The sequence below is a fragment of the Scomber scombrus genome, chromosome 1, assembly GCF_963691925.1.
Source record: "Scomber scombrus chromosome 1, fScoSco1.1, whole genome shotgun sequence".
In the NCBI taxonomy this organism is placed as follows: domain Eukaryota; kingdom Metazoa; phylum Chordata; class Actinopteri; order Scombriformes; family Scombridae; genus Scomber; species Scomber scombrus.
The window spans coordinates 8805308-8866255 of NC_084970.1; the positions used below are offsets into that span (position 1 = coordinate 8805308).

Sequence of the window (60948 nt, forward strand, 5' to 3'; positions counted from 1 at the left end):
TCTTCTGGGCTGCATAGTGGGATTCCTCAGGGTTAAGTGCTTGGCCCGATTCTGTTCACCATTTACATGCTGCCTTTGGTACATCTTATAAGATCACACAACATCATCGTGCATTTTTATGAGGATGATACCCAGGTGACCCCAATAACCTTAATGAAATGTCTTCACTTGTAAACTTTCTCTAGGACATTCATAAAAGGATGACTTAAAATTTCCTTCAACTCAACTAAAGAAAGACTGAGATACTTCTATTTGGCACTGATTCGGCCAACACTTCATATTCTCATCTTATTACTCCGCGGTGTATAAACCTAGATGTTTTAATTGATGACAGCCTTAAATCTGTTTGCAACTTTCTAAAACATTGAAATATTGCTTTTATGTCATCATTGCTAGACTATTGCAACTCCCTTTTCTCCATCTGCAATGGAAAGTCTCTCTCCTCCCTACAATTAATCCAAAATGCAGCTGCCAGGATTTTAACAGATACCAGAAAAGCACATAATTGAACACATTACACCTATCCTTTTCTTCTTTGCACTGGTTGCCTATTATTGATGTTGATTTCAAATTGTATTTATCAGAATGGTTTGTGCCCAATCTATATTTCTGACCTTTTAACTCCTCATGTGTTGTCAGGCCCGGAAGTCCTCAAATGCTGCTCTAGTACTTCCTAAATCCAGTTTGAAAAACAAAGCTGACAAAGCGTTTGCCATTCGGTCCCCCGGACTCTGAAACAACCTACCAGAGGAGATTAGGATAGCTCTTCACTTAAGTCTCCTATTACGACATTTGTTTTATTGTTATGTTTTATTGTTATTGGTTATTTGTTTCGTGTTATTAGGTGTTTTATGTTTTATTGCTTTATTTTATTTACTGTTTTATTGATGGTGCTATTGTTCTTATTGTTTTTACAATTAGCACTTTCATGATCCTGTTGTTTGCTGTTTTACCCTGTAAAGCACCTTGTAAACCTTGTTTTGAAAAGGTGCTATACAAATAAAGTTTATTATTACTATTAGCATATGTTATTTAAGGATTATATGGCTATTTGTTTAGGGAGAGGAATATATTTCTGATGCACTAGATTTTTTCAGATAGGACTTTCGAGCCATATGATACTGTTCTGGGTGATGTTTACTGTTTTACAGTTGATTGTAAACTCCAGTTTGATATTTTCTTCCCCAGAAGGGGATCTACATTACATTTAAAAATACAATTAAAAAATGAAATGATCATTGTTGGTTCATGAATGCCACATACTGAAACAGATGTACTTTTTAAATCAGTCTGAGACCATGTACTGTACTACACCCTACACACAGCCAGCAACTCTGCATCACTTCAGCTCTGTTCGCCTGCCAGGGGAAACAAATAAATAGGAGTAAACCAATAATGGAAGTCAGATGATGATGATGTGACAATAATGTTACGGGAAACACTTAAGGCTGAACATGTGACGCACAGAAGGTGAGCTCTACATTTGAAGAGTTGCCAAAGTGCTATACTGTAAAAAAGGAAAAGAAAAGAAAAACATCATATTTGATTTGATAACTCCCGTCTGTGAGAGCTGTATGCTTTATTGCTTTAATTAGAATTAAAAAAGCTCAATGTGGTTTAGTCAGCTTGATCACAAACTTGCAATATTTATTAGGAGGACACAAAGTCTCAGATAAAAACCTTGGTACCCGGACGAGAGATGATGTAATAATTTTTTCCTGGTCAAATGACATACAGTCAGCCAAAGATAAAAGGAGAATTTATTGTTCTGGTTAAATCAGGCAGTTAGTGTGTTTCTATTGTCATGCGTATGTCCCCGTGGACCTGAAAGAGCCTGTCTCAGATCCTATTAACCCCTTTGTTTCACATTAACCCCTTTTTGCCTTTGCTCTGTATCACAGTGGGAGGTGGATGTCGGGCAAGACAGGAACAGACCACACAGATGTTCCTACTCATTCAAAGTCCTGCACCACAGACAGGCACACACGCTCATCAAATGCAGGTTCAGTCACACAAATACACACACACACACACACACACACACACACACACACACACACACACACACACACACACACACACACACACACACACACACTCACACACACACACACAAACACACACACACACAGCAGTCTGTTTCTCAGAAGAGGCACTAAATTCTCGACAACACCCCATTCTGTGATGTTTATGTAATTAACTTCACACAACATCAGTCTTCATGTGTGAAAGCTATCTTAGTTTGACGAAGCTGGGAAAAACCCTTACGCTCTTCCTTTCTCTCCCCGACTTAAAGCGAGTTCTTGCAAGACAAGATGGTTTGTTTCTAATTAAAATGACAAACCAGCAACAGACTGCTGGTTAGACCTGGCAGTAAGAAGATACATGCACAGCTGGTGAATTCTTGCAAAGTAAAATATATGACATTTTCTACTTTTTACTTTTTTTTTTTTTACCAAACTCTGCTGAGGCTTTCCTTGGGAAAAGGTACTACATTTCAATTTTACCAGTGTGGTAGTGCAAGTAACAATAAAAGGCATGCCCAAGAAATTATAGCAATTGTGGCAAATAGGCATGAAATAAGCACAAAGAAAAGGATAGCCAAGAACAGAACTCATACCAAGAACTCCTACTGAGTTACTTTCAATACTATAAAATCCTTTTGACCTTTATAATACAATGTTTCACTTGTGTAAACCCAAAGACATGCAGATATTTTTAATGAGAAGTGTTTCAACCATGTCTCTAATTAAAAAAACAACAACATTTAGAGTCATTGCACTGTCCCCTGTTCTGACATTGGCACAGTCCTAGACATCATTTGATCCCATCATACACTGATGTGAGTACACATAAAAGTGCACATACAGTGCTTTAAGTTTCTACCTGGATGAAAAACTGATCATCAAAAGACATATATGTTCCATATGTAATCGATACTCTGCTGTTTGAGCTGTTGACTGCAGAAGCAGATTAGTTGCAACAAAAAGGTGAAATTAAAAATGCAAAATAATTCAGTAATTTTTTTTACGACTTGATGATGTCTGTGTAAGAGTATCCAGGGGAGTATATGTATTTTTTTTGCCTTTCTCACTTCAAAAGGTATGAGCTAGACAGACAACTATATTATGTTACAGACCCTCCACTGATGGCTTTCAACAACTGATCTTCAGCAAACTGCAGCAGACCGACTGTCGCTCTTCATCACATGGTTTTGATTAGCGAGATCAAATGCTTTTAATTCATCCCTGCTTTTACAAATCATTTTCCATTAATGACACAACTTCCTTGGTACTTGCATTCTGCATATTACTGTGATGACCACTCTTTCTCCATACTTACAAGGAACAGTAAAGATAGCTGAATAATAAAACTAAACATTTACACAGAGCAATTTGAGGGCTTTACCACAAGAGGTTTGCCTGCTGTCCCCATCTGCCTCTGTTTACTGGTACCTTTACAGTTTTAAAATCACCGCTTCCCACACATTTCCAAATGGCCTGTTCTGTAGAATAAAGCCGGCCTTGTTAAAGACTGCAGATTTTATTTGTTGCCTGAAGTCCAATTTGTTCGGTAATTGTTTATATTGCATCTCACATATCTAACTTGGGCCCTCAGTGCCTCTGTCAGGTCAAGTTTGACCTCTACGTCTGCGGGGACAAGTGCCTCGTCATCCTCATAAAGGTAATTATAGGAGGTGTTTTTTTCTTTTATTTGGGTCAGTGACCATGGGAACACTATAGGTCTGTCCTATATGTTCAGCATGTATTCTGTTAGTAAAGCAAGTTAAAGGAAACTGTAAAACAATAGGTAGTTTCAACCAAACAATGCGACTGGCCAAAGACGTCAACCAGAGTTACTGATAATTCCCCATAAAGAGAGTTAGTATTGCTTTATAAACAAGAGAGTGGTTGCCATTCTAAGTCTTAAGGGAACCAGTAAACTTCAGTTTATTTTAATGTGGGTTGTAAATCCTCATTTAGAACAGCCACCCTGTTGTGATTAGACAAGCATTTCAACTGATTTCTTTATACGTAGGAATTAAAAATGTTAACTCTGTCGTTTGCCTTTGTATCTTTGCAATATTACTTGTTGTGATACAGGATTTTAGGATTGAAGTTGTTAATTAGACTTCAGGTTTCTGCTGAAAGGGATTTCAGTTTTTGTGTCCTGTGAGGTAGATGATTAGGGGTCCAAATTCTCTGACTGTGGTTTGTTGGTTTCTTTTAACCATAACCATGATTTTTCCCAACATTGACCACGTTTTAATTGCCTAAACCATTGACACGACATTTCAGAAAATGTCCGTATGAGTAGTTTTTTTTTAAGGTCATGAGTAGAGACAAGGATGGTGTGTAAGGTTTATGGTAATGGAGGTTTAGTCTCAAAAGCCAAAACATTACTTAAAACAGAGTTTGGCAACAGGCAGTCCGCAAAGATAAATACATCCAAACAAGGCAAAGGCAGGAAACAAGAATTAGCAAGCAGAACAACAAGGACAGAGTCAGGAATGCTGTGAGTGCTGAGTCATGAGCAAAGAGTCAGAATACACAAAATATATCTACACTACAACAGGTCTCTGCTGAGCATCCAGCAGGACTGACCCCAAGAGACAACTTGGCAGATGAATTTTGTTTTTGGGCAAGGACTGAAAGGCTGTCCAGATTAAATGAAGAGCAGAAGTGTTGGCTGGTGTTTGGAGAATGGAAGTAACCGACTGACTGAATAAAAGACGTTGGAAGTGGCAGAAATGGATATAGATATGGGCAGAAAAAAGCATTTTTATGATGAGGCTTCTGCCATGACAACACTGACAAACACATTTCGATCAGTATGAGAGTATTTGGTTGCATAATTTGTTTCTTTTTTTATTTCAGGTTGTGACTAAGAGTCACTGGCATCCTCGTTCATTACAGTAATGTACAATAAAGTGCGTTTTTCTTAGTATCAAGTCAAGAATTACGACTTGAAATCTAGTAATTACATCAAAGCTACTAATCCCAGTGCTGTTGTATTACTTTAACATTTTAGGGGTTGTCTTGTTTGGTGGAGGGTTTCTTTTTTTTCTGAAATGTGATTCTTTCAATTTGAGTCCATTCTCACTGAAAGTCTGACAATACAGTCTGTTTTCTGTTTTTCATTTTTGCTTTTTTCTCACTTTGATTGTTTGCAGCTTTTGAAACTCTGACTGTGATTATGAGTGATACCAATGCCTCTGAGTTAACCATATACTTTAGAAGGCATTCTATGCTGTGACTGTGGGTACAAACAGTGATGCAACATATAGTGTGCAGCTGTATATAATTGTTGCAGTGAGAGCCTCTTATTTTTCTCTTTGTAGAATTCTAGAGCCCTTACATTAACATACTTCCATCACACACACATACTGTACAGGTCACATGCTAAAATTGTGTGGTAGCAAGACCTCACATACAGGGAATAAGATTTACTGCTCTAATTAGAATTTCCTCTCGTCGTTATTCATCTGGTCAATCTGATTTGCTTTAGGTTTTCTGAGAAGAACAACTCCATTTAATTAAAGCGTGGCGATTAACTGGAGAAGCCTGGTGCTGTGTGGACAGTAAGCAGACCTTGGCTTCAGCTCAGTGTGCCATTACTGGGAGAAAAATTGGCCTCCTGCCCCATTAGTTGGCCCGTCTGTGTTCCCTTTGGTGCAATGTCACCTAAAAAGTCAGTTAAGACATGATATATTTCCTTTGAGTGTGAATGGGATGATGAATAATCCTGTCTCTTCCATTGTGTGAGTCCTACCACCAGCTCTGTGTGACTTATTGCTTGTAGGAATGCTTGTCCTGGGCCACACAGCTGCACTCGGTATGGTGCAGCCTGATTCATGACAAGGGTTTCACATTATCTTTTGAGAGCTGTTGAAATTCGCAGCTTTTACCGAGGAGATTTACACGTTTTACCCCATTCTTTTCCTCCTTTTTATTCTGGCAGGGTGTAAATTAAAAGTTAGCTGGGGGAGTTGAGTCTCTACTATTAACACTTCGCTGTCATATATCTGACTTTTCTGCATGTGGTCCCATTTAGCTAAAGGGGTAGATCACTGCCAGGCATAGGGCTCTGATTCCCAGTGTGACTGCATGCTAGAAATTCAGTGCAATCATATATTATGTTATGGTTGGTTATAGATTTTTTTATTTCCTGTACTTCTATAGGGTCAAGTGTTTTACCTCTCCCGTGAAGGAGCATTACATTATGGAGATCCAGATGCCAAGAGCTCCACTCTAGTGTTTTCCATCCCTCCATTATCTACTGCATTTATATTGTGGGTCAGTCAGTCAAAAGTCAATCAGGAGGCTTTAAAAACTTTGAAAACATGCATGTACAGACAAACTGTTGAAGGCAGCACCTAAAAGTCACAGACTGTGTGGCCCTGTGATGTTACAGCAGGTCTGACCGCAGGGTCTGCCCAGTGTGTGAAGAAAGAGGGTCCCTTTTCTCCCACACATTAATCCCTCCCATCTGAGAAGGTCATGGCCGTGTGAAGAGGCATTCCAGACATAACCACAATTTCTACCCCATTAAACCAATCACTGAACACACACAAAGTGTGAGCTCTCTCTGCCTGGTTGTTCCACGGTGCCACTGCAGCAGGATCCCCCTCTGGTCTGACTGATCACCAGCATTCATAAAGTAAGTAGTTGATGTTCAGGGGCAGTTTACACAGAGTTTTAATCATCAAAAAAATGCCTGTACATTAAGACAGATAATAATGGTGACAATGGGGACAGGGTTTTTTTTTAGGAAGCAATTCAATTCCCTCCCAGTTTTTCAAACTAATACTGTACGTTTTGTCATCAGGGACAAATTGTGCTTGTGCAACATGTACTGCAGTTGTGCTTTTTCCATGAAATTTGAGTAAGTTATCTTTTAGTGCCCTTCAGATTTTTCATGAATTAAACAAACAAGATAAAACAAATTAATTATTGGGCTCCAGGGGATCTGATGGGCCTAATAAGCCTATTTTACCAAATGTTGACATTTTGCTTTAAGAAAATCCCTCTTTCACTTATTCCAAACAAACTGCTGTTGCTGCAGCTGGAAATGTAATCACATCCTCTACAGAAGATTTCTCCTAGAAAAAGAGAACAGATGTTAAGAGCAGCATATATTGTAGCTATAGTTTATATGTACTGATTCAGCATATTTAAACATTGCGTCAGCGTTGCTCACCACAACATTACAGCGCTGTGTCAAGCAGCATCTCAGCTGTTATAACACAATGCTCAACCTTTGAAACTAATCCTTCTTTTATAATTTGACCCCAGAATTATATTTTCTTTTATTCTTTTCCTTATCTAAGCTACTTAATCACATCATCATCCGGCGAGCTGTGCCAAATCCATCACAGTTGACAAAGCAACACACAGTGCAACGTGTGTTGAGGTCTGAGTCATGTCAAAGCTGGACTAGTTTGTGAGTGTATGTGTTTTCAGCTGCTGACTGCTGGGTGCACCTGTGAGAGCCAAAAAAACTGTCCCTTTCAAAGCCCCCTACAAACTATAAATCATAGGAGAGGTGTATTGTGGACTCACACTGGAGGAATGGTGAGGACTGTGAGCAAAACTTTTAGCCATAAACCAGCGTTTGATCATGGCAATTTATTCTGACACATGCAATCAATGTGTAGAGGTCAGCACAATAGCAGGGTGTGTTTGTTTCATGCATGTCATTACATCAGAAACATCAGTCTCATAAGTTGTTTAGGCTAAGATTTGTAGAGGAAGAGACAATGTTTCCTCAAACTCAGTATATATCTGAATTTTTTAGTTTTTAGAAATTAAACAGCTTTATTAGCTGTGATGACCTGTGTGCATCCTAAATCATCAGTGCAGCACAATAAAAGCAAAGTCGTCCTCACACGAGTATCATTAGAAAACACAACAAGAAACACTGCCAAACAGAGCCTCAGTAAATCTGACCCCCCCCCTCCTCCTCCCGCCCCCAAAGCTTTTCTATCCAAAGCTAATGTTGCCCCCTTGATCAGCTGTCAATGAATCGCACACTAAAACTTGCACTATTCATTAATGTCCAAACACACACACACATGCACGCACGTACGCACGCACACACACGCACACACACACACACACAAAAACTTTCTTCTCAGAGTGAACTCCAAAAAACATGTATAGTGATACCGGATGAAGAGAATTTGGGCTCAAAACATACTTTTTTATTAAAATCTGGGTTTCTGACCAGATCACTGGCATTCTAAACTAACACAGAGTTTTCCCTCTTGGGATATTGAACATTTTCTGTTTTTCCAAAGTACAAAAACAGCTTGGTTTCCCCATCAGCATTCAGTCCTTCTGGTTGGTTGTCTACACCTGCATGTGCATGATGGTGCTCTGTATTCATGACCCTAAATTTAATCTGGAAGAGTTATGTAAACAAAAGACAGGACACAAGATTCAAAGTTATACTATAATATACTACAGACAAATGGAAACAGTGAAGTAGAGGTTGACTTACGACCTTTTGTCAAGCACAATCAATCTACAAGTATTAAAAGTGTAATTTTCCAAAAGAAGCCTAGTTCTCAAGCTGAAAGTCAGACATTGCACAGCAGTTAAATGGTGGGAGAACAAAACCTTGTAAAGTTAATTCAAAAAATTATTTTCCATTAGCTCCACATCTCTGGAGCTTTTTATAAGCAGGAAAGAAAACTTTTTCTTCAGCTTGAATTTCATGAAACAAGAGGTGATACCACCATGTTTTTACAAGTCCTTACCTTGTCCCAGTGGGGCAAAGGCCTGAGCTTATGTGAGACCGCTGGAATAAGGCATGTACAACAAGCTTCCCTGACCGCAACCCTGCCGGCATGTAACGATAGACCCGATAAAGCGATATTGTCTGTCGTTGTTAAAGAGTAAGCTCTGCTGAATTCATTGCTGCCTGTTGTAATATAACCAACAAATTGCCAGAAATGATTTAGGAAGGAAACTAAAAAGCAAGCCAAAGCATTTGTCCAAAGGTCAGCCAAATGTCAATTCATTAACTTGTGCCGCTGATAAAAATAAACCAACACAAAAACATTTGAGTTGTGCAATGTAAATCGTATTACGAAAGAGTTTTTAATTCCATGCGGCGTATTCGGACACTGATGGATCGCTTATGTGTTTTTTGACTTGTGTTTTTTAAGAGAGCCAGAAATATGGCAGTCTCAGAAATATGTGTGCACATATTTCTCCCTCAGTTTCCAAGCAACAGAATTACAATATAAACAGAACTGCAGCAACACATCCAATTGAAGACGTGTAAAACTAACGCCTGGTTTGCTTCATGCATCTTCCTGTCAGTAATTCATTGACAAGCAGAGCTCCATGGGACCATTGCTGATGCTCATCCAGAGGTTACAGAGATCTATTTGTCTTCCAATCCCACTTGTTAAAATATTTTATCTCTGTGCAGATCCGTGACATGAGGTCATACTTGTGTTACTTCTTATCAGGCGAGAATGATTTTAATATTTTGCCAACATGAAACCTGGAAAATGTTACTTGGTCAGTGTGGATATCATGCCGGACTATAAGGACAGAAAGCATTACAGGAAATAAAAAATGTTTGGATTTTTCTTAGTTGGTGTATAAGATGACAAACTGAAATGACTGACATCACATAATTGAAATTGAAGGTTGTCAGAGAAGATGTTTGAAAGACAATTCATTCAAGAAAAAGTTTGTTAAAAGTCCGACATGCCATCTTCTTCACCTATACCAGATAATTAGAGGATTTGAATTATTTAAAGCATGTAAATGACATGTTAGCCAATTAGTACCATTGAGTAGCTTATTGGTGCACACATTTTGAGTAATGCTGAGGTCTAGGTGGTAAATGTATGATCTATATTCGTGATGACTAAAGGCGCTGAACAATATAGCCATATCCATTTTATGCTACAAGTTCTTCTAATTCCTTTGGGAAGTTAAGGATAAATACTATGTTTTTATGTGTTTCACAACTGGGCAGTTCTACCCATTGAATGACAAGAAGTTGGTAACAATGCAGAATGTGGCCCCAGCTCTCAATGAAAAACACATTTCTTCCTGCCTTCTTATATGTAGATGGACAAACACCAAATAAAAACCACAACCAAAGTAAACCGAAAAAGGAGACTCTCCTTCGTGGGAACAAGAGAAAGCATGGCCTGTGTGGTCGTAATAACGAAGCAGAGACTGCCATTTCAACAGCTGCCTTTTGCTGCGGTTCTTTAATAATGTTGCTTTATATATTTTATGCATTTATTTGATTCTGGAGGGAATGTTGCCAAAGGAGACTGTGCAGTTTAATTTGACGTGCTAGACCAGGTTATTGTGTGCATGCATGTATACAGTACATGTGTAAGTGAGTGCATGTGTATTTCTAGCATGATTCATTTGTGGTGAATAAAACCAGCTGTTTCTATTGAACGGTGGCCAAGAACCCCATGCACCAGGGGGAATAGATGTTGAAGGAGACCACTGAGTACAGTCTTACCTAACATCGCCTGACCATCCGGTGACCACTGCGCCGTACTTTCCACCGAGGTGACTATTGGTCAGACCTGCTCCCAAAACAACTGAACAGCCTTTTATTTCTTTCAAGAGCTCATCAGAAACTGCCCACAGAAACTTGTGTAATGCACACTGCAACCAGGTCACCATGAGTGGAAAATCACTCAAATATGTCAGTAATGTACAGTGACAAAAAATTCCCTAAAGTACAGCAATTTGTTGTAATATTCAGTGTGAAATTATGATACATGCTATTCAACTTTTTATGCCTTATGACATCATTATTGAGTTATACATTACTGATGAATAGACCAAAAGCTTTGTAGTGATATATGTGTAATATTCATCGAACATTTATTAAAGGATTACTAGTTTGTCCCCTCTTATTAGGTTCCAAAAGAAGAAGATGTTGAGCAATACAAATTTGGCTCTGATTTCTTTCAATTACTCATCTTCAGTACTTTGTAATTTGTATTAATGGTATTTCATATTAAGCAGGTGAAAAGAAGAGAAATAAAGCTGGCCAGTGCAGACGTTTTCATTTCACTGTCATATGAAAGCAGAAAGAAATAAGGGATATTCTTTCACTACTAATAAGGTGAAACTAAAATGTATAGTGAATGTTCATGTGCATAATGCAATTCTTCATAATAATGTGAAAATACAAACCTGTACATAGTATGCTGGGTCAATCAGATAGCAGTGTGGGCATTTCAACCCTAAAAGCCTATGGCAAATTTAAAGCTGAAGTAATCAGGCAGTGATTGCAAGTATGATTACAAAAACATACCAATAATGAGCAGATAATTATCATGCATAGAAAACTGACGTCTACATCGAGACTATTTTTTAAACCCCCTCTTTTTAATTTACTCAGTTTTATACCGGTAAGTCGTCCACCTTCTACCTTTTGCAAATTTTCCAAACCAAACAGACAGATTAGTGAGCTGAAATTAGATTTTTCTTGTTTATTTAAAAACTTCAAAAATCAAAACTGGCAAAAGATCATGACACACAGTAAATCCTCTGCTGTTTGATTGGCTGTGAAAACACCTGCACTGAGCACCTGAAATAAGCTCATCTATTAGTCCCTGCCAGTTCTGTCACTTTATTGGTGGCTTGTAGTTTCACTAATGTTTTGAAACAAGAGGAAAACACCATGTTTTGTCTCATCTGATGTACAGTACCATTAAATAGTTTGAACACACCTACTAATTCAAGGATTTTTCTACATTTTTAATATTTTCTACATTGTAGATTCATACTGAAGACATCAAAACTATGAAATACGGGAATTGTGTAGAAATAAAAAAACGTGTTAAACAACCCGGAATATATGTCACATTTTAGATTCCTCAAAGTAAGCACTGTTTGTTTTGACAGCTTTGGACACTCAGCATTATAACCTGGGATAGTTTTCAGTTGCCAGGTGTGCCTTGTCAGTTGTTATTGGTGGAATTTCTTGCCTTCTTAAAGCGTTTGAGACCATCATTTGTTTTGTGCCAAGGTAGTGTTGTTTTACAGCAAACAAATTAATACCATTATAATTACCATAGCAATCAATGTTATGGCAAGAACAACTCAACTAAGTAAAGAGAAACAACAGTCTTTAAGTAATGATGGACAATTTCAAGAACTATGAAGCTATGACAGAAAAAACATTAAACGCTATGATGAGACTGGCTCCTATGCAGGCCGTTCTCATCCTCTATTCGTATGTCCCATGAGAACCGTCCCAGAAAAGGAAGACAAAGAGTTCCCTCTGCTGCAGAGGATAACTTCATTACAGTTACCAGCCTCAGAAATCGCCAATTTACGGCTCCTCAGATTAGAGCTCACATCAGTGCTTCCCAGAGTTCAAGTAGCAGACACATCGCTGCATCAACTGTTCAGATGAGAATTCATGAATCAGGTCTTCATGTTCAAATTGCTACAAAGAAACCACTACCAAGGGAGACCAATAAGAAGACAAGAATTGCTTGAGCTAAGAAACACAAGGAATGGAGATCAGTTTAGTGGAAATGTGTACTTTGGTACAACAACATCCGTGACTTGGTGAGACGCAGAAAAGGTGAGCGTATATGGTATCTGCATGTGAGGAGGAGGATGTGTGATGGTGTGATGGTGTATGTGTGTGTGTGTGTGTGTGTGTGTGTGTGTGTGTGTGTGTGTGTGTGTGGGTGGGTGGGGGAGCTGTTGGTGATATAATCAGCACACTTGACCAATGGGGCTATCATAACATTCTGCAGCAACACATCATCCCATCTGGTTTGCACTTAGTATTGTAGGACCATTTTTGTTTTTTTTTGACAAGACAGTGATCCAAAGCAGTCTATTTGACCAAGAAGGACAGTGATGGAGTGCTCTGCAATCATCCAGCCTAAACCCAGCTGAGCTGGTTAACTGGATGACTTGGACGGCAGAGTGACAGAAAAGCAGTCAACAAGTGCTCAGCATATGTGGGAACTACCTTCAACACTGTTTGAAAAGCGTCCCAGGTGACGACCTCATGAAACTGGATAAGACATTGCCAAGAGTGTCAAAGACTGTCATCAAAGCAAACAGTTCTTACTTTAATGAATCTAAAATATGAAACATATTTTGGTTTTCTAACACTTTTTTGATGTCCTCATAATTGTTCCAGTCATCCTCAAATGGACTCAGTTAAGACTTCAGGAACATATCATTCTGTTGCTCTGCAGCCACACCAAAATACAACAAACTTTCCTGTGATGATTATGCTGATGATGCTCATTTTTACATATTTATTTCATCAAGTGAGTCTGGTCTCCTTTTTCCCGATTAAATGCCCTGATAAAAATTAAACTTTCAAATGAATTCAGATGTACATTTTGACAACCGTTAAAGGATTGATGCACTAAAGAAAGCTCTCAGACAGCTGCAGCTCATTCAGCTGCTATTTGAATCCTAACAAAGACCAAACCACTCCAATTATCAAACCCCTGCACCGAATTTCAGTCTGTCAAAGAACTAATTTTGATACTACATACTACAGCTGGTTTATGAATCACTAAATGGTTTGGGACAAAATGTCGAGTCCTCTGCCAGTCAGCAAATCAGACAGCCTTGCACAATCAACAGTACTTCATTAAAGTAAGCACTACTGATTGTTCCCAAAATTCAACCCAAACATGGTCAAAGTACTTTAGTTGCTCTGGAAGATCAGTGAATGGTCTCAAACACTCAAATTCAAATCAAACCTTGAGTGTGTTTTGGTTTAAATGCAATCATTTGGCTGTTTTGCACTTAATTAAATCTTTGAGCATTTTGGACTTTAAAATGTTTTATTTCATTGTTTTTCTCTGACATTGCTACACCGTTCACTAGCGCCCCCCAGTGTCTGAATTTCCTTTCAGCTCACTGTTGATGTTGTGAAACTCACTAATGGACTTTCAATATACAACAGTAAACCTAGAGGAAATTTTCGGACTTAGGCAGCCATATAATATTATTATTATTATTATTATTATTATTATTATTATTATTATTATTATTGTACGTCATCACCACAGATGCGCGGCGGAGTGTATCCTCAGTAGCTTTAAGCTTCTTCTTTAAAGGCAGGAATGTAAATCCAGAGGGATTAGTGAGAGCAGACTGGGCTGTGAACCCTGCAGTAGCTCTCTGAGGGGTCTCTGCTTCAGTGCGTAAAAAGGACGGGGCTGCAGACGCACCGCGCAGCAGTCATTACACCGGAGCCTCCATGTGCGTCACCTCAGCGGGATACTTGACAAGGATATCTGATATTTTGATACCACTGCGAGCGCGGGTCACTGACAGATGAAAACATTGTCGTTTTGCTGACGTTAAGGCATTTTCCTTGTGCACATCATTTGTCCCGGAGCGCAAAGGGGACATGGGTCAACTTTATGGTGCGACTCTTTTACCATTTGGTGCTATCTGTGTTGTTTTCCTTTGGGAATCCGGTGCCAGCTCTATCAGGACGACGCTTGGAGTGGACAACTCTAGGTAAGTCTCAGGGACATGATTTGTTGAACCTAAAAGTGTATTTTATTTTTTTCTGAATGGGCAGCAGTATTCTGATGAAGCCTGTCAACCCTATCCACCAGTGATTTAGTAGTTAAAACGCTTTAACACAAAGTTTAAAAACAACATTTTTTCCCCTCTTGAACCACAATATTTGAACACCATGCTGTCTTATGGTCTAGTAGTTTTAAAAGATTTATGTCAGACAAATTGCTGTAGTCCTTTTGGCAACATCCACCACACTGATACGATCCGACATTAACTTGTTTGTTTCGGCATCGAATTTTGACTGGAACAATTACCTCACTGTCAGGTTAACACACACTACCAAAAGTGATAATAAAGTTAAGACTGTGCTTTATTGGTTTTCACTCTTTACGACACACTGTGTGAGCGGGCTGTCAAAGCAGCAGACCCCTGAATGAACCAGCGCAGCGCGTCTAATCTAATGTGATTTTCGAGGAAATGCAAAAAGGCAAAGGGAAACTCCAAATGGTTGGAATCGGTCGCGGTGCAGGGAGCCAAATGTTACTTGGGCTCAGACATAACATGACAGATGCTATTAAGGTGCCCCTCAGAGAACAGGTCAGGAGGTGAGGAAAGGATGTGAGTGGAGCACATGCACACAATATTCTGAGAAAAAGACGCATGTTTAAGCCTAGATCATAAACTAACAGTATTATTTTTACCACCTAAAATTGCAAGGAACTACTTCAGATTTATGTTTTCAAGGTTTAGTGTAAACTCAGCAGATTCTGTTACAATGGATGACAACATCCACTGCTGTGATTGATGGTCCTCCTAGTTACAAAAACACATATACTAGCTGTGTTCATGTCTTAAAAATGCTGTGTAGTATAAACTGCATATGATATACTGTAATATTAATATTAATATTTCCTGTCTGTGAAATTCACATTAATACAATCAGACAAGTTGCTTCAATAGTTCTTGTTGGTTTGAATTACGTCTGTGAAATTCACATGGTGTGTTATTTAATGGCATTTCTTGCTGTATGATTTAGAGCTAGACCAATAAATCGGCCAGGTTGACATAAGCAATATAGTTTATCACAGATACTGGGGTTTACTGATAAATAACAAGAAGTTACAGTACAGAAATACTAAAGAAATGTCTGAGGTAACTCGGAAACTGTGTCTCCCTTACTTACTTTGTCCACGAGAGAGCAACATGTTCATGTCAGCTGTACATCGTCCTGCTTGGAATTCTTTAATAAGAACATTAAAGGAATCCTAAAATCCAAAAATGCTTATGTTATGTTTATACGTAGAAATTAAATCAATAAAGAATATTGTCTGACATGTTGCTATCTGATTTTTTGTCTCTCAAATATTGATACCAATATCATCTCAAAAAGATAGGCTTCATCCCTGGATACAGCTGTTAGGTATCTGCCTATGTTTTGATTGGTATTGTGTCTCTTTTCTCAGGACGGAGTGTCCAGATAATAAAATCTTGACAGTGGAGTACTCCTGTGTCAGAGCTGGAGGGAAAAATAGCACTTGTTTCAGGTAAGACTCCAAACTGTCCCATAGTTCAAGGCTGAGGTTTCCACCAAGTCCTCTTGGGTGTATTGAGCCTGAGCGAAACACTGGGGAATCACATTATACATTTATAGTATGTTATTGAGCTGACTGACTTTTCCAGAACTGTAATTCGCCCAAGGACACTTTGACAGAGCAAGTGGCTGCGGGGAGGATTGAACCTAAGACTTTCTGGGGTTATGAAACGGTCTTTGTAACCACTAAACCACCCTGACATACCATTCCCAGAGCTCCACACAGTATATCCCATCTAGAAAATACAATATATACACTTGAGGGAGAAAAAAAATAATTTCCTGAAGATCATCATTCAGAGACTGAATGATGATCCAGTCAGTGAGTGCCATCATTTGTCAACCAAAGGCAGCAATATCCTTTTAGATGTCAAGATGACCACTTATCTTGCTTGGGTTCAAGGGTCTCTTTGATAACTGAAACATAGTCTAACATGGCCAAAACCAGATTTACCTGTCCATTAATATTCTTTCTTTCTTTTTTTTTTTTTTTTAGTTTTTTTTATTGTCACTTTCTTGAAAATAGGGAATAATGTCAATAATGTTTTGAGCAAAATTGTTATTACTTTCCTCATACTGCAATTTCCTTCTGAACTAAACTGAATTCCATCAGCCTGGCTCTGTGACAGTAAACCAGTACATGAACTTTCTCAGCTTGAGTCCAGAGCTAAAACATTTAGGAAACATCCCCCCTCTGGGAATTAGGCCCTGCATTATAACCTAAAAAGTAGAAGTAGCCTGATAGAAGATGATATTATTAGTTATTTATATTACCCTGTGTCCATTCAGAGGAAGACAGGGACAGCAGACTGCTCATAAGTGAGTTGATAATCAACACCAAATTTGGTTTTACTATCAAATCAAAAATCCAGCTGATAGAGAAGTGTTTTTGTAATTCAAACAAGTTGGACATATAAAACAAAGGTGATGTGAGAGGGGAATCTAACTTTTGAAGAAATTCCCTCTTTTTTGTACACAGTCCCCAGGGGTCTAATTTATGGAAATGTTCTTTGCTGTGATATTGTATGGGCATCCTGAAACAGAGGTTAAAGGAAATAAATGAATTCAATGCAGACTTTATGAAAGGATGTGAGACCTTTAGCTCCTGATACATCACACTACAGGAGAAAATCAATGTAAATCACTCATTCTGACATTTAGATAACTTTCTTCTGAAGCCAGACTCTGGCCTGGATTTGGTTGTTGGCGTAAGAAGATCCTTTAATAAATGAGGCACCAGGTCTGGTGTGAGGCCAAACCATCTGATCTGTTTACTGTCAAGTATAGACTGTAACAGGCTCTGTGTCTTGTTTAATTTCTGGCTCTACAAGAGATGTGTGGTACTGGAGGAGGCGGATTAAATGTGGGTGTATTTTCCTTGCCATGTTTCTCAAGGCAGTTCAGCACAGACCTGAGTCAAATTGATTTTGCAAATAACTCAAGGGCAAACAGATTGATCCATTGTGTCTGAACAGAATATAAATATTATTTTCAGTTCAGTTTTTAATGAGAGCAGTGTGTTAGACAGGGCTGGTGAGAAGCCGTCATGTATTTCCATCTCACAGATTGAAGGTTTAAGTTGTGCTTTTTATGGATGTTTACCTTATTGTACATCTGCGCCCTGTTTCACAAAACAAGTTTTTTGACGGTAAATGTTCCAGAGGTTTGACTACTAGGTTTTACTGAGCAAAATTCCCCAGATAATTTAGGAACTGACATAAATGTTCCCTTAAGCACCACCAGTAAGCCTTTCAAACGTTCTCTTCTCACACCGCATACATGCTCTTTACAATGATCAGATCTTAGTCTCAACCCCTGATCGACTGGTGATTTTTAAAACAAACCATTTTCCCCTTGATTTCAGGAAGAGGTAGACCAAACAGGCTTCTCATTTCTAGCTGACGACCATCAATTTTGACAGCTGATGTGACAACATTGCTGACAAATTTGATTATCTGTAGCAAGCTAGATATTTAAGAGAACGCTAACTGTCTCTGGATGACTTTTTCATGTTTTCAGCTGTACTACAAGAATCTTATGAAAGGGGTCTTAATGCAATTGATAGCTGGCTACACAACATTGTGCTAAGAGACTGAGGCTAAAGCTGGATGAGCTTCATCACTAGTTGATGATCCATGTAGCAAACAGCTACATAAACGAGCTAAATAAAGAAACAACACTGTTCTTGTATTGCAGTGTATAAATAGTGTCTCAATACTGAGAAATAACCAATGTGTTTGACAAATGTTGCCTAATATTATCTCGTATAATGAGTCAGGGCTGCAGGTGTGCAAAGTTCCCAAAATCCAATATAGAGGACACAGTTCAGCCGACATTTGTCTACACTGTGATGTTATAGCATTCAGGACTAGCTTCCACACGGTGGGGAAATACTACACGGTCAATGTTTTACTTACAGTATTAATGATACCTGTAACCTGTGACCCCTGACTTATGTAATTAGTCAATGACATGCTCCTTGACTGTAAGTTACACTTAGTTAATACTGTGGTTAATAAGTTAGTTAGCCAGACATGCTAACAATTGCATCCTATGGGTTTGTACAGCAGAATAATGCACTTTTTAGTGCTTTTCTTACACTTCTTCTCTTCTGTTCTTGGTTTCGGAAAGACAGTTAAAAAGATAACCCATGCAAACTGCTACACCTGTGGAAAAATGCAAACGTTTGGCCTGTTGAGGTAGTCACAGTTGTGTGATTTGACGAATCATGTCAGTTACTTCATGGTCCACATTGAGAAAAACAGAAATCACTCCATTAAAATGTTCATACCCAAGAATAAATAATCTGTGGCTGAGAACATCTGTGACTGCAGTTATTAAACTATATTTGAACCGGACCTGGTCAGTCTAACAGTCTGACCATTACCCAGAGCTCTGCTGTGTCCAGACAAGCTGCACATTTTCCAATCATTTCTGCTTCTCTTCTCTTATTACTTCACCTGGCACGTCTCTCTACTATTCAAATAATCTGGGAAAAAGTAATATTTATAGTTTTGATTGAAGATGACATGTTAACCATTTGGAAAAACTCACACCTTCCTAAAAAAAAGTGGGCTTAGTTGCTATCAAAACAGTGAAGCAAATTATGGTACTTATGGTGCTTAAATGATGGTTGCAGTTAGCATAAGTGCTTTCTTGACTCAGTGAGAACACTCATGAAATGGATCATCTAGGATTTTAGAGAACCTATATATACCTAATATATTTCAGAATGTTTTAATTTAGTTCAAATCCCACGTTACATTATTCCATAATACTTAAATGAGTTTAAAGTGTTATCAGGCCGCTGCGATTCGGATTCCTCCATTCATTGCTCTAGGATGCTTATAATGCTGCTTATGTTCTCGTTCTCCCCGTCCCCTTCGAGTGTGTTTTGCAGTGGATTGACAGTGTTTGCTAAATGCCTAAAAAATAAAAATGTGATGTCTCCGTCTCAAAGGGATTTTGTGGTGTTGTGCAGAAGTAAATCCCCACCGCTCTCATCATCCGAACAAAGACCGGCCAGCCGCAGGTCTCCTCCCCCTCATCTGTGGTTTTCACAGCGATGAGGGTGAATCAGCTTGATTTCTACATTTCTATTGTTCTGTCCATTCCGTGTTCTTATTCTGTCTTTGCTGGAGGTCAAATTTCAGCCGTGCCAAGCCAAATATACATGGTTCGTATAGACTCAGGCTGGTATGAGGGTGTGTGAGTTTGCATGTTTATGTATGAGTCTGTATAAATTGTCTCTATATTGTCTGCCCTGGCAGTTACAGCAGGTTTTTTAGATGATGAGAGTTAATTTTCTGCTCCTCTCTAAAGCTCACTCTCTAAACACTCTCAGCTGTGGGGTCCTACTTTGTCAGGACTGATGGGCTTCACTAAACTAGAAACCATCCTTTCTCTTGATTGGCATGTTGTTTCACTTTAAGTACCCTGCATGGCTCATTACTGCAGCAGATAACACCCATACAGTATGTGAGCTCAGGCTCTTATAGTGAGTGATGATGAAAAATGTCACAGAGGTGACTAATGTTTATTGTTTCCATACTTTCTGCTACTTTTGTTGCTACAATGATCCATCTTTTGCAGCGGAATCTTTAGAGGTTCGAATTTCATTGTTCATGCGCAGTGATCATCTTCAGTATCATCTCACACAAGGACAGTGAAGGGTATCTGTACTAGGTGTACATAATACATTTGTTTGTTTAATTCCGTGTGAGAAACTGAAATGAGAAATGTCCGGAGCTAAAAAGTAGTGTAGTATGCTGGTTTCCTGTATCTGCCACCAAACAGAACTTCTTGATGAGACTATTGAGTAGACTAAATTTGAGTATGTGGGATATCCAGAGAGGGGAAATGACTAAACAGTCTCTGATCTCACAAGAAGAGCTTTCCACACTATGCAAAAAAAATGTTTTAAGTAAGTCCACAATTTATCAAGTCTTTCTCAAAACAACAGTCAGGTGCCTGAATGAACACTGAAAGAGGTTTTCTGTGCTGTAATCATTCCCCCTGTTAATACTGGCCAACTATCTAAGAGATGGGAGCCAAAATCCACAGTGTGTCCACACAGTCGTTTTGTGCAAAAGTGCATTTAAAAGTTGATGTGAAGCTTATTTGAAGTTCTAGCAGCCTGAATTAGTCATATCAAGTGAGTAGATGTCACATTTACAGTCTTTTTAGCATCAAATTCCCTATTCCTCTGATAATGTTTCCATGTTGAGCTGTGGTAAAAGTATAGTAACAAAAAGAGGGACTTTGGCACTACTGTAACAGTAAAAGATATCTACTTGATTTGACTCATTTGAACGCTTTATATTAGCTTCAGATAAACTTTTAAACTTCTTTTTTTTTGCACAGAAGGAGATCACTTACATTATATGTGCATTATTGAGGGATTGTCTAATAGTCAATATGAACAGGAGGGATGAAAAAACCTATTTCAATGTTCATTTGAGGACCTGACTATTGTTTTACCACAGACTTAAAAAATTGTGAAACCATCCATCATTTCAATGGAAAGTTCTCTCCTTAGATATTTAGATTCCCAATCTTTATTTCTTTGCTGGAAATCATATTTATAAACGACTAAATGACTAAAGAAATATGTGTGTTGTGGTGTTTTAAGACAAATTAAGTAGCAAAGTGGGAACTACCGTATATTATTTGGCAGTGTGATGTTTTTTCATGTAATTTCTGCCAAAGTCTGCTGGAGTGTTAAGACACTGTTGAACTCCCAACACATGTGTGGTGGAACAAAAAACAAGATACTAAACTCAATATCCTTGGGTTTTGGATCGATGCTCAGGCAAAACAAGTAATTTATAAGGTCACTGTGGACTATAGGGGATGGTGATGGGCATTTTTCATTTTATTGTTATATATTATGGAACAAATGATTAATCAGCTAAGCAAGAAAATAATAAATCAATAATGAAAACAGTCCAGCTGCAATTCTTCCATTTTACTTTCTCCTTCTCATTCTCCTCCACAAACACATGCCTGGAGCAGACTGAATTGCAGTGCATGTGGTCAGATGAAAACAGTGCAACTCCATCAGAGTTGCTGGACTGTGAATGCAAGAATATCTCAAGGCTGAGTCACACAAGCTTTTGGTCTTTTTGGCTGAATGTTCTTCTCTGAAGCGTCTTTGTGGGGGTCTCTGATATCATTACACTGTTGGCCCTTTCTTGCATTTTTGCTTTCAAATTTACTATCCATCTGTTTTGTTTGTTTGAAAGACTTCATTTCAGTCCACAGACATACTCACTCTCTAGGGGACACAGATGCCACTGTACTTGACCTAACTACATCTTTAGCTTTATCATCAGACATTGTTGAAATGACCAAACATCAAGACAGAACTCTTCTCCACTGTGTCCAAAAATCTACTGCTAACTGCATTTACAGTGCAAATGCATTTGTTATTTTTTAATGATCTTTTGAGTCCACATACTGTACAAAATGCTCCACTGGTCAAAGAAATAATGCAAACTTTAATAATGTGAGATTTAGTCAAAGTCAACCGTAAATTATAACCACAACCACTTCCTGTCTTGAATCATTATAGTACTAATGCAGGGTTTGCCTCTGAACATGTGATTGCGTGCTAACTGTTAGTCGGAAGGCAGGAAGGCCCCTTTACACCTGGTATTCACATGTGTCTCATGTGTGGACTGTGTCCACATCAGATAAACTTTAGCTGCATACACTTTTCTCTTTCTGTTGCCAAAATGCAGTTTGGATGAGTGTCCTCATGAGATTTTCATCGTTTAAAACAATACACATGTATCCTGAGAATACATTTTTATTATAGATATGATCCATCCAAGATAGTTTCCCCTAGAACAATGTCACTCTAGGGAAGGCAATGTTAGTTTATCAGTAACTTTGGCCCAAGCAGAAATATCTCAACAAGTGGATGGTCATAACATTTGGTATTCACATTTATGGTCACCAGAGGAAGATTTCTAATGACTCTGATGATCCATTTACTTCTCATCCATCAATATTTCAGGTGGACTCCTAACCACCCAGTTTTATACTGTAGTGTCATCATGAGGTTGGCATTTTTGGTTTTGTGAACTGTCTGGACATGTATTGGATAGAGCCACAACATTTGGTACAGACATACATGATCTCCACAGGATGATTTGTAGTAACTTTGATTGATCCCTAAACTCTTTTTTCCATGGCTGAGTACCTGTAAAAATAATGACATTAGCTTTTTGGCTCGTATTTTGAATTCAGCTAATTAGCAAATGTAATGTAGAGCTGTCGATGCTTCCATTATTTCATGTACAACTATAGTTTATGTGATATAAGTAGCTAATTTTAAGCATACAACATGGACATCAGAATCTTGAAATCTCTTAGTTGCAAACCTGTTGTTTTGTTTTTTGTGTAAATATGTAGCCATGACAACATAAGCTTCCATTTTGTACTTGGGCTGCTTTTAGTCAGTGAATATTTTTGTTGGCTTGACTCAGAGAGTTAAAAATCTTTGCCGGTTTGAGTCGGAATTTTCTTATTTCACAAAGTGGTGGGGGTCTTTGTTGGGATGATTTCATGGGCCACAGCTCTGGACTTTGCTTTGTGTTTTATGCAATCTGGCTTCCTTCTTAAAATGTTTATTTAAGGTTAGCTGTTTGATTGCTGAGGACCATATTTGAGTTGTCTCCTATCTTCTCTTAAGATCTAAAACCCCTTAATTGTTGTGCAAGACATGCCAAAAGGTTTGTAGAATGGCATATGTTTATAGTATAATTTGAACACCCGGACAAGCAAAACTTCCATATCTTTCATTTTTGTTCATTGGTCACCTCTTTTGTTCAAGAGGGGATATAGTATGAAATGAGTATTACAGAACTTCTTCACACGGATGGAAGCTCTCAAACCCATCTGTAAGAAACATTGATTCATTCACAAGTACCAAGTAGAAGTCAAACTCCCCTCCACCCACAGTTGCCCTGTGTGTCACCCAGCAACATTGAAAGCGTTCATTACTGAAACCTGACTAAGACTGACTTGGCTCCAGGCCTGGACTCCATCTCCATCTTTCTAGTTCTATCTGTTTTCCTCTGGAGGGACAGAAGCCAGGCCTCCATCTAGTAGCCTGAGTATTAACACAGGGGTTGAGGTCAGGTTAAGTGGAATAAACAATCAGTTTCATACATGCTGTGTGTTAGTTTAAGTGCACATCATTTCAGAACTAGTCAGAGCTTTGTGGAACCAGATAAAGTCATTGAGGTTGGTGGTGGGAAATCTTTAAAAATAATAATTATTTGACAAACACCCATTCTTAAAAATGAAATGTAATTTTTATAGAGGACCTATTATACTAATTTCCAGCTCTATATTTTAAAAGAAACGCATAAAAGCTCCCTGTTAATCATTGTCAGAAATGATCATTTTAGTTTGACCTGAACACCAGTATCATCTACTTCTGCTGTTAATTCCATCTCTTTGGACTGTGGTGCTTTGGGATGTGATGAGACCACACAAGGGAGCATCTCTGGTGTCATAGTCCCTCTGAGAGATGAGGATGTGTAGAATTTCAGCTGTTAAACCTCTGAAATAACACTGAGCTGGGAGACACAGAGTCTGCTGTAGGGTGAATGACATCCTGACTTCTAAACTCCTTCAGACTGGATGACTAAATGGCTAACAGACTAACTTATGTGTTGACTGACTGATTGACATGATGATTGATTAGCTTACTGACATAAGTAAGAGAGGATGGAGGACTCGATGGCTGAGATCAATGCATGCATGGTGTACGTGACGTGGGAACATGTGAACATTGCTCTAGAAGTCTTCATGGGTCCAAAATGTTGGACCCAACCCAAGGGTGACCAAAGCACAACTAGACCTGACCCCAAAGACCCAAATGTAACAGACCTGCTCCAAAATGTGGTCTACCTGAACAGAAAGTTAATTTGATCAACTAACAAGCATCCATGGTGAGAAAGAGCAGCAATACTATGACAATAATGCCTAAGAACGAATGTTACCCCTAATTGTTCTCATTTTCCTTTTACTTATTCCTTACGTTGATTCACTTCACAGTTTACAATCTCCTCTCACTTAAAACAAATCATTTTTTCCCACGGTCACTGTGACATTCCACATGATCAGAGCTGATGTACATTTGGGTTCATTCAGATCCACTCTGGTATTGAACATTGACATTCAGGCAGGCCTGAGACCTCGAGCAGTAAAAGGAGACCTGACCCTACTCAATCCGATTAGACTGAGTAGAATTTGGACTCACTCAGGTCTTGGGTCAGTTCTCAGTTCCTCTCACTTCCTCTACATTGCTCTTTGACACCCTCATTGCTGGGCTACAGATAAAGCAGGGTTATCTCCAGGTCTTAAGCTCCCTCTCATCTCCTCTGGTTCCTCCTAGATTTATAGCATTAGATTTGGCTTTCACCTCAACTCTGCCTGGTCTCTGAAAATACTTTAAAAGCTGCTAAGCTCCCCCCATAAACAGACTCACACACCACATACACGTCCTTGTGAAACCTCAGTGTTAGTGATGCATTACTAAGTTGAGTAATAGTGATGCATCACTAAGTTGAAAACTTATGTGAAACCACAGGCCAACTGTTAGCTGTTCCCATTCAGAATAAAGTGCACAAAACCATCAGCAGCTCAGAAAAGAGCAATAGCACAACAGATTAGATATAGAATAAATGTAGATAATGATCCATCCAGCTAAGTAAACACTAACCAGACAGTCATTGAGGCTTACAAGACACTTACAGAGTAAACAGGAAAGATAAAGACAGAGCCAGAGACATACATAGCATCCCAGTTAGTGAATAAAAACATAATGCAGCAAGCTGCTGCTGGGTTCTTATTCAACAGTGTATGCCTGTCATTCCCAAAAGGAAAAGCTGAATCTACTTAAATGCATGTTTCTTTGATAGTAATCTAAGACTTTGAACACAGAGAACTACAGAAACTGGAATAACAGCAGGAGAGATGAATAAAAAGAGAACTTGCTACAGCGCTATATCCAATTTTGGCAACCAGAACGTTGAACAAAGTGGTCAAAAACAAAACCATCTACTGCATCTGCAGTTTCTCAGCATTGGGGTGCCGCTCATGTGGGTTCACTTAAGTTTCAGACTGGTGCAGGGGAGATGCAGAGATATTTGTTTGATATTTTTTTTGCAAAAATATAAATGAAATAAGTCTTGTAATAGGACTATGGAAAACTTAATAGAACTCCATCTGATGCACTTTTGTGCTCAATGATCCATGTTCTACATTTGGACTGATCATTGCACAGATCAGGATCATTTAACAATATTAAACCAGTGACTTCAAAGTTTTTTTCTATGAAACACGGCAGCTCCTGACCCTCTAAAAAACTGTATTTTAGGATAATAATGAAACAAGCTGGTGAAAATAGACATATTTATAGTAAATAAAAAAATATGCACAGCAGTGAGAGGTACAGGAAGGTGGCAGATGGAGAAAAGGAAAGAAAGTAAAGTAAACGGGGGGGCTTTGGAAGCAAATGTGTTTTTTGATCCAAATGAAATAAAGCTGCACCCTGGCAGGCTGAACGCTCTCCTCGGTGGGGGATTTGCCTGGAAAACCACATAAGGACTATAAAAAGAGCAAGAAGGGGAAATCAGAGCAGGGAGGGAAGTTTGAGTGTTTTTCTCTCTCTCTCTCTCCTGTAATTGGCTCCCCATCTACATGAGTGCATGTGGTGGGATGCTGACGAAGGGTTGGTGGTGTCGATGGATCAGACGCTCAGCAGCTCCACTCAGTAGACATTGACATGACATTCGCTCAAACTATTTCATCTCATTCTTTCTGCATTGGTTAGTCACTTTTTCCTTTACTGTCACTTTCTCTTTTATATCTACTGCCTCTCATCACCACGCATCTCCATCCTTTCTGCACCCTCTCACTTTTGCTTTTTCCCTTTGCCTCTACCCTCCTCCTCCCTAGAGTTTTACATTGCTGTCTCCCGTTTCCCCCTTTTTTCCCCATCTCTTTCCAGTCTGTACATGCTGTTTTTGTCTCTCTCATTTGTTCTATAACTCTCCCTCACTCTTCTTTCTGTGTCTGTCACCGTCTCTCTGTCCTCTTTCCACTCTGCGTTTTTGTTTTCCTCATTAAATGAGAAACATCAGCTGTTTTATAAATATGTAAGTATATTCACATTCACTACAAATGTTTCCTGGTCAATTGGTTCCAGATAGCATGAAAAACAGATTATGTGCTCCACACACACACAAACACACGGTAACTTTTCTTTTGTGTAATAGTGCTGTTTAGTCTGAATGGTTCCCTTGTGTATAGTCTCATATAACTGTGTATGTAAACAGAAACAGGGATTTCTCCTCTCCCACAGTACCTGAACTCATCATGGGCGGTCGGGGAGGCATGTTCAGACAGACAAGGGAGAGAAAAGGCAAAAATATATGAACAGAGAAAGGTTAATTATTGCTTTACAACATGACAACAAACATTTCACTAACTCATGGCTTACTAGAAGAGAGCCACTCAATCATTACAAATATTAGTTACACCTGTGCTTTTCCGTTTGTCATTGATCAGTCCAGGGAGGGTTAGCGTCACTAGAAGGGAATGGCATGTTTACTGTCATCACTGGTTAAAGTATGGATTTATTTAGAGAGGTGAATACAGTGCCACTAAATCAACCTTTATCGGCCTCGTTTTGCTGAAAGTTAGACCACCATAGAAGACATGTCTATAACACTGTTGACAGGACTCCTCCAACTGCAAATAAGGTCAATAATAACTGTTTGTATAATGAATTTTAATCATTGGAGGTTAACTGTCCTTGAGCTTAAAAAACAGTTTTAAAATCTGCGATGTCATCACAATGTAAAGTCTATGAGCCAAGTGAGAAACACTACTGTGCATATTCAGTCAGCAGTAAAAGACTGACTGAAGCAAACCTAAAAGATTGAACATTTTCTGGCTTGTGAAACAGGAAACATCTTTGAGTCTGGTATCCAGTTCCTATAAGACATCCATGGATCAAGACAGGTCTGTGTCCAAGGGTACATAGCACTGATGCATTCTTTTCGTTTTGGCATGCCATTTGCACCTTTTGTACAGACACTCCCTACAAGTTGAGCATGAAGGCCCCACAAGCTGTTGTGGCGCTTGGTAGTGCACCTCTGAATTTTTGTAAGAAAACACACGCAACTGAGAGAGACTTCCCTAAGTAAAAAAACAGAGAAAGCCTTTTTATTGTTTTTAAATGAAAGTTTTTGTATTGACAATGTTTGTTTGACTTATAAAAAAAACCCATGACCGTATCCAGCAATATGAAGACTTATCACACAGCATTATTTTATCAGCACATTTGTACAGTAGCAAGTTAAAATAGCCTATGAACAAGAATTCCCTGGTGTCATTCCCAAAGGGTTACTACCATATGAGCTTTAAATGACCATTTACATGTGGAATTATGCTAGTGAGTTGATATATTTAAAAGCACAATATTTCTTTGTATATGTAAGTCACACGCCACATTTTGAAGCTTAGGATATAAAAACTGTACTCAGATGGGACCTTGAAAGTCCTGAGGATGATGATCCCAGTAACATTTGTTTACTTGTTGCTTATTCACATAATATTTAGTTTGTATGCACCACTGGCGTTTCAGAGAATACTGCAATGAACGCATTGAGCATAAACACTTCTTTGCATGCTCGTATAGTTCGCACACCATCTGCGGAAATCCATGCTATGATGTCTCACGCGAGTATAAACAAGGCTTAACGGTCTGCGTCTCTTTCTTACTGTGCTGGGAGACAGACGCAGAGAAAGGGAGTGGAACCGGCAGAATGTATCACATCATTGAAGCGCTGTTCATCTGTGTCTGGTTGTGAAGACAGTGGCTGCTTTCTATAGCAGGTGATGAGAAGCAGGCATGTGGTGTGTGTGTATTTCCATGTTCTCTCACTTCCATGTGCTGTACGTTGGTGTGTGGTTCCAACAGTGCAGGGTGTAACGCTCAGGGCCTGCTGGGATCTGCAGTCAGAGGTCCCCCTCTTACAAGCCATAAAACAAGCCATTATTTCGCTGCTGTCGCTGAAAAAAAACATCCAACTGCAAGTATGATGTCTTAGTTTTCTTGACTTGAGCCGAAAAAGCACTGTCCTGTGTTGAGTACATTTCATCATCCCTCACAGTCCTTCTGGATTGTTAAAACTCTAGTGTATTCCTTTCTTCCTCTCTGAAAAATGTGCTGTTAATGCATGACGTTATCATCGCTCAATACTACCTTGCATTTCATCAGCAGGTCCTGTAGGCTTGTCCTCCAGTGATAGGATTAGTACAAAAATGAACAACAATAAACATGTGATTAGGTGCTAAAACCAGTCATGTCAAACAGAAGGAAACCTCTGACTGAAGAATGGAAGGTGATTTGATTTTGTTCTGAAACAGGTAACAAGGACCAGATGCCTCCATCAGTGTCTGTTGTGTGTTTGGACATATGTTTATGAGTAGTATGTTATGTGCAAGGGTCCATGTGTATGCTGTTATACTTGATAGATGTCTGGACTGAATAGCTCTACGTTTTTTACGTGTGTTTGTCTGCATGTGTGCACAGGTGCACATAAATGAGATCATCGCTCATGCTTGTAAATGTGTGCGTACAAAACAGTGCAAGTCTTACATAAGTGCGGCCTTACTTTGTAGATGCGTGGTGGTATTGAGTGTGACGACATTTGATAAATGTAAGTGTATCAGTGTGCATAGGCAGTGTGCATGTATTGTATGCATATTGCATGTGTGTGTGTGTGTGTTCTGGTGATTGAATTCCCTCTTCCAGCAGTCCATTGTTTATTATCCATAGAGGACTTAACTGAGGTACTGACAGCTCTGTCTTCAGCTCAGCACTCGTCATTAACACAGTGGACAAACTAATTCCTTGCCTTCTCAAGTAGCTCAAAACTTTAAAATACGTGGTGAAACCTCTGCTCTCGCCAAGTGGAAACAAATAACCGACTCACTCATAAGAGCGGCACATTCGGTCCGAACGCGATCGGCTTACGGATTGTTTGCATTGCATCCAGAAGTCCACAGGGGCATCCTATTCAAACTATCACTCTCTTTTTTTTCCTTTGGCGTTTTCTCTCTGTATACTTTGGACGGTGATCAACAAACCTAAAGCTGTGGGAATGGTAACCTGTTCATTTTTCTCACACTTGGAGTTGACACAAGATTCTTTCAACAGCTATGCCACTCTTGAGTACTGTTTCATTATACAGAGAAGCACTTAATGCTGTCCTCTGTCTTCGTTTTCTCTGAGAAATCTTTTACGAGGCCTTTTGAGTTACGCTTCCTGTGTTTAATAGAGGTATAATTGTCTTTGTCGAGCTGTAGACCAGTCGGACCTCCCCCAAAACTCCATCTTTTTCTGATTAGTGCGCACCTGAACGGCCCTCTGGACAAGCGCAATAGCTGTTTTTCTTTCTTTTCTGCTTTGCATAAAATCTGCTCCAGATTAGCTTATTTTAGCTCTTCTATGGATGCACTGTCACTGTCAATACCTCAACAAAACAAATCACCGGCCAATTGATAACAGACCGGAACAACATTGTTGTTGCACTATTGTTTGAAGTCGACAAGCCCAATGGGGTACATGTGCCTGCATGCATGAGGGTTTGTCTCATGTAACAAGATTGAAAATTGAGAATAATGGAGGTGTGGAGTGTAACAGCTTGGGGAGTTACATCTGAAAACAGTTATAAATCTCACAATACCCCCAGGATTTTCCAAAATCAAGGCACTCACAAGGCCATTTAAAAGGCTTGGAAGACCTTCTTGGTCTTATCAGTCCATTACTGTGAGCTTTAGTTATGGTTTCTGGTTAGATTTTAAGTGAACGGCCCTCCTTAAAACAGCTTTCCTGTCTGGCATGAAAACTCAACCAGACACATCGTTATGACTGATCTTTCCTTAGTTTGACCTCACTGCTTAGCTGCTCTCACTCACCCATATCTGGCTGTTATCACACTTTGGTCCCTGTTTTCCCTTCCTTCTCTTCCTTTATCTCTATGATGGACTGGCAGTCACTGTTTCTCTCTCTCTGCTGCTATTCATTTTATAAATTGATTCAGCTCAACTGTGTCTTATTGGTATCGATAGCTTCTTTCTGTCTCACACACAAATATTGATGTGATACAGTACATTCTGCCAGGCTACAGCTGGATTTTCATCGACTTATTTTGATGCCAGTGTTTGATTCCAAAAAATGATACAATAAATAATGATGGAAACACATTGATTTGATACATAGTAATGTTGTGATATTTCCTGTGGCTTCCCAAATACTTTCACAATGTTGGCAGGAGGCATCGACATCTGGTAACAAAGACATTCTTGCTTTAAAACATAATGAACCTTAAAATGCCATCTGGAGAATATCCCTCTGCCACACAGGAAGAAATAGGTGTAGCTTGACATGGCAGATCAATACTGTTCAATACCAGGCTTATCAGGTGCATTTTTTTAATGGAGTTCTCTTTAGTGGACAGGAAGCCCTTGATTCACTTCAACCAAGCTGCTGAAAAACTAGATTTTGTTTATGGAAACATTTTAAACATTTACTCTCAGTTTCTTGCATGAAATATCGCTGGAAACATAGCCTGTCTGTCCCTCGCTTTTTTACTCCCCCACATGTTCTGTGATCACTCTCGTCTGTCAGGTAGGATACCAAACCTCCAGATCCCTGTAGACTTGGACAGAGTAGATCACATGTGCGTCTGCCATAGAAAGCAGCTCAGAGGGTCAGAGATGCCACATTCCTGCAGTGACACTGAGCCTGGACGAGGTCACAAAGGGTGGGGACCACTGGGAGAGCCCTGTCAGCCCTGAGACAAACACACACACACACACACGCACACAAATCAAGACATTGTCATCACAATCATGACATCCTGCTTTTAACCTTCTTGAAAACAAGTGAAAACCAAGCAACAGTACACACATTCTGCAATAACAGTTCCTGACCCATAATGGCAGCAAACTTACAAACACACCTTGTTTTGACTGAAAAACAACACTAGATGGCATGAAGTCAGAAAATGAATCATTTGCTTATGTTTAATTAAAAACTAGTCAGTGGTTACTGGGATATCATGCATGATGAAACAATGTAGCTAACAAAGTGTTGCAATGAAGTGGTGAGATGCTGCATCGTCATCAGGTTCAGCTGCAAATCTGGGCTGTGGTGTCTGAGGTTTTGTGTGTGATGGAACAATGAGTAACTACAGAGGAAAGAGGTCTACTTTCTCCTAAACACTTTTAATAACCTTTCCAGTCAGCTGCCTCCACTTATTTTCTTTTACATCCATCTTATTTCAAATGATTTTCTGGCTCAAACAAGATGATAGCTGAGAATGAAGTCATACTCTTAAGAAAATGTCAAGTAAATATTGGATAATGAGATGTCGTACATATGATTTATTTTAGTTTTTTGTTTTTTGTTCTTGTTGCCAACCAACTACTGGCTTAAATTGGTTAAAGGAGGAGTTTAACATTTCATCTGATTTGTCTTGCTGAGAGTTAGATAAGAAGATTGGCCAATATGAAGGATCCACTAGCAGATGGTTAAACTTGAGTTAAAAAAACAGCAGTTTTACAGGGGTTTATGAGCTGAACTATTACTTGGTAAGGCACAGTACCTTCCTGCAACCACATGGTGCTGACAAAATGTCAGAAAGTTACTCACCCAACCAAGAAATAGCCTGGAACATTAATTGTCATAATACCAATGACATGTTAGTTTTTGTATGGGTTATAAGGAGATATAAATAAAGATATAACGAGTTCATTTGTGAGATGGAGGTCATATAGTTACGATAACTGCCTGTAGCTTCATTTTTAGTATACAGACATAAGTTGTATTGATATTCTCATCAAACTGTCAGTGAATCTGCATATTTTCCAAAATGTCAAAGAAATATTTCACAGTTTAACATTGTAATGGAGTGAGAGAAAGACAGAGAGAGAGGAAAATGTTGCCTTCCCTGCCATTATTTAGCCAGCCTCTGTAAGTAATGTTGAATTTCCAAAATTCATCACAGGCACTGAAACCTCAGCAATCAGTATGAGAGAACAAAAACAGCAGAGGAAGCAATATTATGATAGCAGACACTTAGAAAAAAACTCCCATCTGATAAAATCTCTAATAAACAACCTCAAACATGAAAAATGAACATTGACAGACAATAGCGGTATCAAAATATGCACATAATCCTCAAATAATGACAAAAAAGGAAACATGAGTAAGGGAAGAAAGGTTAAAGGGTGTTTTTAAAGATTGGGTCAGGGTGGGAAAATAACAGGAGAAACGAAGGAAAGATGAGGCAAGTGGGGAGAGGTGAGGCATAACAGAGGGGTGGAAGGTAGGGAAGAAGGAGTGCAGGTCAACCTGTACTCTGGTGGAAGTGATTCAGACCTCCTGTGCTCCCAGTCAAAGCTTCCTCTGTTAGGCCAGAGCTCTGATGTTTCCCCTGAGGCCTGGGTCCTGGAAGTGGGCTGGCAGAGGAAATAAACAGAGAGGAGGTGCTCATGCTCGCCACACTAACACCTTTACATATGTATACTCACACAAGCTAAAAAAGAATACACACACACATGCAATAATACGCCAACACTACAAGAGTTGTAAATGCCGCTCTGCCCAACACCTTCACACCTCTAGGAGGAAGCTGACACAGGCTGGTTTTGTTTAATTTTTTGGTGGGAAAATTCTTACAGCAAATTTAGAACAAATTTCAGCACATACAATATCTAAATTGTCATCTTTTTAAAGACAACAAGTGGTCACAAGTTGAAATTTGTGGTGTTTCATTAGACAAATGGGTGAAAAAGTGTGAATTCCTTTAAACTGCTTATAAAGTACTATAACTGTGCTTCCACTAAGGATTTGAAAAACACAAAGGGTTTTTGGACAGGACACCTTATAAAAGAATCTCTGTAACTCCCACCAGAACAGCAGAAAATTAGCAACACATTGAAAAGACAAAAACAAAAAAGCTCAACATCAGAAATGAACTATTCTGACACAAAAATATGTGAAAATTGGACGTGGCAGCCCTCCAAAAAATGTGTTTTATTGTTGGTTTCATCATGCTAATGTGTTTCAGTGTTATCCGTCATCACACCGTCATACACAATAGGACTGGCCAAGTTTTTGTACCCGCTCGCGACTGTGAGGGTTACTGAGCAAATAAATCAATTACAGCTCGCTTGATGAATACAACATGCTGTAATTGCAACACGTATAAGCCACATCAGTAAGAAGCATCCATCAAAATGACAAGACATACGCACACTTATACACACACATGACAGCTCTCCTGTCCTTGTGTGTCAAGAGGCCGTTGACCTCAACTGAGTTCCACTTCCTGTATTCCTCCCGCCAGAGTCCCAGGAGGGAAACTTTCAACTGACAACAACCTTCATCCCTGTCTTTTAACCATCCTCCTCCTCTTGTTAATGTCCTCCTCCCTCATTTCTTACCCGTGGCATTTCCTCCCCCACCAGTTTAACATCCAGCTGTGATCATCCCACATTTCTGCAGTCAGAGGTGATGAACAGAATGTGTGATTCACTTCCAAGGACATCTGAAAAGGCTGATACAGTTTTTTCTCCCTCACATGTCGAAACTACAAACTGGGAAAACAATATTCAGTAACGTGAATGGGGCTGATAATGAGTAGTGACTGCAACATCGTCTAAGGAAAGTATCATCCACACTGTGCCCTGCTCTCAGGACCCCTGCACTGTCTGGGCTAGGGACTTGGGGAGGTAGTGGGGTTTTCTCAGGGTGCTATGATGAATATCCTGTCTTTGTAGTGCATTCCTGCCCGAAAATGCACAAATAAATCACGGTAATACTGGATGGGAAACCATAACAGTGAGTGTTCCCCCCCTGGAAGGAGAGCTCTCGCTAAAGTACATAATCTTCAGTGTAAAGTGATCCAGGCCCAAGCCTGCCTCTGGATCCTGTCTCACTGTTTCTTCCAGTGCCGCCATGCTGATTTTGGCAGCAGCTGCAGCAGCAGACTGGGGTCGTACGTGGGCCTGCCTGCACCCCTTGCTGGGCAGGTAGCTGCTGGGTCAGCCACCAACAACACAAGTGATTGGTGATGCCCAGGGGCCAAAGAGGAGGATGGGGCAGTGCTGATGTTTAGGATGCTTTAAATGGGATCAGGTCAGAGTGGTGTGCAGACTCAATGTGGAGAAACTTTGATATACTGGAGGGATGATTACTCAGCTTTTAGACACCATCCTCAGCCATCCTCTAAACACACCACTGGGTCATTGGTTCAGGGTAACTCCTTTTCTTACCAAAAACCAAGAATAATTTTGCTGCTTATTACAATTTATATCAACCCAGCCATCATTTCAGCAGAATGGCAGATCTGCAGGATCAGTATCAGAGCTAACCAATGCATTTTTAATGGATTGGTATGAGCCAGTTCTTTGTTTTTGTGATCAATTGCACTCTGGGTACACAAGCTGTCAAAAACAGCAGCCAGCAGTTAAAGTTAATGATATCAGCAGTGACAGTGTGTCAGTGAACGATGTGAGCAAAGCCAAAAGAGGCTGTCCAAATCCTGTCCAAATCTTCCTGTCAGCCAGGCTACAATGGATTTTCTTAATGTAGATCTAATCAGCTGTAAAACACATGTAAATTAGAATTAATTATGATTGATATGAATGTCAATGCTGGCCTGTAAAGCCAGAAAAATCAATACTGTAATTCAACCTATACAAGATAGTAGACTTTGACATGACGTGCTACAGGCTGAGCCATAACATGACATACGCTGACCACAAGCAGAATGCAGAACAGATACACTGCCAACAAGACATTCTTTGTAATAATATCCTGTATCATGTATCACCATATAGTGCAATCATTGTGATGAGCTGAACAATTCAGTGCATGTTTATTTTATTTCTTGTCTATGTCTCTACATCTGGATATTTTTGTTCTATTACACTGTTGATAAAACACTTAAAATGTGTCAGTATGGAGCCAATATTGGATGGAGTCAGTATGTTCAACTCTATCTTAATTTGTACATGTGCACTCAGTTTTGTGAATGTCTACAAGAATCTCTAGATGTGCATACGATGTGTACCTGTGTATAGGAATCTGAAAACTGTTTTGAAGCTAAATATTTAAACTTCCCAGACATTGATAAAAGTCAATTTTATTGAGTACATAAATCAAATTTTTTTTTACACGTGTACAAATCTTATGCACAATTAGATATTCATTCACAAATCTGAGCACACATTCACACACACATACAGATTGAGAGGCAGTTTCGCAATAAATTATATTGCTATAATATTGACCCCATAGAACTCTTTTATTTTGCCACATAGGAAGAAATAATTCCCATGAATTCCCAGTATTCAGTCCACAAGGCCATATTGCTGGACTTATGTGTGCTGGCCTATACAAGTCTTGAGAGGACAGAAAAATATTCCTCTCAATGAAATAAAGATGGAAAAGGCAGACACCTCATCAGGTTTCACAGACAGAGGGTAATATGAGGCCAACAATATGTCAGTCTCAAGAGAAGGGAGAGACAGAGATTATGTCAACAATGAGTAAAGCTATGGAGTGTTCTGTGAAACAAGAGGCCGGTAGAATGGCCTGAATATAAATCGACATGTTTCGAATCACAGACTCGATGTAGGGCGAATGAAGTAAAGTGCACAGAAAGGACATGAAAAAGGAGAGAAGAGGAGATAGAGCTTGCTAGCGTCATTGAGCGCTCTCACTAATAAACCCTGACTGACATTAAAAGGCTGTACCCAATTACTGGATGGTATTCCAGCCCTCACACAGACTCACACACACACGCTAAATGTACACATGTAGTTTCATGGACAAAACCACAGTTGAACTGGATTTTGGCATAGTGGTTATGGATATTTTTTTAATAAATGCTGCTGGTAATGCATATATGGTGCCTATATTCAAAGTGTGTCAATTTTCATGCTGAAATAATACCACAACTCCTATTATATTGATTAAAGAAACACACATACTCGGTTCCTGCTGTGTGTAATGGTCTGTGTTTTACAGTCCGTGTCATGTTGAACAGTCTGACATGTTGCCTGTCTGACCAACATACTTTCACATTCAAAAACAAAAACACACGGGTCACCTCTCCCTTCACCATCATCTGCTTGTCCAGACAACCCGGCCTCCCCTGTGCTGCCCATCAGATACACCCATGGGAGAGATGCTGAGGCTGCTGCATTACTGACTGAAGGGCTGCCTGTTGATGATATTTCTGGATATGTAGTGTGTTGTAGGGACATCAGGCTTTCACTGCTCAGTGGATATTTTAAATGACTTGTTCCTCTGCTATTTGCCACTATGTTTGATCTCTTCTTTTAGAAACATACTATAAAAATAATATATAATAATTAGGTGGTGGAAGGAACACTTTGAGGATCTTCTAAATCGAACCAACATGGCTGCTATGGAGGAGGCAGATTTGGACGACTCTGAGGAAGCCTCATTCATATCCCTGGCAAAGGTCTCTGAGGTAGTCAATAAGCTCCTCAGTGGCAAGGCGCCAGGTGTGAATGAGACTCACTCTGACATGCTGTAGGCTGTGGATACTTTTGGGCTGGCATGCCTGTTCAGTGTAGTATGAAGATTGGCAACAGTGCCTGTGATGTGGACTGGCAGACCAGGGTGGTGGTTCCCATTTTCAGAAAAAGGGGACTGGGCTATTGGGGGATCACACTACTCAACTTACCAGGGTGCTGGAAAGAAGGCTCTGGCTGATTGTTGAACCTCAAATTTAAGAGGAACAATGTGGATTCCATCCTGGCCATGGTACAGTGGACCAGCACTTACAAGCTCCATTGACAAATTCAAAAGGTTATGGGAGATTCAGTCTACATGTGCTTTGTGGACTTGGAGAAGGCTTACGACCATGTCTCCCAGGCTGCCTTGTGGGCATGGGATACTGGGGCCACTGCTGCAAGCCATTCGGTCCTTATTTACTGTAACCGCAGTGAGAGCTGTGTCTGCATTTTTAACAGTAATTCAAACTCATCGGTGGGTGTCGAGGTCCACTAGGGAATAGCTAGAGGGCGGTGCTTGAATATAGAATGTATGGGTTTTCTTACTCAATCTGATGCCACTGCGACCCAGTCCCAGATATGCGGTGGAAAATGGATGGATTGATGGATGGAGGGACCTGTTTCAAGGTCTTTAGAGGCCACAGAGACACATTCAAATATATCACTTTAAATCCATTTAAATTGATGAATAAAAAGTAATAATTCTGTTGTTGTCATATGAGTAGTCCCAAATGTTCAGGACAAACACAGCAGTTAGGGTTAGATGTGACTTGTAATCTCTTAACCATATTGACTGGAATCTTTAAGTAAAATTAAATAAAGTTAAGGATTGAATACAAAAGTATAAACCCATGGAGTTCTTCTGCATCTGTAACACATTATCCCAACTTAGATGACTGATTGATGGGTTGACCGACTGGCTGACTGACGCACTGAATGAGTGACAATGTTCATCTTAACATTCACTCTCCTGTCTCCACCTCAGCTCCGTCCCAGCCTCATTCATCCCTCTCAACACTCCCAACTACAGACTGCAGATTAAAGCTGCTCTCATCTGGATCTCATCAGTTTAGACCAGCCTTGCCGTTTTATAGGTTATTTTTCATTCAGGAGAAGGAGGGGGGATCTTGGAGTGATTTAGGGTTACACGCTGCATGGAGGCTGAAGGAGAATAAAAGCAACTTGTTGTCTTGAGGGGGCCGTGAATGAAGCAGCATGCTAAATCCCCTCCGGTAACAGCATGCAGTTTTTAGGACTGGAGTCGTGCATTTCTTCCCCGTTTTCTCCAAGCATGTGTGTGCGTGTGTGTGAAATTTGTTGTGTGGCCATGCAGCTCAAGTTTCTGAACCGTTTCCTTTCTGTTTTTCCAACTGTAATGTCTGTAACATGTGGTGGATTGTTGTGGGAAGTGTCATTGCCAAACACCATAAATCAATTTGGGGAAAAGATGTTGCCCATTATTCATTGCACAATTCTTTACTTTAAAAAAAACCGTTCAAGCTTATATCACAAAAGCAAAGATTATAAAGGTGTCAAACACTTGAATATAAGATATAGTTTTCAGCTGTTTTTTTGGTTCAGGGTTCAAGCATTCACAAATAATGGGGAGTGTCTTTGAAACATTTTGACATAATTGACCTTGTTTGCAGTTTGAGGTGTTCTGTCAAGACTTTTATAGATGTCTCTTTTACAATTGTGGTCTATGGGGGAAATGCTTTGCTAGTGACCCCTGGGAAAAAATGACTGTGAGGCTAAGTAGTGGCAGCATATACAGCTCTTATAATACATCCATGTAGGCAACACTTGGTCCACTTACTGCGTCATCATGTAACCTAGATGCAGTATCATATCTACTGAGCTCATCACGAATGCTGACAGTGAAAGTCCATTCCTGATTTTGACCACTATGGGGATACATTTTTTTCCCCACTGGGGATAAAAATAACTCTGCAGAGGCAGGGATATACAGACCAGAGAGGGGGAAATCCCCACCATTGCATCAGGCGAATCGCACCTTGTTTGTACGTGTGTTTATTAGACCATCAGTGGAGTGAAGCCAGAGGGGAACAGGCTGCTGGGGTGAAAATCAGCTGAAGTGTTTGCAAGAAGCTAATTAGTATTTGCAGTGACTATAAACTGGCTGTGACCCATAAATAAATAATAATAAAAGTCATTCACCACAAAAATGATTTTATTGAAGTTGTTCAAGATCCTGTGTCAGAAGTGTTACGTACATGTCTTGTCAATACATTGTACTTAAATATTGCACTGGAAATAATTGCACAGATGTTTGCACAACAGGAAAATAAAACTGTATAAAATCTTATTGTCCAAAGGTGAAACATAAGAGAAATATGATGTTGTGTAAAAGATAATATGCTTATAAGAAAATGACAAATGAACAGATATGATATATTGCCTAAGATATACTGTGCCGTGATATATTGTACAACATGTTATAAGTGGTGACAACGCAAGGTCGACATTGTTGTTCTTTTGAAATATTGCAACAACTACTGGATGATGAAATTCAATGTAGACATTCATGCTGCCCAAAAGATGAAGATAACATTTTTGTTCCTCTGACCTTTCACCTAGCACTGTCATAAAATTATAATTTAGTCAATACTTTGATTTATGACCAAATCCCTACAGAACTAATTGTGCTGTGCCTAAGTACAGCCTCACAGAGCCACTAGAACAGCTGTAGACTGGTCATTAGTTGAGACAATTATCTTTTTTTGACTAATGGTTCTTGGTTCTTTAGTTGGATGCATATGTGTTGTGTATGTAAATATTGTAATGTCAGTTGAAGGCTGGTATGGATCAGAGACGAGAGGATTCTGTCAATGTTTGTTTAACTTGAAGGAACGAAAAAATAAAATTTACAAAACCACAGCTCTCCATACCTGAGTAGACCTATACTCAACTACATAAATATACAACCTCATACCTAATAAGCTCTAAATTCACTCTTAATTTTAATGATGATTCACTGAGGTGCTGACCCTGCTGTTGTGAAAAAATGCAAAAGGTGGTAGAAATATATACATGATATAAAATATGACCACTGTCTTTTTTTTACAGGAGGCAATGCTGTGAAGGATTCAGGTTTGTGATGGGCCAGTGCATACCTGAAGGTAGGTAAACCAAACACACTATCTAAGTCTGGCTTATGAAGTCTCACATCTGATTCTCATGCTCTAAATCTGATCTAGTTTCCCTATTACAGCAGTTTATAGATTAAAACAAGCTGCACAAAACACTGTCTGGAGACCACATTTTGTCCATGTGGACCTCCAAAGAATTCCAGATCATACTGATATTATGGTCGACTTTGTCAATTTGGAGTAATTACGTTGAAGGAGTTGTTTCAGCTAACTTGCACACTGCTGGCATAAACAACATAACAGCTAAAGGAAACGGCCCATATTTCTGACACAGTCCACTGTCACATTTTGTTGTAGTTATCCATAAAAATAAAGATAAACATAGGAATTCCAAATTTGTACTTACATGGTATCCTCATGAGGAGCACTGCTAAACCATAGTTACATACAGATTCAGCATATTTAGTGTGAATTCTTGGCGCATGCACTACCTCACATCTCTATATGATTACAGTGAGTCATATTAGCCACTAGAGGGCACTGCTCCTCCATGAACATATTTGAGGACAGGCGTCCCAAAAGCAGAGTCTCAGGTGGATGTGCTGGATTTTAGATATTAAAGTCAGCTGAGTTGGACCACACCATAGTTTACTACACAGTGTGAGGTTCCACTGTGTCTTCAGACTATGTATTTCTGGTTGCATATTTCACTACAAAGTCAAATAGTTTGGTAGGCTATTTGCAACAGCAGGATGTGATCAAGCAGTAAGTCTATCACACCTTATTTCTAACAAGGTATACTATAAACCCTGCTGAACTACAGATGAGCACTGGTGTGTTTCAAATCATCTGTATTTGTCTTTTTTCACCTTTAATTTAAAAGCATTAAGCGCTGTGGGACTTTTCACAGCCTCAGGCAGGAGCTTTAATTTGGACATAAAAGAAAGGATCAGATAAAAGACCTGTGTTTGATGATCCAGTGGTGGTAGTGTTGTTTTACTGTACTCAGTCCTCACACACTCTGCCCCTCTCTCTCTCTCTCTCTCTCTCTCTCTCTCTCTCTCTGTAGGTGTGGATGTTTGTGCTGCATCGCCCTGCGAGCAGCAGTGTACTGATAACTTTGGACGAGTTGTCTGCACATGTTACCCCGGCTATCGGTTTGACCGAGAAAGACACCGAAACCACAAATCTCCTTACTGTCTGGGTCAGCACACACTCTTCCTGTCTCCCTGATACTTTTGACAGCTATAACTATTACCGTAATGCAATATTTCTCACCCGTTTCATGTTTGTGTGCTATTGTTAAAATCACAGCACACTGCTTCATCTCTCACAAACAAACAGATGATCTTTCTTTGGCTTTGTTAAACAACAATAACATGTTGGGAAAGATTTTCTGGATTTGTCTTCGCTGGAAGAACAGCACCCTCCTCCTGTTTTGTGCAGCAATACAGCATTTCCTTATGCCAGAAATCAATGTAGTCCAGTTCTTACGAAACCTGCACCCCTGAGACACATAATACCAAACAATTATAAGCAATTATACTAATGTAAAGCAAGGTTATTATACATAATTCTTGATTACACACTTATGACACTTGTTGCCTTCCAACTTAAATTTTGACTTTCTTTCTATAATATATTTAAAATTTCTCTCATTTTCTCACACACATACAGATATTGATGAGTGTGAACACCCAGACAGCAGCATGTGTGACCATGAGTGTGTGAACACAGTGGGCAGCTTCTTGTGTCGCTGTCACAGTGGCTACATACTAGCACCGGACCAACGCTCCTGCATCCCCGTTCACAACTGTAAGCTTCTAATTTGTCACTGGGTCTGTTAAGTTTTTTTTTACAGATTTAGGGTAAAACACTCACAGAGACAGAATCACTGTCAAATCCAATAAAGTATTTGTTCTGTTCATTGCTGGGTCCCACATGTCAGAAAACGACTCATATTATGTACTCATGCATGTGTGAGATAGACAGATACTTTGGATTTAAATAGCACGTGCCCAACATAAAATATGACAAATTGCATCTGACTGACTGTTACAAGCATTTTACATGTGCTGTAAATGTACGTTCTGTCTTGCAGTGAGTTCAACGGGAAAGTCAGACACCTTGATGAGTGCTGGTACCTGCTCGTTCACCTGTCAGGATTTTCTGAACATGAAAAATAGTCTGCTGCAGCTAAAATTGCGGCTGGGAAACACACAGTCAGAGAACCAGGTAACTTGTCCAATTTACACTGAACCAAATAGTATATATCCATTTTTACTAAGATGTCAGATAGGCTGCCATCTATTTAAATACATATACCTGTTTTTCTTATTTGTATTTTTATTTTACAGATGACATACTTCACATTAATTGATTACTAAATTTACTACAGCCAAGAACTGTCAAAATTGTGGCAGGCTGAAAAACAGTTAAATCTAAATGTTCAGATTTGGTTTAACATAACAGAAAATTTGGACTGAATGATGATATAAATAACGACACACCCTACCTTGCTCTTCTCTTTTCCTCTACTTAGTTTTCCTTCACAGGGCCATGCTAATCCTCTCTGTACCTATTCCAATTTAGTTTTCTCTTCTCTCCTCTTTGTGATTGTAGGTACCTGACCTGGACAACAGCAGTGATAAACCATCTCTGGGGAGGGGAGGAAAAAGTCCTGACAGCGCTTGTCTTCCTGGTCTACCCGGTCCTCCAGGAGCTCCTGGGGTCCCAGGTAATAACGCGATTACTGCACTGTTAGTGACAGAAATCAAATCCACCACAGCTCTCCACATATGTGCACAGGAAGAGTTATCAATCTATGTTCTCAGCATCTGAAACAGTAACTATGTTGCTTATATTTGCAAGAACAACAAAAAAGAAGAGGAGGAAGAAGGAGAAATTTGCCAAACAAAAACCAAAAACATAATATTTCAAAGCACTGCAAGAAGATAATGTACTGTGAAAATTAAAGTTAAAGCAAGCATGAATACAAGAAATCATGCAGACAAGCCAAAAATAATAATCTGGCTCCGCTGGTCATTTCTACAGTAGTGACCATGAAGTTTAATTTTAAACATAAATCTCAAAAACCAAAGTTTCAAGGTGACTTAGTAGCTAATGAAGCTTAGTAGTGAGGTTAATATTTCTGTGTTTTCTAATATATTATGTGTTACCATGATTCTGTGTTACCATGACTGTCCTATTTCTAAGAGTTTTGAAATTCTTTATCGCTTTATCCATCTGTCTTCACAGGACACCCAGGAGAGCCAGGAACGAGAGGGGACCCAGGGGCCTGGGGCCCACCTGGCCCTCGGGGTCCTCGAGGAGACATGGGCCCCATGGGTCCAGAGCCAGACCTGAAGCACATCAAAAGAGGCCGCAGAGGGCCAGTGGTAAGATAAACAGTGTTCGGTAATGAAGGGGTTAGCACATTTGTTTTGCAGTTTTTGAGTTTAGTTCTCACTGGAGCCTCACCGTTAAGACATCAAAGGTAAAGAAACAAACCTGGAGGTCAGGACTTAAACCGCTTAAAATCGACAAATAATATAATTACAAAATGAAATTATCCCTTGTTAAGAGGGGGAAAGATACTTAAGTCATAGGGCTGACTGTATCTTCATTTCTTAGGTGTGTTAAAGTAAATTTGACTGGTTTTGTTTCTCATTTGGATCAGCTTGTTTCATACACGCAACTATTTCAGTTCAGCAATGATGTACTTATTTTCACTGGGAAGGAGCTGAAGTTGGAGGCAAGGTAGTCAGTGTTATTTAAAAAACTGTATGGTGGAACTACACAAAAAAATCACCAAATCTAATTATTGTTTAAGCTTTAACAAGTTCTTATTAGTTTTGGCTTTAAGGAAACTTGTTATTGCAGGAAAAGCACAGCTGTAGTTAATATCATTAACAATGGCTCTGCCACTGGGCCCTGTAACTGAAACACGTTATTATTCTAACAACCTGTGTCCAGTTGTCTGCACCATAAATGCCTTTCTCAACCCTCCCAACACAGGTTGTTCAGCTGATTACGGTTTAACAGTTGCCGTGTTAAAGCTTGCTAAACCCTCTCAAACCTGTGTCTTATCCTAATGCAGGGACCACCTGGGGCACCAGGAAGAGACGGACTGAAGGTCATTATCACATATCTGTAATTTATCATACCGCATGCGTTTTGGATTATTTTCTGTCTGTGTGTGCATGTGTGGAGCTGCACTGTTGACAGTTGCCTACACTGCATTTTGACATGTGTCAATGTGAATTGAGCCCACTGAAGCTGTCACACTGTCTAATCTGACTGGGTCATACTTGATAAAAATGAAATGGCCATCAAGCTATAGCTGAAACTATCAAATAGAAAAATGTTCTTCACCTATTTGCATTTGGCACTGAGGTGTATGCATGTAAAGCTCTGAAAGTTGTGTCTGTTGAAACTGAGTCATTTGGGCTTTCTCATCCACAGGGTGACAGAGGAACTCCAGGTCCCAAAGGTCCACCTGTAAGCTTATTTACACATATATTCACATTTTAAAGCAACAAATCTCTGAGTAAACAAATGCGACATCACATTTCTACAATTTCAGTTCCTTACCTTATCTTATATCTTAGCTTAAATCTAGGATTAACATTATTCCTCAAAGGATTTGGCTGGTGATTTTCTATATTTTTGTTTTTGTCAATAAATCTCATTCACAGAGCCAAACCAACAATGAACTAAACCTACTTAGAAGTACTTGTATCTATGTATCCAAAACTAATATATGGTATTCCTCTGTGCCATAGACCTCCATTGTTGTCCAAAAACAATTAAAAAAATTGTCAATGAGTCACACTGTTGCATTTGGTGACATGTTACTTTACCACAAAGGTTACGGTAACATTCATTTGTTTAGAAATGGCTCCAAAGACAAACACAATAACAGCGATCATGTTCTTGTGTTTTTCATCACCACTACAAACTGTAGCATCACTCTCATAAATGTTTATTACCCACTGTGATGTCCCTCCCTTCCTTTTGCTTAAGAGTTTGGCTTCCTGGCCCAGGAGCCAGTGGGCGGGATTGGAGAGGCATCAGGAAACTACCTGCACCTGGGTAGTTTAGGCCTCAGCCTATTAAAGTGGCTTCTTTGTTAACCTCTCCACCAGCCAGATGGGTCAGGGTTTTTGTTTTGTTTGCACACATCACATACATTTTTCTTTGGAGCCATTCCTAAACAAACTACCATTAACAAACTCTTCGTGCTAAAGGAACATGTCACCCAGTGCAGCAGTATAGTTTATAGCCTTTTTTAAAAATAGTTTCTAGACAATAATGGAGGTCTACAACACAGAAGAATATAGCTTTTTAGACTTTGGATACACATCAACATGGATAAACGGATAAATTCATTGGTTGTTGTTGGTTTGTTGAAAAATATAGAAAATCCTTGAATTTATCCTTCAAACTTCTTTCCTACCATCATCTAGATTTTTGTATATATTCTATAATGTAAATTGGAAACAATGTACACACCTACGCTGTTAATCTCAGAATATCTGCAGCAAAAAATGTTTATTTACCCCAGACCTGTACATTTAAATTACAGTCTATATAATAATCTATTATTCTATAGATTTTCGTTTTCTTGATGAAGAATTGTCTTCTCATTTTATTTTCATGTTTTGAAGTGGATCTAACTGATGTAGTCAGTTATTCAAGCTGCTGAATATAGAGTGTATTTATGTCATTATGTTATTAGGCTCCACACAGAGCAAAATAAAACACAGTTAACCAACAGTCAAAGCAAGAGAAAAATGATATGGTAGGATATCTTAATAAATTCCTCACTTTCCCAACTTCCCTCAGGGACCACCCGGCTCCTTCGACTTCCTTCTGCTAATGATGGCTGACATCCGGAATGACATAATTGAGCTGCAGGAGAAGGTGTTTGGGGAGCGACGAGGCATCTCTCTAGACAGTCCTCCTCATTCCAGCGGGGACGTGGATTTTGTAGAGTGGGGCTCTGGACAAGGAGACCTTATGCTCAATACCTGACCTCTGACTTCTTTCCCACAGTATCAGCCACTAAAACACAGCAAAACAAACACCAAATTTGACTCTTTGATTCTTCGTTGATAAAGGATGCTGGCGGTCAACGCGCCAACATGTAAATAATTCCTAACCTCACAGCTGGGATGAACTGGGCGAAGAGCCTTTATTGCACTCTCTGCACTGCTACAGACAGTAAAACAGAGAGAAACAAGGATTATAATAGCAGAAATGGGACCACAGGCTCTCTCAACGGCTGCAAGCCATGTCTTGCTGCCTTTCGTGTGCCGTGGATGTGAGTGAGAGATGTGCGTGCAGGACATAGAGTGAGAAAGATGCAGTGTGTGCCTTTATGTCTGAGTCTCTGAGCTGTGCCTCTGAGCTGAACCACTTCAAACGATGAACTTTATCGTCTACATCTCTTCCTGTTCCTGAGTCTGTCCGGGGAAGCTCTGCTGCCACTGACAGTTTGCCTGCAGGGCGCTGGTACAAAGACCCAGGACCCGCACTGTGAGCCTCTCCTGCACCTGTCTGCAGTATCCAGCCCTCAAGTCTGAGCTCTGCAGCTATTCTCTACTCTGAGGCATCTTCAGACACTAACTCATGAGATTCATGAGTGTCGGCAGTTATTGTACTGTCGGACAAAAAGAGTAATGCCTAGTTTGTATTGAAAATTCTGAAATAAAACAACTCAAGGTCAAGTATGACAAAAAATATACTGCTGCAATACTGTATTTTCATGTAAATGTAATGTAAAAGAGATGTAGACAACCTAAACTTACAGTATGAAATATATTTGTGCATCTGGATTAGTCAAGGGAGGCAGAGAATCACATTTAAAATCACTTTTATTTAACAACTATATTATCAGGCAAGTTCACCATAAGCATATTCTTAGTTGAAGAAAAGGAAAGATCACTTACATTGGGAAGAAGTTACATATATTCTTATACTTACACTTGGGAGTTGAAACAAAAGGCATTAAGAAAGATGTGCTGCTGGAAGTTTTTCACTGTGAAGGAGCTGCTAACAGGAGCTAACTCATTTCTCAATAAAAGTTTGTCAAAATCTAGATTTGGAGATTGTTAATGTCCTTTTTATCAGATCATTACTAAGGATGAACATTACAGATCTGACAGAGCAAATATATTTATTTGCTGTCTTGCCAAAAGTTGGATGAGAAAACTGATTATCACTGTCACGGTAATAAAGCTAATGCTAGCTGTTGGCTAGCTAATCTTAGCATAAAGACTGGAAACAAGCACCGAAAAAGTTAACTAACAAATTATATCTCATTTGTTTAATCCAAATAAATACCAAAGTGTAAAAAAAAAAGTTGTGGTTTCAGAGGCTTATAAACTGCACTAATTCCTGGCCAGGCGCAGGGACTTACTGGAATCTTGTCACTGGGAAGTTGCCAGACAACTAGCAAAGAAAGCCGCAAATTGTTTCTTTTATGTATGACTTACACAAGATATATCATGTAATGTATATGTAAATTGAGTTCTAGAGGTACTGTTAGGCAGATTTAGTTGTCTTTTGACAGAGCCACATCAGATGATTCCCATGTTCAAGTCATCACACTAAGCTCCTGGCTCAGATTTCACATTTTTAACAGACAGCCTCACTTAACTCTTGGCGAGAAATGATATAAGCATTTTTTCGCAAAATATCAAATTATTGATATAAGAGTTGTGAGCATGTGAGCACTGTGTTACAGTTTGGGGATCTTGGAACTTGGAACGCGTCACCACACTACCTTATTCATTTCTGAGTCCATGGGAGCAGAGTTGAAACTCTGTAGCCTACAGCACAACTACAGTGTGGACTGTAAATCTGATATCACATTAGTATCCATGTTCAGCTTGATTAGATCAGTTGGACTCTAATCTCTTGATCAAGGAAGTTTTAGTGGTGCTAAATAAAGAGGGACGAGAACTGCATGTTTCTTTTCCTGAAAAAACTTTTGAAAGGCAGCTGAGATATGAAACCAGTGATATTATACACAGATAGATCGAGGCCGAACGTCATAGATTCAAATCCCAAGATGAGTTTATGAGATTTGTGAATGAAAAGTGAATAAGTATCACTCTCTTTCCCTCAACAGCAACTGCCAAAGTGTCACTGAGAAGGAATTTCTACTCCTTTTTGCACCAGGAGAGATGTGAAGATGGTCAACCTTTATTAGACAAATTAAAGTTTAAAAAGTACATTTCTCTAAACATGCAGTACTACTCCTAAATAACTTTTTAATCAGTGTTCTGAAGTCTCTCCACCAGCAGAGGGTGCTAAGGCACAGATAATCCCCCGAAAGTTAAATACCAACCAAGTGAGACAACCAAAGTCGCAGTGAGTTTCCATTCATCCTTAAAACCATAAATGTTCCATAAATTTCCCAAACATGCAGGTTATGCAAAAAAAAGTAAATCATGCTAACGTTTATGTGCAGAACACATACCCCCACTCATTATCCTCAGTGCTGCCTGTTGAACCATAGCGTGGCTAGGTGTCATTATGAAAGGTGTAAGTATCAGAGGTCAGAGGTCAAATGCCTGGGTATAAACAGCTGGATGGATAATTGTAGACCACAGGCTGTCGGGGGGGCCTGTCTGGGCTCGTACCCACCACCAAGGAGATGTGTTGAATCCAGAGTGTGTTCATTCTGAGAAATAACACACAGTGTGTTTGATGTGCCATGGTTGGGTTCGCACAGTCCAGCCTTTTGCTGTGTTTGATGCTTTGATCCAGTTCTCAGTAAACTCTGCTATGCTTCTTTGTTTGTGTGTATGCGTGAGAGAAAGTGTGTGTATCACGGCTATGTGTGTATCCTTGTATAGATAAACGGATATACAGTTCGGCACAGTATGTCGATTGCGTGTGTAGAGTTGTGTTTTTATGTCTCTATGCGTGTGTGTGTGTGTGTGTGTGTGTGTGTGTGTGTGTGTGTGTGTGTGTGTGTGTGTGTGCATTACATATATTTCAGTTTTGCATATCTGTGTGTATCTCAAGACCTACACCTATGTGTGTGCGTGTGTGTGTACGTGCTTGCGTGTCTGTGTGTGTGTTACTTGACAGGCTTCTCACCTAACAGCTCCACCCCCTGCCGTGTGGTCACTGCTCACAGTACAGTGGTTGCCGGGCCAACCAGGATCAGGAAAAACAACATGAAACAATTTAAGAACCATGTCAGTGAAAGAAAGGCAAGAGAGTGAAAGAGATTATCTCATTTCCTTCACCACTTGTCATGCAACTGGAGGGTTTCCTCTCAGCCTGTAGGGGACAGCAAAGATGAGGTCAACAGAGTGCACATCGAAGGAAAAAGTTCACATACCACCAGCATACCACTAGCGACAATAGATCTGTCACCTCCAGCCTAATAAGATCTGCAGTAAGAGTCACAACAATCCTCTTTCCAGTAAAGCTATCATTACATTTACATTTACAACTTATTTAATAATTCATGCCTGTATATAAAAGTCTGTGAACTCAGTTGAGACTGGTTCATCAGCTGAAATCATGCATATTCTTAATAATTATAAAATAAACAAACAAGTTGGTTATATTTCTGAACCTGACATAAGTCATTTGACAATAGTGACACAGTTATGTATTTTGGCAACACTAATTATAAGACTTTTCTAATATCACAGGTTTTCTAAAAATATATATTATATTGTATCTCTTTTTAATACTCTTCATACAGTCTTATCTTGGACTATCTATGACATAACACATTGTACATTTTTTTTCATCGAGGGCCCTTGGGACGCCAGACTCCACTGATGTTGTACTGTGAGGAGGGTTGTGTAACGATTTGCTGGCAACTTTAGATGAGAATAAAGATACAACAGATAAAATTTGGCCAGATGTTTCCTAGTATGACAGGAATTTCCGTACTGGCACAGCGTGGCCATCCATAAATACACCTCATGCACGACAGGGCTGTCACTTCAAACAGTCTGGGTGTGTGTGTTTATGTGTGTGTGAAGGAGGTTATAAGAATGAGTGGGTGTGCCTGCATGCATGTGTGTGTGTGTAACAAAAGCATGTATGTATGTGTTTTTGGGATGCAAATGTGTTTATTTGAGAGCATGATCAGATAAATGAAGGCAGTTCTGTTGCGTTTGGATTTTCTTTTTCTTTTGGCCACCTTCACAGAAAGTGACAGAGAGTAAGAAGGACAACTCATTAGGCACCACTTGCAATTAAAGGACCATGCCAGTGTTTTTATATAGCTTAGATCCCCTCTCCCAGGGGGGCTCCAAACAATACCAGGGGAGAAAAAGTATTACATTAGTTATAACTTTAGTTATCAAAAGGAGATCATGTAGAATAGCTTAAAAATGTGTGTCATTTAGATAGTTCTGATTAACAGTTAGGGGGAATTTTACTTTTTCACACTCTCCCAGAGGCAGAAACTAATAAATGCCGTGAGACAGACTTTCTTTATGTATTTGATGTTGTCTGAACTATGTCAAACAGCAATATTGGGTTATCTTGGGATCAAATAACATAAATCATGATCCCAAGGTATCCAGGAACTAAGCGAAACAAAGCAAGTAAACTAAGGGAGGGGGGGTTGAGAGGGTGCCTTTTTCAAAGTTTAGTCTGAGAGGAGGCCCACAGTCTCAGATATTGGAATCCCTTGGTTTAGAAGTTGTGTTATGAATTATGTGTATAAATCATACTTTTTGATTTATTTAATACTTTACAGGAAATAAATTACTCAAGCTATTACAGGACAAAATCAACATTGAGGGGATTAGAAACTTGCGTAAAAGGTTATGAATCCATCATAATAAATCTTATTTATGTCTCATGCTTCTGCAAGGTGATTTTTTCTACCTTCCACTCCCAGCCTCAAAGGTAAGAAAAATACATTTAATAATGTGAGGTTGCAAACCACAAACCACAACATCTCCATCTCTTCAAGCCTGGAGCCCCTGTTGAACGTCATTCCCCAATTCTCCCTTTCCTAATTTCCTGTAATCGCTCAACTGTTGGTTATCGAACAAAGGCCTCAAAGGGCCATCCAAATAATTACACATTTAAAAAAGAAATCTTAAAAATGTGATGTGCTTTGTTAATGGTAATTTTAATTTGAAATGCGTGTAATTTGTGGTAAGTGTGCCAAAACTTGCACCCACTAATATATCTAAACTACATATTAAATAATCAGACAGTTATGATGACAGTAAACCCATAAAGACACCAAGCAGTGACTGGAAGAAGAATACTTGACGTCTAAGGAGAAACTGTTCTGTATCTGTCTAGGAAATAGCATGCATGTATGGGGAACCTCCTTTACAGCTGGTCACCATGTCATCAGAGGTCTAGAGCCCTCTGGTATAATGAGCAGGGGATGCAAAATTTAAAGCTGCAGTGATTCATATTTTTCCCCAGAGCACTACATTTTAGCGTCTTTCAGCTCATTGTTTTGGTTTGCCGGCTCACATCTTTACTGCTTTGATTTAGTCTCAGATGAAGGCCGGCAGCTGTTTTTGGAAACTCCATATGAATTCTGTGATGTTTCACATCTGTGTAAATATTCAACTGTCTACTAGTTGATAATACGTCAATGTTGGGATTACAGCTTGTTATGCTCCTCCAAATTCCCCCCAAAAAAGAATTATCCCTGCTTTATTTCTCTGCTTTTAATCAACGAATTCAAAAGGTTACCTTTGTTGTCACCTGGAGTTTCCACCTGACAGCAGCTCAAGGCAAGAGATAGTGTTGTGTAGAGAAGTGTTCATTACCTTACCTACAGATGTTACAAGAGGAGTTCTGCTTTGAATATGGATTATGTTGTGTGAAATTTTTGACCTACAAAAATGATAATTGCTCAATCACAACATTGATTGGAACAGCTTCAGTCAGAACCCATGAGTAAATCCCACAGGCACAGATAATTGGGATAGTTCAATGTGACACAGAGATCTTACAGTTTATATAACCAGATTTAATGTGCCAGCAGAAGGGCGAGGAAGTTATCTGGCCTGGCAACTGAACCGCTGCACTTCTTGGTAAATATTTAGCTGTTTCCACAGATCCGTGGCCGTTGCAAGCGTTAGGTAAATCACAGGTGTCCATCATCGCTAGGGTATGCAGCTATGTGCAAGAAGAAAAGAGAGCATGCACGCATATCGACACGTCTTACTATCTAACATGCAGCCACACACGCACACACAATCTCTTGCACGAAACACAAGCATGCCACAGAACACCTGACAGGTGCAGGCGTGGTCTACTGCAAGACACGCTATCTTGACACGCTAACTCATTCTTAAATCTGAGTTACATGCCTAAGGCTGAGTACTAAGCACCCGAGTTTACTCTCTGAAGCCTGTTCCTCTTCAAGTCCTTGTCTCTGGGCACACCCTCTTCCGATTGTAGACCAACTTCTGTCATTTTGTTCATAATGGAGCTGCTAAGTGGCCTGAGAATCGGTGTTTGTCTGATGAGTAATGGACTTATTAGCTGTGTCAAAAGCATGCCACCAATCCCATGATCAGTATGTATTATCTGTTGTCCTGCAGGTGTCTGTTTAAGAAGCCACAGCAAGACGCTCTTTCAGAAGTACTGATCCCTCAATAAAAACCTGACATTACAGTGGTGGCTGATCTGACATATTTTGTCCGCTGTAATTGGTTCTAGTATGTTGGAATTTGTTTCCTTGAAGATCCCTTACTCACCCCTTCAAGCTCACTGAAGCTCAGTGCTGGCAACAACTGAATGCTTACAACACACAGAATGGTTTAATGTTAATGTTTATATAACCATGACTGCAATAGCACAAGATTTCCATATTTTCTCACAGTTACAAAAGCATGATTTATTTACCATGTGAATTACACATGCATGATTTGATTTCCACACTAGTGCCTCTTGACAGACTTAACATAGATGCAATATCACATCTGTCAAGAATGTATATCAAAGAGTTACCAAACACTTCACAGGAAAGTTGCACTTGATTGGCATTGTTATGGAAGAATTGGATAGAAAAACCTGAGAGGGCGGATTAATAGCAAAACGCTGTGTAAACTCCTCTGGCTCGAGGCACTTGATCTCTATACACCTTGGCTTCCTCTGTCATTTACAAGCTGTTCGCATGCACACAGTAGAGCCAAGAGTGTGAAAAACCGGATGAGCAAGTCTGCAGTTCACTTGTCACTTGGGGAAAAAAAAGAGCGTTGCCTGTGGTTGCAGCGTTGCCTTGCGTGAGGACAACAGCTTCATCTTCCTACAGACCTACTGACCTGGCCTGTGGCGCTGGCCTTTTTACAACTTGCTTTTTTTGTTTTAACATGCATAGAGGCAGAGGTCTGTAACCTAGGGAACAAAAACCTCCAACAAGGCGCAAATATGTACTTCAATCTATAGGCTCTGAGAGCCTAAATGTTATTGCTAGTAGTCAATCCCACCAGGAACTATTACCTGATTCTGAAGTTTCCTTCAGCTCTACAAGACTGTATCAGCTTGTTGCTTTGGTTTTACGGCCTGCGACTTCAATGTTTTGAATTGCTCTCTTCTCCTACCATTGTAGGAGCTACAGGGGGACGATGAAGCAGAAAGGACATAAACACATGCCCACACTCTGAGTCTCAACCTCAAGGTTCCTAGATGCTCCAACCACAACACGACTCCATTCAGCACCCATTCATTCCCCGAAAATCAACCCCCTTCGTCCCTCTCTTTGATCCTTTATTATCCCACTGTTCATAACCCCCATCCAATTCTTCCCAAAATCTTTTTGCCAATCCAAATAAACTATTGTCTTATACCATAAAAATGGTGCAGTCTTGTAAGAGCATCCTTGGAATAAACTTGTCATACTAAGTGACAAAATCACAAAATCATCAACATCTGATCCATGTTCAGATTCATTATCAATTAAGAGACTGACAGCTTTGCTCATCAACATCTTTTTACCTGTCTTACAATGTCACCAGAGTTTATCTGCATTTCAGTTGATTGATTGACCTCCTTTACACCTTGCAATGAGTTTTGGGTGATCAAATTGCAATCTCATGATGCTTGACCACATAAGGTACAGGTGTAAATGCTGAGGAACATACTGAGGAAGGACTGTGATCTGATAGGCCAGATCTCCTCCAATGGTGGTCAGGGACACATTGTGACTACATTGAACACAAGTGTAAATGCAATTGCTTTGTCAATCCTCATACAACAACAACATCTCAATGTCAACACTGGAGACATATTAATACCAGGTGTAAATGTGATCAGGTTAAATCATATCTAGAGGCAATCTTAATGTTTGGGAATGGACTGTTCTCACAGTAGACTTTCCAGCCTTTTTGCATAATGTCACATTGTCAATCATTTACCTGTCAGCAACATAATGAGAGCATTTTACTTGTTTCATGATTAAAGAAAATAATAATCATGACAATTTGCTGATGACGTGTGTTCCTACAGTCTTCACGTTCTCCAAAACAAATGCAAGTTGTAACATCTCCTGTCAACAGTGATTGGCTTTGCGATGGCAATTAATCTCTTACGTCTGCTTTCCAGTTACTTGTTTTGTTAATCTGAGGACCTGTTGGTATTTTTGGGCCAAACCGCAGTGGTGATGGCATGCCGACAAACCACTAAAACAACCAATGGCACTCATGTGGTTAAACGATCTGTTTAGGACACCTGAAGCGTTCAGGTTTAACCCCGGTGTTTGTGTAATCGTAGTACACTCATCGTCACATCACATACATCACTTTAATTGTCAGGGCTGATACATGCACAGCCACTGATCCTGCAGACACTGGTGCAGAGAAATGGACACGCACACACACACACACACACACGCACGCACGCACGCACGCACACACACACTCACACAGACACCACACACAGACACACACAGCCGAACATCACAAACCGCTGTTTTTGGCCCAGGCGCACTGGGTTTTCTGGCATGATAATGGTATCTATAATAGTGGAATTTCCAAGTGGCCTGCTTTGGAAAACAGGCTGATAATTCAATTAGAGCTTGGCAACCAATGTGCAGACCTCAGTGGCATTACGAAATGACTCCCACCATAACAAAGGTCTTGCTTAGACAGCAGCTGCCTGGAACTGGCGGGAGACCGGCATGGAGACTGGAGTCCAGTGCCCTTCTTTGAACCGTTATTCATTCTGCAGCAGTCACAGTTTAACACATAACTGCTGGCCTAGACGCCAGGAGTGTGTACACTGAATATTCTCTTTCTCAGATGTTTTATCTCTTGTATTTTTATGTTTTTTCTCTTTACCCCTGTCCCTCTTATATGCATTACATATTGCTGATCTTTTCTCAGTGCATTGGTGTTTTGAGTATTAAATGTGTTCTTTTACCTTCCGGGCAGCCATTGTTTTTTTAAAATGAAAATCAACCTGCACAGACTTGACACTTTATTAATTTAGACACACCCTTAGTGGATACATTTTTGAATTCATCTCACTGGCACAATAATTAAAGAACAGTACAAGAATTATGTGAAAAAGGATTGTATCAATTTAACAGCAACAAAAAAGTTGTTCCTGCATTGTTGTTCCGCCATTAAGGGGCAGTGGAGGGAGACACATTGCTAATTCTAAGTCTGTGTTCCAGTAATGCACTGTATTTGGTGACTTGCAGTGTTGGTTAGGTTGGTTAGGTTAAAGCATGAGGAGTCATATAGTTAGGGTAAGAATATCAGTGCAAGTCACTTTACCGGCATGGCAGTACAGTCTAGACGCTGTGTTACATGTCATTCTGGAAAGCTGGCATGCCATCTAATGAATGACTTTGTTTCATTCAGTGTAAAAAACCAAAGCCATAATAAAGAGGGGTCTTTATTACCGTAATATTGCGAGATCTCTGTATAAAACAATCTAAAGACAATACACAACTTTGAACAACCCTACCAGGACACTGCCTCTAAAAGTTCCCAAATAATATCCAATGTTGATAACCATTTAACTAGTTATCAACACTGATTATTTACTTATTGCTTTTATTTCACAATCTGCTGACTTGGAAGAAAACCAAATATGTAAAAACCAACTCAGCTGTCCCCATGACCAGCTAATAAAAATACAAAATGGGTGTTTAGATTTGGTTCAGCAGTTGTCTAAACATATGTGTTTTTGACAAGAATATACAGGTGTGGAATGAGCATCCTGATTTTTTCAAGATTTTTTTTTAAAGTTCCCATGAAAAGACCTTACATGACTTCTACTTCCCATAAAACAGAATATCTCAAATGGTGACATCATGCTGAACTAGTGGATGTAAATTAAAATTTCAACCAATAAAACCTTCATAAATCCAGTTTTGTGCACCTATCCCTTAAAATACAATTGTGTTTCTCTCCCAAACTGATATCTTATTGGTTTACACTTGCAAATGTGCCCTCCTCGCACCATGCCTCACCCCAACATCCTGTTTCAACAGGAAATACGTCAAATCAAGGAAGTAAGTTTGTCATTTCATCAGGCCTTTAAGTCATTTGTTGTTGTTGTTGTTGTTGTTGTTGTTGTTGTTGTTGTTGTTGTTGTTGTTGTTGTTGTTCACAAATTTGTGCACATGACACATGATGCTAAACTGAAGGTTTTCGAGTCACAAGGACTTGACACCTGCCACTGTTTAACACCTTATGTCTGCTGGTCCCAAGATCCCAAAAGACTGAAAGAGCATTAGAAACACACCAGCAGCTGTCTGTGAACACCAGACAATAACCACCCACAGTATCCACTGGGAAATAGGAAGGCGTAAAAGTCATCCACCAGGAGTCAGTGGATGCCCAGAGAAAGAGCAAAGATGAAATATTACATCGGACACCAGACATCATGTTTGAGAGATGGGGTTGAGTATCTTGAGTCCATATAAACACATTATTATGTGACTGGTCCCAAGATGAATTAATTATTTTCATTATATATATATATATATATATATATATATATATATATATATATATATATATATATATATATATGTATTTATAAAAGAAAAACTAATTTTACTTTGAATACCACCTACTCCTACAGTCATTCAGGATAGTTTGCTTCCATATTTAATGTAAATAAAATTTAAAAGCATTATTTTGGAGTATTTGTTCTGTTAGTTACTCCAAATGAAAAAACAATGAATTACAGCCATATTTTATCTCTTTCAATTTCCAAAACTTCATGCAAGATGAAAACATTGCTGTCATAATGTTCAGATGAAAATGTCATAATCTTCTTTATGTGAGTGTAGCGTGTGTGTGCTGGTATGTATGTACGCATGCGTGCAAATGTGTGCGTGTGTTCACCAGGTGTGTAAACTGGAGGTGGAACACAGCTTGTATGGGTGGGGAATTAGGCAGGAAACTTTCCTCTTATAAAAATGTTTGACAGACAGTTGAAAGGAGTTTTGATTTACAGGCTATCATAGAAATCAGGCAACATAAACTGTCTGTGGTTTGATCGTGTCTCTTTGATGGATTGCTCCCGGGGGCACAATGGCATTTGCCAAGCAGTTTGATCTATAAAACGTTTGAATTATGAAACTAAATCAAGTAAATGAAAGAATATAAATCCTGCCAGGCTATTGGATGGTAATGGTTTTGTTAAAGCACCATCAACATGTTTGGATTCACACACAACTATGCAGAATAACACACATAGAACATGCCCATCCTGTTGACGACAACAACACACTGCATGCCAGGTCATGAGAGGTTGTTAATATAACAAGAGTTTGTAATTAAATCTGGCACTAACTCAATGGTTATTATGTTTTCTGCTTGGCTACTGTAATATAGGTTACATTCGTCATTGTGTGCACTTGTCTTTGTTGCATAACAGTGAATCATACACTCCTGTTGAAATATTCTTTCAGGATCAAATGTCTCAACTGAAAAACAGGATAACATAAATCTTAATATTGTCTTTAATGTTAATACTATGGTGGAGGTGTGTGTGTGCCACTCAGCTTTCCTCAGATGCACTAAAGGCAATGTTTTTGGAAAGTGAGTCTCCTTGAAGGATCAGCCAAGGCAAATACATCCGAAGTGGGCAACCAGACACGGTGGATCAGGAAGTCCTATGTAGTCTTATAAGAGCCAACAATAACCTTGCTGCCTCCTTGATCAGAACAAAACCAGTGAGCTGTCAATGCATGACCATACCGATAGATTGTCCATAGCAAACACCATCATTGAAACTCAGTTCACTAAAACTTGTTTTCATGCAAAGATTCTCATTTTAAAAGGGTTTGCTGTTTTTATGGTGACAACCTAAGCATGCCAGCAATGATCGAGGGTGTCAAAGATAAGATAGAGGTCTTCTGTGTTTGGTTGGCTTCCAAGGGAAGGGAACAGAGAAGTACTGACAAGTCAAAGGGGACTGATAGATTAGATGTGCAGTAGCCTTGGCATAGCAACGATCAGTGGTTGTCTCCATTTTCATAAAAAAGTGACTCAAGTAAGTTCTCAAACTATCATGGAAACATGGAAAACATATGTCACGGTCCTGAGAAGAATAGTCTGCTAATTGTTGATCCTCATATTCAGGGAGAACAAATTGTCTGAGGTCATGTGTTTCATGTGCATTTCCTGCACACCATTGTAACTTTGTGCTATGTTTACATTCTTGGCAGTAAGTCAGGCATGCTGAAGATGGACACTGGATTTTGACAAGGGTGTCACCTCTCTCGTTTCTGATATTCATGGAAAGGATATTAAGGTGCAACAGAGGGAAGTATCATAGAGATCAAAGATGGATGCAGCAAGGAGTGACATCACCCACTGTTTTGCACTGGAACTGGTTTGAAGCCCAGAATTGCTCCTTATAGTTGGCAGCATCTTTTCTGTTTGGAGGCAGTCTGAGACAGCTGGAGCAGAGCAGCAGGTGAGCAAACTGTCAATCATAGCTGACAGTCACACCCACACAGCAGACATCAAAGCTACAAGTCTTCAAATTTTATTAAAGGAGCAATCATTTTCCAAAATAACTTTCAGCATACTTATTACATGACCTGAATTTAGAGATTAAGATCAAAATGACTCATTTAAAATTGTTTACTTAGTATCTCTAGAAAGACGTTGGTGCTTTTTGAATGGGAGTCAATTGGAGCCAGGGATTTTTTTGGATCTAGTGACCGTCAGGTCCATTATACTTTATGGTACATGCTACAGAGGATGCGTTCAAGCCCAGTGCTGCAGGTCACCTGTTTTCAATTATGTGAAATACGAGCCGTTATGCAGCTTGTGTAGACTGAACACAATAAAGGCTCAAATGACTAAAGCATGCAAAACAGCAACAGTATAAACATGGATAAGATAAAGTGCCAAGCTGTTTGGGGAACCAAGAGGTCAATGGTATATTTGAATTTGAAGAGCAAACGAGATGAATGGAAACTTGAAACTGTTGTACCCAATTTTTGGAAACCTGTATCTCTAACCAGTTATACTGTATGTAAATATTGTTCACTGCATCATTCCTAAGAAGACATTTATCACAGCAAAGACCCCAGGCACAATGAGGTATGATACACTACTGGTAAACACCTCCCATGCCTGTAGGACTGTCAGAGGCTGTTACTGCCACTGAAAACAGCCTGTTCTCAGAACAAAATGTATTGAATGACAGACAGAGATAACTCTTTGACAAGCAGCTACTGTCATTCACAAAAAGTTTTCATTCAGCTATGCCTAGGAATGTCTTCAAGATTGTTAATGTGCTCAATGTGAAACCCCAAGCTCAGTGACACTGATTTGGAGAAAAACAAGGATATCTGCAAAACTAACATTAATTGTGAATCCTTCTGCTCAATATCCTGTTTAACAATGACATCGTTAAATGAAGATAACACAGAGATAACATCTAGTACATTTCTCCAGGTCTATCTTTAGCATTTGTGTCAGTCAAATTAAATCCTGCACATCATCATGAAGTATTTAAAATACTTTTTTCTCATTATTGCACCCACCACTGCCTCTATTCAAAAACAATATCTCCCTAAAATGAGAGCAATGCCAGTCTGGAGACTTTATGCTGATTGCTCGAAAGCATACACATCATAGTCATAAACAGTCAGGCTGTGGCACCTGGAATACAAAAGCCATACCTGCACGTTTACTCATTTGCCTTTGTTAACAATCAAGAAAAATAGGTGTATGCTTAGCAAAGACATTGTTGGTGCCACACCTATGCATATTTCCTCTGTCCTGTCTTCCTTTTCTTTACTGCCCTCTTTATACAGAGTGTGCATAGATTAACGTGCACGCTCTCTGCATACTTTTGCACTGCAGTCACAAATATAATAGCCTATGCGTTTAAGGATAACTCATTTACAGATGTATAAGCCTATTTTTAAATAGTACAGAAGCTTACATTATTTATATTGTTGTAATACATTGTCAGGATACAAAATTAATGGAGCACCCTGGTACAGTAGGTGAATGATTACCACACATGCCATATGTCTGGAACTTCCCTGGTTCAAGGGAACTAGGGTTAACCCCAGTTTATCACAGTTTGGGTTTTTTACTTATGATAATGCCGCTCAACAAAGTAATTGCTG

General features: G+C 39.5%; 1 protein-coding gene across 1 annotated transcript; it reads left to right on the forward strand.

Annotated features, from left to right (window-relative positions):
• Positions 1-14106: 14106 nt before the first annotated feature.
• LOC133981145 (collagen and calcium-binding EGF domain-containing protein 1-like) lies at positions 14107-47471 on the forward strand. Its single transcript, XM_062420010.1, has 11 exons — positions 14107-14513; positions 15983-16063; positions 40345-40397; positions 41437-41571; positions 42045-42182; positions 42469-42602; positions 42990-43104; positions 43626-43765; positions 44467-44502; positions 44832-44867; positions 46215-47471. The coding sequence occupies exons 1-11, from the start codon at positions 14401-14403 to the stop codon at positions 46401-46403; spliced, it is 1170 nt and encodes a 389-aa protein (XP_062275994.1). The 5' UTR covers positions 14107-14400; the 3' UTR covers positions 46404-47471.
• The last annotated feature ends 13477 nt before the right edge of the window (positions 47472-60948 follow it).

What these genes read in the sequence shown, in the direction of transcription:
- LOC133981145 (XM_062420010.1), top strand. Translation starts at nt 14,401, where the DNA reads ATGGGTCAACTTTATGGTGCGACTCTTTTACCATTTGGTGCTATCTGT. An exon ending in GGGCCAGTGCATACCTGAAG is followed by an intron (nt 40,398 to 41,436) that starts GTAGGTAAACCA and finishes CTCTCTCTGTAG; the next exon opens with GTGTGGATGTTTGTGCTGCA. An exon ending in CAAATCTCCTTACTGTCTGG is followed by an intron (nt 41,572 to 42,044) that starts GTCAGCACACAC and finishes ACACACATACAG; the next exon opens with ATATTGATGAGTGTGAACAC.